General features: G+C 30.2%; 4 protein-coding genes and 1 non-coding gene across 5 annotated transcripts; 3 read left to right on the top strand and 2 right to left on the bottom strand.

Moving 5' to 3' along the window:
- Positions 1-5,784: 5,784 nt before the first annotated feature.
- LOC130665953 (uncharacterized) lies at positions 5,785-8,583 on the bottom strand. Its single transcript, XM_057466584.1, has 5 exons — positions 8,437-8,583; positions 7,180-7,337; positions 6,931-7,089; positions 6,685-6,807; positions 5,785-6,604 (listed from the first exon to the last, which is right to left on the bottom strand). The coding sequence occupies exons 1-5, from the start codon at positions 8,581-8,583 to the stop codon at positions 5,815-5,817; spliced, it is 1,377 nt and encodes a 458-aa protein (XP_057322567.1). The 3' UTR covers positions 5,785-5,814.
- Positions 8,584-20,850: 12,267 nt separating this feature from the next.
- LOC130666196 (small nucleolar RNA snR190) lies at positions 20,851-21,019 on the top strand. The gene has a single exon (XR_008989635.1). It is a non-coding gene; the product is annotated as a small nucleolar RNA snR190 (small nucleolar RNA).
- Positions 21,020-34,769: 13,750 nt separating this feature from the next.
- LOC130665382 (CCR4-NOT transcription complex subunit 6-like-B) lies at positions 34,770-36,669 on the top strand. The gene is made up of 5 exons (XM_057465726.1): positions 34,770-34,886; positions 34,974-35,210; positions 35,299-35,479; positions 35,553-35,692; positions 35,777-36,669. Exons 1-5 carry the CDS (start codon positions 34,808-34,810, stop codon positions 35,815-35,817), a joined length of 678 nt encoding a protein of 225 aa, XP_057321709.1. The 5' UTR covers positions 34,770-34,807; the 3' UTR covers positions 35,818-36,669.
- Positions 36,670-51,285: 14,616 nt separating this feature from the next.
- Positions 51,286-54,394, top strand: LOC130665362 (succinate dehydrogenase cytochrome b560 subunit, mitochondrial-like). Its single transcript, XM_057465697.1, has 6 exons — positions 51,286-51,428; positions 51,548-51,588; positions 51,672-51,728; positions 51,813-52,012; positions 53,930-54,072; positions 54,169-54,394. Exons 2-6 carry the CDS (start codon positions 51,569-51,571, stop codon positions 54,274-54,276), a joined length of 528 nt encoding a protein of 175 aa, XP_057321680.1. The 5' UTR covers positions 51,286-51,428; positions 51,548-51,568; the 3' UTR covers positions 54,277-54,394.
- A 40-nt stretch (positions 54,395-54,434) lies between these two features.
- On the bottom strand, positions 54,435-58,838 carry LOC130665361 (replication factor C subunit 3). Its single transcript, XM_057465696.1, has 5 exons — positions 58,636-58,838; positions 57,055-57,192; positions 56,807-56,972; positions 56,422-56,740; positions 54,435-54,818 (listed from the first exon to the last, which is right to left on the bottom strand). Exons 1-5 carry the CDS (start codon positions 58,720-58,722, stop codon positions 54,461-54,463), a joined length of 1,068 nt encoding a protein of 355 aa, XP_057321679.1. The 5' UTR covers positions 58,723-58,838; the 3' UTR covers positions 54,435-54,460.
- Positions 58,839-66,522: the final 7,684 nt, after the last annotated feature.

Genomic DNA, 66,522 nt, shown 5'->3' with positions numbered 1-66,522 from the left:
TTAAAATCTATATAGTGCTCCTTATAAGATGTTGGAAATCCCCAAGCTTAATATATACCTTCAAATTAAAATAATGATTATAATAATAATAATAATTTTTTGGATAAGATTTACATTGAAAACGGAACTCAGTGGAGCTGTTTTCACCGTATCTTTAGTTCATTCCGTCTTTTACTGCTTAAACAGACGTCTTTTAAGGCTGCGATTCAAACTGCAAAGGATTCGAACACTTTTACAGCTAAAACGGGTCTGATATTTCGACTCGGGATAATTCAACGTACTTTCGGCTGAGGAACAAGAAGAATAGTATACGACCCCCGGTCAGAAAGCTGAATGCCCTGACGTATGTGATATCAAAGCCTCGGCTTCGCCTCGGCTTTCATATCACATCCGCCAGGGAATTCAACTTTCTGGCCTAGTGTCGTAATATACTATTTTCGACTTTTCTCAAATTTTTGCGTTGGTGACTCAGCAAATGCAAGGAAATGACAAAAAAAATAAAAAATTTCCAAAAAATGTCAAAAAAAAATTTAGAACACAAAAAAAAAGTTTCAATTTTTTTTTTCTTCGATTTTTTTTTGACATTTTTTTGAAATTTTTTATTTTTTTTTATCATTTCCTTGCATTTGCTGAGTCACCAACTCAAAAATTTGAGAAAAGTAAAAAAAAAAAATTTTTTTCATTTTGATTATGATTACACAATTAAAGGAACAAAACTTGCTCCTTTAATTGTTTAGCTAAGCTATGATCGATGATTCCCAAAAAACGGTTCGATAGATTAATTAAAAAATTTATAGGGGTCTACTTACTTCTAATGGATGTTAAAAATAAAAAAAATTTTTTATTTCCAAAAAATGATGAGAGTGTCTTGTAGGGAATTTATTCAAGTTTTCACCGCCACCCATCAACTTTCTGTGCGATCATTGGTACCTGAAATATCGATGATCAAAGCCAAAAGGATCATTTTCTGTTTGAAGGCTGATATCTCTGCGACAAATCGTCCTACGAGGTTAAAAAAAAAAACCAAATTGAAGCTGAATAAATTTGCTAAACGAACTATGCATTCGTTTAGTTAAAAGAATTTTTTCGTGGTCCGTGGGCTCTTCGGAAAAAAAAAAAAAATTTAGAAATTTTTTGTCTCGCGGTATTTCTCATGTTTGCGCAATAACCGGAGCATTTAAAAAATTTAAAAAAAATGCACCAAAACTAGAGATTTCAAGCTGTAAAATGTTCTTTTTTAAATCTCGATACGATCATTTGTCACCAAATTACAGCATTCCAAAAATCACTAAAAAATTTATAATATTTTTCTGCTCCTTTAATTTTTTGCATTAGTGTAGTTTTACTATTTTTACATTTTAAATAGTAAAAGTTCGTGATTGCTAAGGCATTGATCATACTTGACATGGAAATTTTAAAAATTACAGTGTGAGATGGAATAGTTCGATTTTCTACATTAAGGTTCGTAATTGAATGTCCAAACTGTAAATCTTCTCGAACCACTCAACAAATTTTCTTGTTTGATACTTTAATTTTTACACAACGGCTAAACTGTAATTTTTACAGTTTTTAAGAGGAATATATGATTTTTAAAGAAACAAACTTTCTGTGAGCAAAAGGTAATAATTATTTTACATTTTATTGTGTACGATTTACATTTTCAAACTCTAAATATTACTGCTTAATTTGCAACTAATTTTTTACAGGATAATTAAAAAATTACAGTATACATGTTAACTTTTGTAATTTTTTATATGACGGGCTTGTTTTTACATTTTATTCTGTAACTATTCCAGTTTTCTTTTTTCCGTGTACATTAAAAGTTAAAAAAAAAAAACTTTTTTGAAAAAATTTAATTTTTACAATATCTCCGAACGCATCCTACCGATCAAGCTCAATTTCTCACAGCTTTTAAATTGTAACCGTGCAGCAAGCGTAAGACGTGAGAGTGTGGCTCTCTCGCTTCAATTATTTTCTCTCCCTCTCTCTCTTCTTGCTCTGAGAGTCAAGTGCAGCAGTCTAGTCTCTGCGTTAGAATTTGGAGGATGATTTCGCGCAGCATGGGACCGCAAAATTAGTCCCTGCGCATAATTAGGTGGGGCCAACGCAGGTTGGTGGCCCAGAGAACTGACCCGAGACAGACACTTGAGTTCGGTTAGCGAAAACGCACCGACGCATAATTCTTTCTGCTCAAGTAATTATTAGAACTTGTCTTTTGATATATTAAACTAAATTTATTTAACTTATTAGAAGTGATACGGAAACCTTTCGCTTGGTTCTTTCATAATTTATTTGAATTAAAATTTAACTTGTTAATTGAGATACGTGGTGTTGTTTTGATACACCAAATTGAATATTACACCTAAAGTTCGTTTATCTAATCAATTAAATAAAAGTGAGTGGTGTGGTTTTCCTTCATGTGCGACAACCTGCCGACGCTGATCTCAGGAGCCCGAGGAACCTATTGGACACCAACATCACCAGGACCAAGCCGAGAAGAATCGTCGACCAGCATCGTCAGTAAGCAGATCAAGATTCTGATAAGTTCTCAACAAATTACAAGTATATCGATATAGATTATAATTTTCTCTCTCTTCAACGTAGACCCAATCTTAAATTATTCGACAAAATTTTGTCGCATTTCACGCCCTATACAATTGCGCGTTCTTATTAAACAAATTCTCTTTAGTCGATTATATGTATATAAATTTAGAATAACTAACGAGGGGATTTTTGTATATAAATGGGATCTTGGTTAAATAAAGTATAAATTTTATTGTTATCTCTTGCTTAAATTTAATTATCACCAGCGTCACATAGCATAAAGATTTTCTTTCAGCTGCGTGTCCGGTCAGAACAAGTAGACCTACTCTCGAGATTATCTAAATTTTCTCGATTTCAGAACCAGCCAGCAGAACGTACGTCTAAATTAAGATTTACGATAATAAATTAATAAAATTAAATTTATTCGGGGAAATTAATTAACTGTGGTTCGTGGCTACTGGACACGAAGTAGCCAGGGCCCACCGTTATAAGATATTAACAAGCCGCGTTAAATGACACCTTGACGATCAAAATTGGTTCCGTACGTACGTACACAGAAAAAACAGTTAACTTGAATCAAGGAAAATATTCTTGATTCAAGAAATTTTTCTTGATCTATTCGGAAAATAAGAATTTACTTGCCTCAAGTAAACAATTATCTTCAAATTTTTATCTTGAATCAAAATTATTTATCTCACGTCAACATACTTTTACGCTTAAATCAAAAAATTTTCACTTGTTTCAAGAGTTTATATTTCTTAAAGTAAGAGCCCGATGAAAAAAGATTTTATCCAATTGTATAGAATTATATATCAATTATATATGGACTATATATAATTATATATAGACTATATATAATTGGATAGAAAAAATGGCCCGATCCAATTGTATACAATTTGTATGGAAATTGTATACAATTCTATACAAATTGTATACAATTCTATATAATTATATACAATTCTATATATTGCAATTATATAGAATTGTGTATAATTATATAGAATTGTATATAATTTGTATAAAATTGTATATAATTATATAGACTTGTATACAATTTGTATAGAATTGTATACAATTTCTATACAGTTGTATACAATTGGATCGGGCCATTTTTTGTATATAGTTTTATACAATTGTATAAAATCTTTTTTCATCGGGAGATATTTTTTTTGGAGCAAAATACATTATTTTTTTGTAGCAATATTGCATTTTTTTGGTTAAAGAAAATAAAATTTCTCGGAACAAGTACTATTCATTTTACGCAAGTATTTTTGTATTCTCCGACCAAGAAAACAAAAGTTGCTTAAGCCAAGAGAAAAAATTTCTTGGGAGAAAAGATCGATATGGAGAAGGGGAAAATCACAGTGCTAGACAGCAGCAGCGGGAGTAGTTCGGTGCTCGCCACGAGATCGCGCCTACGACATGTAGTATCCCTGGTAAGACATTTATTTTAGAAGTGTTATATTCCAAAATTCATTACGATTTTGTTTGAGTACTTTTCTGTCATTTGACAGAACTACAAGTAGCCTTTTGAATTGTACTATAGTATATCCTATAATACATCATGACTTTAATATTTAATATTAAAGTTTACTTGAAATTCAAGTCTTAAATAATTTTGCTCGGAAAAAAAAAAGCAAAAAATTAAGTTTCAGATTAAAAAAAAAAAAAAGAATTAACATGTCAACCTGTCGGAGAGAAAATACATTTTTGACTAAGAAAAATTTAAGTCTTCATTGAAGAACCAAACTTTTGGAGCAAGAAATTTTTTTTCCTTGGCCCAAGCAACTTTTATTTTCACTTAAGCAATTTATTTTTCGGAGCAAGAGAATATTTTTCTTGGGCCAAGAGATTTTTTCTTGGCCAAGGGTTTTTTTTTTTTAATCAAGACGTTTATTTTTTGGAGCAAGAAAATTTGTTCCTTGGGCCAAGAAATTTTTTCTTAGCCTAAGTTAAACTTTTTTTCGTTCAAAACGTTGATTTTTTGGAGTAAGAAATTTTTTTTTCTTGGGGCTAGAAAAAGTTTTTTGGCCGAAGTTAAACTTTTTTTCGTTCAAAACGTTGATTTTTTGGCAAGAGATGACTTATTTTTTTTAGCTAAGAATTTTTTTTCTTAAACCAAGAAATTTTCAATTTCGCTTCGAAAATGAATTTTTTTGGAGCTAGAGAATTTACTGTCTTGAACCAAAAAAAAGTTTTTGAATCAAGTGTTTTACTTCTATTGAATCAAGAAAGAAAATTCGGAAGACAATATTTTTCTTGAACCAAGTTAACTGTTTTTTCTGTGTACATACACTCGGACATCATCTTGAAATTAGTCAGAATAGCTTCTTAGAACCTCAAAACGTCAAGATCTGATAGAAATTCGATTTTCGACAATCGGACTAAAGCTCATAACTTCCCGAATTTTTGAAAATTTTCAATTTTCTTAGCGGGAAGTTAAAAAATCAAAATTAGTGTTTAAAAAACTATACTAATTATTAATTAGGATATTTGATAATAAATCCGGATTTAAAACCATATACCGGATCAGGGGGATTTGATCTGGTTTTCTATGATAAGGCTTCAATGATTCAGAATTAGATGCAGGTTCTTGGAAATAAAGTTCGAATGCTATAAATAAAGTTCAATTTTTTTATTGCTTTATTTTGGTCATCTATTTTAAGACAGACTTACAATATTTTTAATTCAACTCATGCGCGCTATTCACATTTTATCATGCCTAAAATCCGAACCCTAAAAGGCCGATTACCGGCTGGTGAAAAATTATTTGTCAAAACGCAATAAAGATGTCTACTATCACGGCCATTGAAATGTAATAAATATAAACGTAACTATCTTTCGGGCTCTAACTACTTCGGGAATATTGGGTATTTACAACTCCCTGTTGTTACCCATTGAGCAGTCAAGATTGTGATGCCGATTGTTTTTAATGTGGAGTTGAAACTTTGACTTATTGAATTTGATTTCCGTTGAACTAAATCTATATCCCTATAATTTTGTCATATTCTTAATATTATAAGTTTTTTTTCACCATGTCAGTAAACAACTATTTAGACTTCGCTTTTTAGGCGATGAATAAAACGTAAATAGCGCACATGAGTTGAATAAAATTATGGGCGCAACATGTAGGTTAAGTCATAATTCGTCATCCGCGATGTGTTTAGCACTCGTCTCCGGTGCGCAGTATGCACTCGTTTCGCTTGTGCCTGCGCACCTACGACTCGTACTAAACGCATCGTGCTGACACATTACGAATAACTTACCCTCCTAGTAATGCCAATAACTATAATGTGCAGAATTCGTATTTCGAGTTCTAACATGTATCTGACCATTAGCTTGCCATGCACAAACTTCTTTATTAGGTTTTATTTCACTAGGAATAATATATATTCCCTTTGTATCAGGTCCAGTGTACGCCAGATCAGAAGGTGGAGGTGGGCTATTTACATTATTATTATTTGGAGCATTAAGCTGTGATACATATAATCTATTGTCCCTGAAACTTATCGATACCAATTTGTTTAATTGGAAATACGATCTTCCAAAACAAAATGCATATTGATATCCCCACGGCCAATGATCAAATCCTCCGGGATTGTTATTAACTGGTGGTTGAGTTACATCATTTGTGTCACTTCCGGGTTTTCTACCTTGATAAACGTAAATGTATCCATTATCGTGGTAAATATATATCAATTTTGATGGATTTATTTCTGATGGATCCAGTGTGATCATCCTATTATCAGCTACACGTATTTGAAGGTCTTGTCTGTAGCCAGTTGATGTTGACGAATAGTCGGTGTCTCGTTGGGTTATCACCAGCTTATAACGGTCGTAGTAGATCTTTATTTTGCGGTTCTCTGAAAAATCTTTCAAACCAACAGTTAATTGGTCTCTATCGTCGGTGATTTCGACGTGGAACACTGTTGGTGCTTGATTATCGTTACGATTCGGATCATGAGGTATCGGAGTGTTGATTGTTGGTGGATTTATATTACCATTACCAGCACCATTATCAAAAGCAGGTTGATTGTACATGCATGAAAAATCTCGATTTCTGTAATTCAAGATAATGAATAGCTATGGATTATCTGTAATTTTTCTCATAGATTATGGACATGATAATTATTTTGCTACCTAAGGTTGTTATTAAAATCATTTATTGAACATTGTGACCATATTTCATTGGACGGAGACGCAACAGGCGCCATTATTGAACGAGGAGAACAAGGCCCACTTTCGTCGTGATTTGCACCAAAGCTACAGACATGATTTGTAAAAAAAAATGATATTTTGAGTATTAATGATGAAACAAGTTTTCATATCAGTAATGGTTGAAATAAAATTTTTGAAGTAATAATGATAAAAAAAAAAAAAACTTACACGTGACCTAACTCATGAACAGCAGTAAGGATACCATGTAAATTACCGGTTTCGTAAATAGCTCCTCCTTGTGCGTCAAATCCATTCACATTAGAACATGCACTGGATACATATGCCATTCCAAGCACTCCAGATTGGACCTCAACGCCATCACGATAACTTATTAGTTCAATAATATATAATTAAATCATCAATTTGTATATTTAGGATATAAAGTTTTGAATTCATATATTTATAAAAAATACTTACGGTGTCATAACAATATGAGTGTCGTAGCTATTAATGGGGATTGAATTTCCAGCATTTCGTAACCAAGGACCCATTTGAGATATTACTGAATTGAATCTAATTAAACTCTGTCCCCTCCACGAGGATGATGGAGATAATACACTCCAGACATTTTGATCCTATATTTTTAAAAATGACATGGTTATTAAAATTCTTAAACTTTATCAATACTTTAGCTCCATTTTTCCAATGTTGACATAGGAATTGTGACATTGTTAACGTAGGAATAACTCCTATATCACCATTAAAAAACCCTTATGGAAAAATAGGAAAAATAACCATTTTCTTCTCCGCGTAGTAGTCTAATATTTGAATTTTATTAAAAGTTTTTGGCGTTTTCTTTTATATTATTGATTTTAATTGCTAGTTGCTTAAATTTTTAGTAGATTTTATAGGAATCTATCTATTGCATTTGTCCTCATGGAGGAATTTTCAAAGAATTTCCCCGTAGTCTACTATCTTAATTCGTCGAGTAGGTTCCAAAAATACCATCGATTCAAGAGTTTATATACGTATATATATATATATATATATATATATATATATATATATATATATGTGACGCATCGTATTGCGACGATTGCACCTACATTCCCAAACATATCTTAATGAAACTCGGCAAACTTATTCTTTGAATGGTAAGCTCGGTTAAGATCAAGGATCAAGAAAATCGGTCAACTAATTTAGATATGGTCGTGAATTGAAATTTTCGAATTACCAAAAGATGTTACTTTCACCACTTTTTTCTTAGATAACTTTTGACCGAAAACATGTAGCCTCATTCGATAAAAAAAACGTCATACCTGATAAGATAAAGTATATTCGATTGTTTTTTATTTTTAATTGTATGATAATTTTTCGAATTTTAATTAAGGTTCAAAGTTACATGATTGATTTTTTTGCTATGGTAAAAATGTCATTATTATATCTTTAAGAGTTTTTAACGGAAAATTATAAAATTTTATATACTTATTGTTTTGACAATTATTTTGATCAAGTTTTTTGAGTTCGAAATTCATAAAAATGTAAAAAAATTAGTATTTAATTCAATTTTAACTTGAAACATTAAAATAAAGAAATAATGTGTAATATACTTCCATTTCGGATGCCGAACGGCCTTTTTCAGTTATTTTCACGACCGTTTTCTTATGTTCAACGTCAACTACACTCACAATTAATAACTTATAATTGAAAAATAGTATAATTCTGTTCAGGTACCTGAGCTATTGCTACTCCTGCGACACACAATTTGTACCGTGGATTTTGTAATTGACGATAATACAAATCAACTCCATTCCAAAATTGTATCAAATATGGAATTATTTCATGGTCATTAAATTTTCTGTAAAGGGCATTATCGACCATTATCAATATCTCAGGATAGATTGTCTCGGGAATGCTTGTAGTTGATTTAGCTGGGTTTCGACGATTTACACCAACTCCAATAACTGAACAATAAAAAAATTATAATCAGTATCATCATTAAGTAATTTATTTGAATATTTTTTTTTTTTTAACAAAAATACTGACAGTCCGCTACCGCATGAGATATTATATTAGCGATGGAAGTAGCCACATAATGATCTTGATTGTAAGTAATATCTGACTCTCTGTCTATCGATGCATTGGGGTTTAATTGGTCAATTATTAGATTTTCTGAGCCGATAAATCCGTACTAGATGGTATATAATATGATTAATAATTATTTTAAGCTGTCAATTATAAATGTCGATAAATTATAATTTTACTTTAATTTTTGTTGATCCGTCTGTGGGATCAGTCGTTAGAGTCAATGCCGCTTGTTTTTCTTCGTCGACATAAAGCTTTGATAGTAAGTTTGAACTGAACATCTAAATACAAATTTTTGTTTGAGTATTATTTTTTTCATGCGTTATTATCAGAAAAAAAATTCATACGTACATTATATTTTGTTTCAATTAACGTTTGTGACGGCCCGGTTCTTAGAAAGTAAACTGGAGTTTTGGAGCTGAAGAGAATGCCGTTCGTTTGTTGTAGATTTAAATTTATATCTCGACCAAACGCTTTAAGTGGAAAACTAATTGAAGAATCAGCAGATCGTTTCTGTCTCCGTGGAATTTTTATTTCGATAATTTCACGTTTTCCTACGGTAACATAAATTTTTATAAGTTACATAAATACATAAAAATATCAAAATAGTTTTAATTTTTATTTTCCATGCCTGAATTTGGTTATTATTTTTTTTTTTTTTTCAGATAAATGATATCATTTTATACCCTTTTAAAGATTTTAATCGTTGTTATTAACGTATGAGTAAAGTTATTCATCGAGAAATCAAATTTACCAAAAAAATTATTACTTTTTTTACACTGTAAAAATTTGGGAGCAAACTGGAAGTGATTACGGATTTAATTTAAATCCAAGTTCACTCCGTCACTTGGAGTTCCGGAGTTAAAAAAAAAACCACTTCGCATGTGGAGTAAATGAGGAGTTTGTTTTTTCAGCGGAGTGATTTCGGACTGATCTGGATTTAATTGCAATCTGCATTCACTCCAATTCAGAGCTTTAATATTAAAATAAACACTTTTTACGAGTCAATTTCACTACGAACCGAGTTTTCAATATTAAATTAAACTCCTTTTCGGAGTGAATTTCACTTCGAGGGGATTAAATAAATAAGCACTCATGCCAATCATCCACTCCTTATTCACTAAGGATTTACTCCGTGTTCACTCTGCTAATTTTTTACAGTGTATAAATAAAATTAATCATGTACTTTTTTTATTTTTTATTTAATTACTACGTGTAATGTAATAATAATCACCTTGAGAGTCAGCATGCCAATCTGTATTTTCAAATTGATCTTCAGTCTCCAACTATTAATTAATTCGATTCATTAATTATAAAAGTCTGTTAATTTAGTCATTCATTTATTTATATTACTCACCGAACTTGAGATAACGAAAAGCATGGTACTCAATAATACCCATGACATTAATACTTTGGTATTCAAGTTATCTAATTAAAAAAAAATTTATTAATTTTTTCTGCTCATTTCAAATAAGAGACTGAAAAATTTGGAGTAAATCTAGATTGAATGGAGATTTTATTTCAATCCGAATTGAATCCTTGTTTACTCAGTAAATTTTTTACAGCGGAATATAATATAAGAAAATTCATGTAAGTAAGTAAATTACAGTAGGACCTCGTTATAAGATTACGCGTTTTAAGACTCTTTTCCTCAAATTGTTCAAACTCCCCACCACCTCACTTTCTTTCCCACCAACAACTCAAAAAACGTTTTGCGCCGAAACCTCACTATAAGACTAACGACCAGCACGACTAAAATCGAGATAAAATAAACATACAGGAAGATTTTAGATTAAATAATTTATTTTCCTAAAGAATACTTAAAATTTCATGGTATCACACAATTAATTAACAGAAAATAACGACAAGATTCTGTTTATTTATGATTATATATAAAATAGATTCACTGTATAATAGAGTAGAGTTGAACCGAATACATAAATAAAACGCAAAACGGCGATAGTCTTATAGCGAGGTTTGGGCGCAAACGCTGTTAAGCACAATAGTGGGGGTATCTCAATTCCAAGAATTTTTTCCCCTACAGCCCCGGGCTAGTCTTGTAACACGGTCCTACTGTATATCTTGTCAATTTAGTGCATAAAAAAATATATTTACCCATAGTTGATTGAATGAATACTTTAAAATCCACGTCGATATGTTCGCCAATCGTTCAATTCAACGTTTATGATCGAAAAAAATCATCAGTGCTTTATATATCTATTGTACTAATGATCTATAAAGTATCAGTAACAATTCAAGACAAAGAAAATAATACTAATAATAATAAAAAAAAAAAAATAATAAAACTAATTATAATCAATTGCCACGAACAAAAAAATAGTAATCAATAAAAATCGAGATTGTCAAGAACAATAAAGTGGGTTTTTTTTAATTGATTTTAATTACTTACTAATGTCAAATTGCAAAATAAATTCAACGCATAATAATAAAAAAAAAACCTTTGCATATGAATTTATTTCTTAACGTATCGAAGGAATTAATTTTTAAAAAATTTTTTAAGCACCGAGAATGTGACTGAGCTTTCCTTTGATCTGAAAATATTCGTTGATTCTAACTTTCTATAATGCTGCAAAAAAAAAAAAAAAAAAAAATTCAACAATGAAAACTCAAACAAGGAAGTTCTAGTTAACAAAAAAATTTTTCTTACTTTTTATATTTATTACTAATAATAAATAGAATTTCTACGCCTAAGAAATTTTGATTAGATAGTGGAAAAAATATCAGATGATGCAGAGCAGACGTGGAATATTTTATCTCGCTATGTAATTCGTAGTAACATTTATTCTGGGAAAAACCATTTTTTTGTAGATTCGGGAATGGTTTTACCAAATTGACCAATTCATTATCTATTTTTTTAATAGCCCAAAGAAGAAATATCTTCAATTTATTTTAATGACATAATAACGATAGAATAATAATCATAACAATAATATTTAATCTATGAACAGACAAAAGATTTTATAATATATTAAAATTATCAAAAAATAAAATGAGTTTTTTATTTTATAATTATTTAATTATTAGCTTATAACTAATAATCAACTTTTACGGAATCTGAGATTGTAATCAAAAACATATTTTTTAGCTCTAAATTATTATGTTGCAAAATTTTAATTTTCAAGTTTTAGTAAAGGATTTCATTTTAGACTTAACCGTATAGCGAAACAATTTTTTTATGTTAAATCTTCAAAATCATCTGTTCTACCTCAAATTTTACCTTTAAATGATTCTTGCAGTAATTAAAAGGCATACCGAAGTTCAGATCATAAAACATTTTAACTGAATTACTCGGACTGATACTTTTCAAGACATTTAACAAAAAAATTACCCGATAAAAAATGTTTAGATCCAAACATATATGATTGGATCCAAACAGTCAGATATGCTTGGATCCAAATTTTGGCGTGATCCAAGCGGATCCAAACAGATCTCAAAATATCCAAAGAGATCTCACTATATCTAAGTATATCCAAACAGATTTTAAAATATCAAAAGAGATCCAAACAAATCTCAAAATGTCCAAAGAGATCCAAATAGATCTCAAAATGTCCAAAGAGATCCAAATAGATCTCACTATATCCACGAATATATAAGTGTATCCAAGCAGATCTGCGTAAAAGTCGATCTTTAAAGAAATCTACATAGATTTAAGCACATATTGAGACAAATCGTTTTTTCTTTTTGCAATTTTTACCAGCAGCCACCAGAATTCGCGGGTTGAACCCTGGCTTAGGCTGGCCTCTACGAAATTTTTATTATGCTGGGACAGAGCAATGGGCTAGGATTCTTGCAAAGCAAGAACCCGCACTTATTCAAACCCGGCAACGTATGATGAAACCTATCAACTCACCTCACGGCTTATAAAATTATAGATTATTCTTATCATCAGTCGAATTACTATTTATAACTTAATGAATATTTATTTTATTAAACTATTCAATAATCTTACCAGTATTTTAAGATATAAATAGGATGAAAAACGAGGTATAATGTAAAAGATTTAATTAGAAAATTATGTAAGTTTATTGCCAATTGTAACAAAGTTCAAGTACTTACAATAACGTTTCCGAAGAATACAATGAAACTGGTTCTGGTTTGACTGTTGGATATCCACGTGAAACAATGCCGTTTATACACTAAGTTTATTACTTAATTTTAATATTATTATTATTATCGCGAGTATATCGCCGGTAACGTACAGTATTTTCAATAGATTTAACTTTATTTATAATAATCAGTAAACTTGGACAGTAAAGTATGATCGCAAGAGAATTGCTAATAATACAACTATAACGCAAGTTAATTTCCCGATTTACAAAGTAATTGTCCATATTAACAAAATCGCAAGTGAATTGCTAGTATATGACAGTTGTATAAAATTATACGTCTTATTGCTAATTGATCCAGGATCGAAGTGATTGACCGATAATTTTGGACGTAGGGCTAGCCTCCTGACCCTGTCCCCACTGCACCCTTACGGACATGCGTTGACGTGATAATTAGTCATGTGACCATGGAACTATGACTTGTGTAGTTTCAGACGGCAACGAGACGCCCTGGTCAAAAATAAAACTTGGTTTAGACTTGGTCGTCTTAAATCGTGACTAAGTAAGACCAGTTACTCGAAACCAAGGCGAGTTGCGTGAGTTCGCCTTGGTTTTGACTTAACTGGTCTTACTTAGTCACGATTTAAGACGAGCAAGTCTAAACCAAGTTTTATTTTTGACCCGGGCGGGGAAAATTGGGAATCGCAAGGCTGAGGACGAAGATGACAATCCACATTGTCTCAATATATCTAAAGAAGTTTCACTACATTCTAATGAATGCATGTATAAATATATTATACTTTAGACCATTCTAAAAACAATATCTACTCACATCTTGGATCTTATTGCTATTACCTCTTAATGCTTTTGATGAACCTATGTATAACATACATAAAAAGTCAATTGATATTTAAGTAAAAAAATAGATTAATACTTTAGAAACATTGATCAAACTGATTCATTTTATTTATTCATTTTTGATTTTCGTATATTACTCAGATATTCGTGTATTATTAGACGAAAAAATCCGTATTTAATGTCTTATTCGCAGTAGAACCCCGACAGTTCGACGATTTAGGAGCCTTACCTGTATTTAAATATTATTGGATCTGACCAAATATGATTACATATAGATACACATTTTTGGATATAGTCATAAATTCTTGGATATACGTTTATCTGCTTGGATATGAATTATTTTTGCATCTATATACCCGCATACATACAGTTGGGTCTGAGCAGATATAACTATATGTACTTATATATGCTTGGACATAAGTATATCTGCTTGGATATAAATCTTTATATCTGCTTATATATAGTTGGATCTGAGCAGATATACTTCTATATGCTTGGATATAAGTATATCTACTTGGATATCAATCTTAATACATCTCTATATCTGCTTATATATGATTAGATCTGAGCAGATATAATTATATATGTTTATATCTAGCAAGATCAAAGGAGCCTATTTAAACCACCTAAGATTTGCAGACGACTTGGCCCTCTTATCAAAGACAGGATCAGAAATTCAGCACATGATAGAGACACTTAATGACGCCAGTAAACTAGTAGGCCTAGAAATGAACCTATCCAAACCAATGTTGATGACTAACAGCACAGAGAGAACACTGTATGTTGGTAACGATCCTCTCAAGTATACAGACAGCTACATATACCTGGGTAAGCAAATTAGCTTTGACCAAAACAGTGACGAATAAGAAGTTAAGTGCAGGGCACAGTTAACGTGGAACAAATACTGGGCACTAAAGGACATTTTTAAAAGCAGCATGCCAACAAAATTAAAAACAAAAGTATAAAACTCGTGCCTCGTACCGTGCTTAACATATTCCTGCCAAACGTGGAACTTCAACAAAAAAACAAAGGACAAAATAATTTCATGCCAACGAGGACTAGAGCGCAGTATCCCTTGGAAAAGAAAAAATATTGACAACGGGGCCGGTCTTGGCACAATACTGGGCTACCGAGGCTCGGCCTTCCAAGGTTGGTCCGAGATCCGATCAAGGTTCAAGTGACGAGCCTCAGTTCACCAGTCTTGGGCCAAGGTTTAGCCACTACTCAAGTAACAAGCCTTGGTTTGCCAGTCTAAATAACAAATGGTACCTAAAAACCTCTGGTATCTGTGAATAGCGCCGTAACAGCCTAGTGGATAAGACGCTTGCCTAGCAGCCATGAAGGACCAGGTTCGATACCCAGCAAATGCAAAAAAAAATTAGTTTCTTCGATCCACCTGATTTTTCTGTGTACAAATTTATTTCCATATGTTACCATCACGCACATGACTACTAATATTTTTTTTTTTTTTAATTTATTTTTAATAAGCATAGGTGCTTATTTAGCAACAGTCTTGGCACAATACTGGCTCTCGATATTGGGCCAATACTTAGATGCAGTCTTGGCACAATACTGGCACTGGTTATTGGGCGAATACTAAGATGCAGTTTTGTCACAACACTGTCACTCAAGCTTGGCTCGGTGTTATCATTTCGATGCTTATACAGACTTGGGCCAAGCTTGGATTTCAAGCGTTTCCCAGAGTTAATAAGTCTAGCGCCAAGCCTCGGCCAAGCTTGGGCCTATTGTTTCTTTCTATCAGGGATGTTGAATATTAAAAAAATGCACAAAATTAGACACATCACCAAGGCAACCCGGGTAAAAAAAAAATCTTAAATTTGACTTGATTTAACTTAATTTTCTTTGAAGTCGTCGATATGCCGACAACTGTATTCCACATTTTAACTTTTTTTGACTTAATATTGACTTAATCTTGACTTTTTTTAACTTTTTTGACTTAGATTAGACTTTTTTTTACTTAAATTGTTTAGTTTCCTTTAATTTAACTTTTTTTGGCTTAAATTATTTCATTGACTTAAATTTGACTTATTTTGTCTTAAAAAAACAACTTGTTATCGATTCGAAATCTAATTCTATATTTGACTTAATTTTAACTTAAAAATTAAGTCAAATCGAATGTGGTTTTTATACTTATTTAGTAATTAAACTAATCTAAAATTAAAACTCAATTTTAATTATAGCAAATTTTTTAAAAATTATTTCTGATTAAATTAAAATTACTATTAAAAAAATTTTTATTGCAATGATTTTTTTTTATTCTGTTCCTGAAGAATTTGTATAAGCTCTTGTTTACAATATCATTCATTTTCATATTGATTAACCAATTCTGCAATAAACGTTTTATTACCCGTATTAATATAAAAACATACCGATAGTAAATTTTCGACAGGAATCGCAAATACATTTTCAGTTACAATGAATTCATATAAGTGTGATAGTTGGAGAAGTCTGACAGGCTCTTTGAAAGGTTTTGTTTGCAGAAGAGTTATTATTGCAAAATGATGGCCAAGGCACTTACAATTACTAATTTTTTGACAATCGCATATTTATCAATAATTTTTATAAAAGAATGAAGAAGACCAAAACGTTTTTCATTCAAGTATTTAAATGCTACATAAGAAGAATTATTTTTTAATGTTTCTTTATAATTTTTTGATATAAACAATATACCATTAAATAATAATCGAAAATATTCTAAACCATAAACACCTCGAATAATTATTACTATCATTAATTATATGTTACTAATTGTAAGTATTTTTTAAAATTGCGTTGTAACTGTCTAATTTTGTTTTATTCTGACTTTAATGTAACTTTTTTTAACTTAAATCTAAGTAAAATGTATTAAAATCGACGCAATTCTGACTTGAATGTGACTTTTTTTAACTTAAATCTAAGTAAAATGTATTTAAATCGACGCAATTCTGACTTGAATGTGACTTTTTTTGTCTTAAATCTAAAAGAAATAGAGTCAAACTGAACCAGTTTTGACTTAAACGTGACTTATTTTGTCTTAAATCGATCCTAACTAAGCCACACGGAAAGAAATGTATGGTGCTTATCGCCATACTATTATTATAGTATTGCAGCCAGTACCATAAGTATGGCGTTATCTACTATACTGTATAGTACAAAAATCTTTGCATAGTTTACATGTCTGTATAGCGGGATAGACAATATCAGTATGGGCTTGAGTCCCATACTACATTGAAGGAACGGCAATGCCACTAGGCTGCGTCACAATAGATCTTTGTGGAGTAGTCAATACACTATCGGATTACCATCAATACTGCGTAAATGTAGTTGCTAATTTTTTTATATAATCTTTATTAATGTCAATAATTCTGTACATTAATCAAATGAAAAAAGAAATCATAATCAAATTAATTTGAAAAAGAAATTAATACTTATTTTCTTATTCATCTTTTAAATTTTACAAAAAATAATGCCTCATAATTTAAAAATTAATTTTTTTAAAAGATATATTTTTATTATTTAAAGCAATCAATATATTTCAGAACATTTTTATCATATTTTAATTTCCACTGAATCCCATCGAGAATTTTTAATTGGTATAAATTGATTTCAATCGAGAATAAAAAAAAACATATAATTTATACTGAAAATAATTAATATTAATAATGACATAGATTTATCATTAATATTATGTTCTTATGATTTCTCTACTTATAAATATTGGGTTTACTCTTTTAATATTTAGGGATAATATATTTAAAACTATAACCAAACATAACCTATGTTTTGACTTCAATAAACTTTGGTACTACTACAATATAAGCATACGTAATTTTACAATATTGAATAGGGTTATCTGCCAGAAGCATTGTGGATACCACCAAGCAGTATGGGCCTGACGCCCATACTGGCATGGACTCATACGCCATGATTATTGTGAATGTTACCATTCCCGTATGGTCAAATCATCTATACATACAATTTTTAAACGAATGAAAAAATCCTTGCTACCATACAGTATGGTGGAATCGACCATACAGCATAGTGGTATCCGCGAAAAATTTCTTTCCGTGCAGAAAAAGTCAAATCTAAGTCAAGTGTTATGGAAATTTTACACTGACTAAAAAAATAAACGTAGGTGAAATTTGAAGGATTTTGACTTAAATTTTAAGTCATAATTAAGATTTTTTTTCGACCCGGGAAGGGATGAACTGGTATAGGCTCAACCACTAAAATGGAAGTGGGCCGGACATGTGGCGCGTTTACGAAATCAGAGATGGACCAAAACGATGACCACATAGGCAGGCCCACCAGGCAAAAGAAGGATAGATAGACCTGTAACCAGCTGGAAAGATGATCTTAAAAAAACAGCCGGCCTTAACTGGATTCAAGTAGCCCAATCTAGAGAGGACTGGCTATCTTTAGAGGAGGTCTTCACCTACAAAGGGGTTCTTGCAGATAATAATTAAATATCAAACATTATTTACATCTAAAATAGGAATAATTAAATATTTAAAAAAAAAAAAAACGTTTAAAACTAACCACTACACTTAAATTAGAAACTACTAACAAAATATTATGTATTTTTCCTTTTGTAATCTGCAGCAAAATAAAAGGCTTTTTATTTTATTTTATTTTATTTTATGTTATTTTATCATGTAAAAAAAGCACATGATTTTCTCAAAAATTTGATGTTTAAATTTTATTTAAATTTTAAGAAAATAGCCTAGCATATAAGGTTTTTTAAGTTTAAAAACAATGAGCAAGTGTGAAGATTCAGCCATAAATCTTATTAAATTTACATTACAGATTAAATCTCTTAGAAATATGAAATACTACTGCTAAAATCTTCTTTGTTTATTATATTTCCAAAAAAAATCCTTTCAGTTTCACGGAGATTCATAGAAGCATATAAAATAATCTACTGTGTAATTTAAAAAAAAAATCACAGATGTTATGTCAATTTAAAATTCAAATACATAATCGTGGTTGATCGAGTCTCATAAAATTTGTTATTAAAATATAAAACAATTAAAGTGTACTGTATGAATATGAAAGAGAGATTATATTTTTCCAAAAAAAAAAAAAAATAAAACTCTTTCAACTTCATAGAAATCTACCAAAGCCAAAAATATAGACTTCTGTGAAATTTTTCTAGAAAAATGCATAAAAAAATGATGGAAAAATTAATTTAAGTCCACAAATTATCATCGCTAAAAAATAGTATCGTCAGCGTATGAAATAATTAATTGATACGTTGTTTTGGCATAAATAATTATAAATTATTACGTATAATACTGATAGAATTTCCTCACTGAAAAAAATATTCGGTAGCGGTTACCGAAAAATAATCGGTAGCCTTCACTGATTATTTTTTCAGTGTTTAAAATAAATGTCCTCAAACATTCATTGATCCCACAAAGTTTCATATTGGCAGGGTGTGGAGTATAGGGTGGGGACAATTGAATCGATTGTAGCGCCTGCAGTGGACGAAATACGCGTTAAATCGCACTTGTCTTGTGAATAGTTAAATGAAAGCAATGTTAAAAAATAAGGACAAGTAGTTGTTGTGTTGTTAATTGCAAAAATACTGACAGAAATAGTAATTGCAAGTTTTATACATTTCCATCCATGATATTCATCTTTGGCTAAAAATAATTACGGGGAATTTTTTAAATTACAAATTTTTAACCCAAAGTATTTTTAATTGTTGAGTTTTAAAATTTAAAATTACGAATAATTTAAATCACTTCAATTTCTTTACTTAATGCAAATTAATAATTTTAAGTTTGAAAAAATTATAATTGTAATTATTTTAACTCATTTGTTATTATGACTATTATTGTTGTTATTATTATTATTACAAGCTAACCTTATGTCGTTCAAAATAATATTTATTTTGTATTTATTAAAATTTTTTATACTTATTTTTTTTCAGTACAATCTACTCTATATTTTTCCACCTTTCAAATGTGGTATCACACATATATTTCGCAATTTTTAAAAATTTTAATTATTTGTTTATAAAAACTTTCCGTATTCTCTCTGTGCTTTTTGAGGATGATTTAATGCGGTCGACAGATGTCGTTTTCGTCGCGCACCTTGCCAATAGGTAAGGGAGGGTGGGCAGAGAGGCCCCCCTGAAATTTTGTTGAAAAAATCTGGGCATCGGTTGGCCCTGCAGGCCAGCCCCCAAACTTCCCGCTGTTTTCGAGCTCTACACGGAAAGAAAAACATGGGAATTTTTCCAATTTTACTTAGGAGAAATTCCCTTGTTGACATGGCAAATTTTACTTTATCAACATGGGAAATTTTACTAGGGAAAAATGGGAATATAACCATATTTTATGGGAATTTTACCCATATATTATAGGAATATCTTCCATGTTGCCATTGGAAAAATTTCCATGTAGAAATGGTAAAATTGCTTTGTTACCATTGCTGAAATTCCTTTATTGACATGGGTATTTTTACCATGTCAGTATAGGAATTTTTCCCATGTTACTGGAGTAATTTCTTCTATGTTGACATGGGAATTTTTCCCATGTTGACAAGGAAAAAATTCCTCTGTTAACATGGTAAATATTCCTATGTTCACATAGTAAAAATATCCATGATGGCATGGGAAAAATTCCCATGTCAACATAGGAAAAATTGCAATGTTGCATGGGAAAAGTCCGCAAGAAGCTGAGATCACTAAAATACCAAATATTTTGGTCATTTTTATTATTTAGGCCTTAAAGCGATAAAATAGGGATGTATGAAGGTTTTAAGATTTACGAAAATAGAATTTCAAAGTTTCCGAAAAAATTTTGTGTAATTTAATTAAAATTTTTTTGTAGCACCTACCAAACAACAAATGTTTTTATAAATTCGATTAATATAAATGAGTAGGGGAAGAGGGGGCAAAATGGGCCCCTAAAATTTTGGATGCCTCAAAATATTTGGGGCCAAAATCCCCCCCCCCTCCCAAATTATTAACATGAATAGTGTTTGGGCGGGGGAGGGGCAAAATTGCCTCCCTCTCTTCCCCTATATAATCATCAATTTAATTAATTAATTTTGATTAACTTAATAACTTACGTAAAAAAAACATCAATTTACAAATATTTTACTTTTATATACATGGAAATTTCTACTTTGTTAATATGGGAATTTTTCCCATGTTGACATGGGCATTTTTCCCATGTCAACATGGGAAATTTTCCCATGTTGACATAGGAACAATTCCCATGTTAGCATGGGAATTTTTCCCATGTTGACATGGGAATTGTTCCCATGTCAACATGGGAATTTTTCCTATGTTAACATTGGAATTGTTCCTATATTACATAGTTATTTTTCCAATGTTGATATGGGAAAATTTACATTTTCAATATAGGAATAATTCCTATGTAACAAAGCAAAATTTACCATGTGACATAGTTACAATTTACATGTTGACATAGTAAAATTTACAATGTCAACAAAGGAATTTTCCCCATGTAAAATTGGAAAAATTCCCATTTTTTTCTTTCCGTGTAAGAGCTCAAAAACATTAGTATAAAGATTATATGTTTTGAATACATTTTATAATTTGATAAACTTAAATAAATTTTTTCATAATTTTTCCATAGATTTAATTTAACATGCAAAATTATTCAAATTCACAAGTTAATAATATTGTCATAACATTATCCCATTACTCGACCAACGAACTTCGGTTTGCCAGCCTTGGTCCAAGAATCAATTTTCCAATCAATTTTTTCGGGTTCACTAAAAAAAATTTCAGCTAGCTATAAACAATTTGTTAATTAAAGAGGATTTTACGTATAGTGTAACAATCTAGTGGATGACAATTGCCCAGCAGCCATGAAGGACAAGATTCAAGACCCAGCACATGCAAAAGAAAAAAGTTACATCGATCTATCCGATTTCTCTATTCCCATATGTTACCATCACGCTCATCTATACTGATATATATTTTTTTGAGAATTTATTTTTAATAAGTATAGGTACTTCACTATTTAGCTACCAGTCTTGGCGCAATACTTGCTCTCCATATTGGGCCAATACTTAGATACAGTCTTGGCTTAGTATTAGAGATTTCAATGCTTTCTCATTTCGATGTTTAGACAGGCTTGGGCCAAGCTTGGACTTAGAGCTTTCCCCATAGTTAATAAGTTTCGCGCCAAGCCTTGGCCAAGCTTGAGCCTATTGTTCTTTTCTATAAGGGTACTATCGACTATCGGATGGACTTTCTAGATTTCGGCTATACTTTGAAATTTTTAACTCCCGCTAAGAAAATCCACGATTTTCGAAAAATTGAGAAGTTCTTGTTTTCACCCCGATTTTCGAAAGTCGAGTTTTCATCAGATATCGACGTTTTGAGGTCCTAGGAAACTATTCTGACTATTTTCAGAATGATGTCCGAGTGTATGTATGTGTGTGTGTGTGTGTGTGTGTGTGTGTAAGTGTGTGTGTAAACTCTTTGTAACTTTTTAACTAATGAATCGATTTGGATGATTGAGGTGGCAATCGAAAGAGCTTGTTGGCCCCCAACTTTCCTGAAAATTTCAGATCATTTGATCAAGCAAACTCGAAAATATTGGCAAATTACGAAAAAAAAAAAATTTATTTTTTTAGTTTTTTAGTGATTTCTCAGAAACGACTCGAACGATCGACTTCAAAATCTAATCAGCTCTAGAACTTCATAAGCCGCGTCGAATGCCACCTCAACAATCTCAATCGATTAATTTTTTCGAGAAATATCGTTGGCGAAAGAAATGACAAAAAACGGTTTTTTTCGATTATCTTTGAAGTGGCTCATCCGATCAATTTCAAAATTTAGTCAGCTCTAGAACTTAATAAAACGCGCCGAATGCCACCTCGAACTTCACAATCGGTTCATTAGTTCAAAAGATATCGGCTCTGAAAAGTTAAAAAAAAAAAAAAATTTTTATTTTTTCCGGATAAATCAAAAAATAATGTACTAAATGTTGTTGAAATCATAATAACTCTTTCTGTTTATAGTCTCTTTTGATTATCATTTAATGTCATCTAACTTGTTCTTTAGTTTAAAACATATCATCAGCAAAAAATTGAGGAAATCCAGTTTTTAATGTTTTTCTCGGATATTTCATATATTATTGCTCTGACCTAAGTCAAAACTCACTCAAATCTTGATTTTGATCACTGACATTGATTTCTGCCTCGATACATTTATTTCATTGAACATAATCGAGAATACAAATTTAAAAACCGCTTCTTCATTAACAATTTTCGATTCTTGTCAAACTTTAGCAAAAAACGTAACTTGTTAGAGCTTGAAAATCTCATAAAAAAATGATTCCATGTGATAGCATTTTTGAGCTCGAAAAGCTCGAAAATATATTCACAGTGATGTTTTCGAGCTCCTTGAGCTCGAAAACAGCGGGAAGTTTTGGGGCTGGCCCACAGGGTCAACCGACGCCCAGATTTTTCTATTCAGTATTATCATTATTTTATAAGATTATATGTAAAAAATTTCGGAGAGTGGTTATTTATTTTAAAGTTACTCCCCCAATCAGCATTTATAACCCATGATTATTCCTAAAATTTATTGTCATACAATTTAATTTTAATAATAATAATAATAATGATAAAGTTTATTTACAAAAACTATCAATTAAAAAATTTGAAATCTGGGTAAAAGGAATCTGTGTTAACGGATGCCTGGGTAAAAGAAATTCTGTGGAATCGGATTTCTGGGTTAAAGATATCCTGGGTTATAGAATTTATGGGTGATAGAAATTCTGTGTACAAGAGTTCTGTGTAAACGGATTCTGAGTAAAAGAATTCTGGGCAAACATAGATCTGAGTAATCGGATTATGGGTCACTGATGTCTACCCTGTAATTTTGTTAAGTACGAATTTTCTATTATTATCTTAAACCTTGATAAACAGACTAATTTTAATTTCAAAATAATACATAATTTATAAAAAAAAAAAAAAAAGATTTTTATTTGTAATTTAATTTATGACATATAATTTAGTTTATGACAAAACGAAAATTGTTTTTTTATTTGAAAAAAAATTTGTAATTTATTATTCGTTATCACCCATACAGGAGCTGCCAGAGTTGAACAACGGGCCTCTACTTGGCCCAGCACTGGGGAACCTAGCTTTGGCACACCTATATTGGCCCAGGCTTGGGCCAGGACTGGGTATCCTAGCCTTGGCCGTCCAATGGCAAGCCAGACTTGGGCCAAGACTGGGTAACCTAGCCTTGGCCGTTACAATGATTACCCGGGCTTGGGCCAAGACTGGGTAACCTAGCCTTGGCTCTCCAATAGCAAGCCAGGCTTGGGCCAGGACTGGGTAACCTAGCCTTGGCTATCCAATGGCAAGCCAGGCTTGGGCCAGGACTGGGTAACCTAGCCTTGGCCGTTACAATGATTACCCGGGCTTGGGCCAAGACTGGGTAACCTAGCCTTGGCCGTCCAATGGCAACCCAGACTTGGGCCAAGGTAGGATTACCCAAGTTTGGATATACCTATGGTTTATATAAGTAGATCATATAAATGTACCAGTTCAACGTTAGTAGGTTCGTCCAGTAGCTACCGTTCGGACCCAGTAAACAGAAGGACGGCAGTTCGCGCCCAGAGTCCAGCAGAATTTTCACCGAGTTTTTTTCACATCATTTACCTCCCTTAGATAATTAAAACGTTAATGATCATGAATTCTACGAGGTTAATAATAATAAATTTTTTTTAATTAAATTTATTCACTTCCTGGAAGCCTGGGCGAGGTCTGGCAACCAAGCATGGGCCAGGTCTGGTAACCAAGCATGGGCCAGGTCTGGCAACCAGGCTTGGCCCGAGATTATCATTCCAGGCTTCTACCAAGGCTGGGCCAAGACTGGTTTACAAGCCTGGCCCAAGGTTCTACAAAGTTGGGCCAAGTCTGGGCCAAGCCTGGGCCCGTGGTACTTTCCTCTCTGGGCAATTGCTATTAAATTTGTTAATTGTTAAACATCGTATATTTATAATATTTAGAAATGATATATAATTTAATTTATGACAAAACAAAAATGGTTTTTTGCTTATAAAAAAATTTGTAATTTATTATTCGTTATCGATTACTATTAAATTTATTAATTGTTAAAAATTGTATTTTTATTAAGAATAAATTTGATCGATAGAATTGAATTTTTGATTTCTCTCGATTTCGGCAATCATCAATAAACAAATTAAGTAATTTATTAATATTTGACTTAACTACAATGTCCTTGTTAAATGCGAGACATTCGAATAATGAAAAAAAAAAAAAAAAATAATAATTAAGAATTAAAAAAACTTCTTTCTCTCGATTTTGGATATCGCTGGTGGAAAAATCATATTAATTCTTGTTATTAGACCCAAAAGGAAGGTCTCTGAGAAATTAGAGCAAAATCGGCGGGGGGATCTAATCGAAGAATAGCCTTCCGCTGAACAATTTGAATTTCAAAACGTATGTTCTAAAAATAACAATAAAAATTTTTATGAGAAAATAATTTTTTCCGTGTCCCACTTTGCCCACATTCACAGAATCATAATGAAAAGCATGTAAAAATTTAGAAAATTCATGGATTTTTCTTATTTCTTGCGCATCACAAATTTGCATTACGGCGTAAATTAATACTCTAAACCTAAAACTAATTATAACAGAAATTGTAGCTTGTTAAAAGAATTGAACATAGATCTTTATTTCTAATATATATACCAATAATTATACCAAGAAGTTCTAAAGGTAGTATCGTCATAAAACTTTTGAGTTTAATTGCATTTTAAATACTTACATTTAAATCATCAACTGTAAGAACATTACTTCAGGTATCAGCTTACTGAAGGGACAATAGAGACTACTGTCCATTGGGCTCAAAAATCCATTTACCCTCCGGATTGGATTTACAAATTTAGGTAAAACGACAAAAATAAATAACACTTAAGTACGATATACTATTGAACTTCTATCCGAATACTCATTTAAATCTATAAGGTAATTATAAGGAAAATTTATAATTTGCGAGCACCAGAGTCTTTCAATACAATGTGTTGTCTATAATAAAATTTTGTCATTATAATTAAATGCATTCGGTTATTTACTATACAATAATTTTGCCTACTCTATAATGAGTTTCTCATTAAAAAGTGGGGATAGAAAACCCTACAATATTTTCAACAGCATCAGATATTTTATTTGCTTTTGTGACATCAGTGAGTAAAAGTGTGGTGCAAAAATAGTGCGAAAAAATGAATCCTTCTATGGAAATATACGATCAGCTCATCGCAGAAAACATCAAAAAAACTTACTGCAATAAACAACTAGAAAATACAGGTATGCGTTTAGAAATTTTTATATTAAATTAATGATTCTATTAAACGATATAATCACCTTTTAGTTTAAATTCATTTCCACCCAGCACCTATTATTTATTTAAAAATATACACTAGGGTGGCGCAAAAAAACCGACTATTTTTTTTTTTTCCATCTCGCATGAAAATTTGTTGGTTTACGATGTTTTAAGAAGCCTCTCCACAAATCAGCTCGATAAAAAATTTTTAAGAGGTCGCTCACGAATTTTGAAAATATCAAAAATGATCGAAATTCGGATTTTTATTTAAAAATTTTTTTTTTTCTCGTGGCAGCAATAGTTTATATTTGTAAAATCATGACTATGCTGAAAATTTCAGCCCAAAATATAAATATTTAAACGGCGCTCAAGAATTTTGAATGTTTCCGAGCGCAGTCTCCTGGACGTTTTTGAGCGACCCTTAAATATTAATAATAAAGCTTCTCGATTTTTTCACCATCAATTTGCATGACAATGAATGAAAATATAACCCGAGAAATAGTTATAATAAGTTATTTACATACTTTTTTATTTTTTAATCCAATTTGTAGGTTTTTTCGCTTATTCAAAACTGACCGAATTTCATTGTTTAAGACTGTTCTGTATATTTTTTGGTATGCAAAAGTTATATTTCAGTGAAATGACAACAATTGAGTTATAAAAACTAATTTAAACTATTAGTTACATATTATCAGTTAATATTCGAAATTCTTGAGCGCCGTTTAAATATTTATATTTTGGGCTGAAATTTTCAGCATAGTCATGATTTTACAAATATAAACTATTGCTGCCACGAGAAAAAAAAAAATTTTTAAATAAAAATCTGAATTTCGATCATTTTTGATATTTTCAAATTTCGTGAGCGACCTCTTAAAAATATTTTATCGAGCTGATTTGTGGAGAGGCTTCTTAAAACATCGTAAACCAACAAATTTTCATGCGAGATTGAAAAAAAAAAAATAGTCGGTTTTTTTGCGCCACCCTAATATACACCTCTAGTGAAATTATATCATGTTTTTTCACATTTTTAGCACAATTACAAATTTTCTGAATCGAAAAAATATCTTATCGTGTAAAAAATATTTTTCAAAAAGTGAACGCCATTGTTTATACAAAATCAGTTAATAAATTTAAAACATCGTTCCTACAATTTAAGTATCAAACAATTGAAAATTTCATGATTCAAAAAAGAACTTATCGTGCAGATAACTTTTTTAGATAAGTTAACGTCATTGTTTATATAAAATTAGTTAACAAATTTTTAAAAAACCATCTTTAAGCTGTAGGAATCAAACTATTGCTAATTTCATGATTTAAAAAAGGAATTTATCGTATGGAGGACTTTTTTTTAAAAGTCAATGTCATTATTTATAAAAAATTAGTTAACAAATTTTTAAAAAACCGTCTTAAAGATGTAAGAATCAAACGATTGCAAATTTTATGATTCAAAATAATTACTTATCATATCGTGAACTTTTTGCATAAAATTAACATTATTGTTTATAAAAAATTAGTTAACAAATTTTTGTAAAATCCATGACATTAACTTTTCGAAAAAATCTCATCACACGAAAAGTTATTTTTCCGACTTACTTTGGGAATATTTTTACTTACTCGATCACTACAGTTAAACAGTGTGCGTGTGTATGTATGTGTGTGAGTGTGCTTCATGTGCATGCGTGTGTATGTCGCGTGTACGCTCGCGTGTTTAAGTGTGTGTGTGTGTGTGTGTGTGTGTGAAGATATTTTTTGCGTTTTATAAGCTTTCCAAAGTTAATACTCTGAGCGGTCGCAGTTTACCCCGCTTTGACACCGGTATTTTAACACCACTGAATTACGCCACCAGCGAAATTTGAATTTCTAGTGTAATAGAAAGGAAAAAAAAAATTGTCCTTGAAACTTTTATTGTACATTTTTCTTTTTGCAAATGAGCATTAAGAGTCGTGCATTTTTGGATTTACTAAACTTTTTTTAATTTAGCGGTGAAAATGAGACAAAAAACGGATATAGTGGTGCGTGCACGCCCGTCGATCGAATTAATAGCATGATAAAAAAAAATCATTTTAACCGATTAAATTTAAATATCAACGAATGAAAAAAAATTGGACTTTTCTAAGCATAAATAAATAATTATCCACCGAAAAAAAATTTTTACCCCAATTTTTTAATGAACTATGATTTTGTTAATTAGTTAATTTTTACTTGTTGAAAATTTACATAAAAACCCTGATTAATTCTAAACTGAAAACACAGGATTTTTTCACTTCTTTGAGCTATTCTTAAAAGGGTTTAGAAAAGATCGTCGTTGGAAAAATTAAAAAATTTTGATTTTTCACTTTTTTATTAACAATCTAAGGCATTGAAAAATGAAAAACGTAAATAAAGCAATCGAGAATTTTTTTTTTTTATTTTGTTGATTATTTTTTTTTTTTATTGCTAAAACTACATAACAATAATTTTAAGAAAATTTTTACTTGCATTGTTTAAATAATTGTTATGAACAAATGCATTGTTAATAAGATTTAAAAAATTTTTTTTTGGGAATAAGATGCTTAATAAAAATAATGATTTTTAAGAAAAAAATCGTTTCTTAAAAAAATTTCTTTATTGCTAAAAAGCGCATGTGCTAATTAACAATTTTATTTTGTTGCTTAATATTAAGGAACTATTTTTTTATTTAAATCATAATTTATCATGTTATATTCTATTACACTGTAAAAAATCCGGAGTGAATTCGGATTGAAATTAAATCCGAATTCACTCCGCATTCACTCCGCCACTCGGAGTTCCAGAGTTTCAAAAAAAATCAATCCGCATGCGGAGTGAATTGGGAGTTTTTTTTTAACGGAGTGATCTCGGAGTGACGCGGATTTTATTTCACTCCCAATTTACTCCGGTCCGGAGTTTTAATACTTAAATAAATTTATATTAATTTATATTAAACTACTAAACAATGTGTGTGTGCGAGTATGTGTTTGGGTGTGTGCAGGTGTGCAAATGTGTGCATGTGTGCGAATTTGTGCATGTTTGCAAATGTGTGCATGTGTGCGAATTTGTGCGTGTGTGCAAATTTGTGCGTGTGTGCAAATGTGTGCATGTACCCTGATTAAACAAAATGATTAAAAATGATTTCACACGTTAAATGTCCATAAGAAACAGGATTAGAAATGATTTGAAGGATTAAAAAGTATTTAAAATGATTAAAAAACAAATCATTTTAAATCATTTTTAATCATTTTGTTTAATCAGGGTATGCAAATTTGTGCGTGTGTGCAAATGTGTGCATGTGTGCAAATTTGTGTGTGTGTACAAATGTGTACGTGTGTGCAAATGTGTGCATGTGTGCAAATTTGTGTGTGTGTACAAATGTGTACGTGTGTGCAAATGTGGGCGTGTGTGTACAAATGTGTGCGTGTGTGTGTTCGAATGTGTGCTTGTGTGCAAATGTGTGCGTGCGTGTGTGTGTGAGTACGCGTGTGTGCCTATATATGTATGTGCGTATGTGTGTGCATATCAGCTGATCAATAATGTAATACACGAATTTTTACTTCGATTTTATTGAGTGGAGTTATATTTTATTAATAATATTTTCAAAACTCCCCTGCGGAGTGAATTTCACTTCGAGGGGAGTGAATAATTAAAAATTCATTCACTCCGCATTCACTCCGGATTTAATCCGCATTCACTCCGCGAATTTTTTAACAGTGTATGAAAAAAATTATAATTTTTCATTTGTTTATTAAACAAATAATTTGTGATAGAAAAATAAATTCTTACGCGACATTTTTTTTAAATACTAAAGAAAATACTAAAAACAACCATGTGTTTTTTTTATCAGGAAACATTTTTTTCTATTGTTTATATAATTTTAACAATTATTGTACACTTGGATTGTCGTTACCTTTCTGTTTTTCTTCATGGTTATTAAAATAATTTATAAACTACTGAAGATACGGCTAGAACACTGCTTCAAGTCTTTCTTATTCTCAGTTAACCCTTTAAAGCTTCTCTATAATTTATAACATTGAAAATAATTAAAAAAATAAAATCATTGAAAACATGAGAATAACAAATGAAAGGGCACTAAAGGAACCCACTACATAAGTGAATTTTGGTAATGACCGAGCCTAAGTCTCGTCAACTGAGGTAGTGGGGACTGTGAGCGCACGCTGTAGGCTATTCCCACTTTGGCGCCGCGGGTAAGATTTTGTCCGACAACAAATTGAGCTTTTAACCGAAACTCTAACTCAATTGTTTATCAATTTTTTTACTGTTATTTATATAAATCCTTCGACATAAATCTTACTTGGACTTTTCAGTTCAAATATCTTATAAACTATTGGGAATACGATTAAAACACTTCAAGTCATTTTTCTTCTCCATTAATCAATAAACATATTGAACTTTTGAACAAATCACTAACTCAATTATTCAAGGAATTATGAAAAAAGCACTTATATGAATGAATTACTTTTTGAAATATTTGCAAAAAATCAAACCACTTTTTTTTTTTTTACTAAATTGTTTATAACTTTTACAATTTTTGCCGGTCCCAAATTTTCACTGTAACGTTTTTTATAGACGCCATTTTGAATCGAATGAGCCCTTAATCATAATTTTCGGTGGTCTTGAATACTCTCTATACATGAATAAGTGAAATAAGTGAATTTTCGCTAATTTTGAGTGCCAACCGAACCACTTTTTGAAATTAGTGGTTCAAAAAAAACTTTTCTTTTTTTTTCTTCTTGTTTATGAATTTTACAAAATTTCGAAACTAAAAATTTTTTTTTAACTGTCATTACCCATAATTGTTTCGGTAAATGTTCAAACAAAATTATCTATATCGTAATTTAATTATTTTCCCATTTTTCTAATTATTTCTTCGTCAAAAAGTGATTTTTTAACTTTCCGCTAAGAAAATTGATAATTTTATAAAATTCAGGAAGTTATTGGTTTCGGTCCGATTTTAGAAAATCGAACACAGAAAAAAAAATTAACTTGGTTCCAGTAAATTATTTTCTTAAAAATATTATTCTTGTTTCGAAACATCTAAAACTTCTCAATTCAAAAAAATTTCAGTCTTTAATAAATAAATTATTACTCTTCAATGGGGAGTAAAAATTTTTCTTTCAAAAATTTTAGTCTTAAAAGAAGCATTTTTTGCTTTCAAACAAGATGCATATTTATTCCTCCCAAGAATTTTTTTCTCTTGGTTTGAGGCCGATAACATTGACTCAGGATGATACTGACTTAGTTTGAGTATGGCGCATTTTTTGGATCAGGATGTTATTTTATTCGATTCAGAAATATACAAATATATTTTTAAAAATTATTAATCAGTTTATTACTACAATGGTTACTTATACTAATTTTTGATTTGGAAGTTTAATGCATATTTTTATTTAAAAAAAAATTTATTTGTACTAAAAATTTAAATAATATTTTTGTTTAATGGCCACATTTTCAATAATAGAGAATTTGAGGTTACCCAGTAAATAAGCATTGACAATTAAATACATTTACTGTGAAAATCTTTAAAGTTTGAACACAGTAATTATTTACTACTTTAAGTATTATGATACCGAAATTTGTTCATATGCATATACATTAAGCAAAAATAATTATCAACGGCGAGATTAATGATTTGATGTTCAAATTGTGAACATACACTTCAAAACTAACTATATCCCAAGCGGCACAAAAAAAATTTTGAGTTTTTGTTGAATTTAAGTCAACAATTGGTTAACTTAAATTCATGATAACAAATTGTCGTTTTAAATTTAACCTAAAGTCAACAATTTTTTTTTGTGCCGCTTGGGATACATCTGACCGAGAAAAACAAGCAAGTACGCTGTTCCCATCGAGGCGCCACCTGGCGTCAAAATGTTCACTTCACTCAAGTAAATCTGTTACTTGGTTTGAGAGTTAGATTTATTGTGTGAAAAAAAATATACTTTTGAACCAAGCATATACAAATCTTGATTTAAAAATCCTGAAACTTCTTGAGCCAAGAAATAAATTCTTGAAGCAAAAAAAATGGAATTTTTCAAACTAGTACCTTGGTTCAAAAATATTTCACTTCAATCAAGTTAATTTTTTTTTCTGTGAATTTCTAACAGATCTTGACGTTTTGAGGTTCTAGGAAGCTATTATGACTAATTTCAAGAATTTAAATTGAAATTTAAAAAAATTTTTTCGAAAAGTAAAATTTTTTTCTGGTATAAATGGATGATTTACTTACAGAAAGAAAAAAAAATTTAATCATCGATTTGTTGTTAGATTACAGCCGTTGTTTATTCGCACGCGTGCAAAATGACGCGCTTTTTCGTTTTTTGCGCTTCAATAATTTTTATCTCAGCAACTCTATTCATCGTAGAGATATCCGCCAAGACTCATTTTGTTTTTTATTAAATTCTAAACGCGAAGATACTTATTTATCTTGATAGTTTCTTAATAGTTTTCGAGATATTTCATTTTACATCTAATTTTATTATATAAAAACAGTTAAAGCGGCCGCTGAATTTAGGTCAAATTTTTGTTTGGGATATCTTGAGAATTCAAAACAAATTTTGATTGGTTCATACCTACCGAAATTATGATTTTGCACCATTATTCATATTTTTTTTACTAACTTTCAGAATATACTTCTCCACCTGCTAAGAGGCCATGGATGTTCTATTCAACGCCAGTCGTGGAAGAATCGGGGCCATCGTGTAAGTAAAAATGAACAAAATATTATTTTTTTATAATAGCAAAATGATACACGGAAAATAATATGTAGTATCATTTACTACAAGATTGCAGCAAATATTTTTGTAGTTAAAAATATCCCATAAATGATAACACTTACTAAATATGCGTCAAATTTTACTAACCCGATGAGAAAAGATTTTATACAATTATATATAGACTATACATAATTATATATAGACTATATATAATTATATATAGACGATATATAATTGGATAGAAAAAATGGCCCGATCCAATTGTATACAATTTGTATAGAAATTGTATACAATTCTATACAAATTGTATACAATTCTATATATTGCAATTATATAGAATTGTATATAATTATATAGAATTGTATAAAATTGTATATAATTATATAGACTTGTATACATTTTGTATAGAATTGTATACAATTTTTATGCAGTTGTATACAATTGGATCGGGCCATTTTTTGTATATAATTTTATACAATTGTATAAAATCTTTTTTCATCGGGAAGTTAATAAGTTAAATTTACTCCTATTTTGCGGTTAATTCTACTGCACATTGCAGTAACAAATACTCCAGGCGGGCGTTGAGAGTACTACAGAAGGACGGGTTCCCGCTATTTCGCCATTTTGGGGTTAATCGTTTATTACAGCGTCTCATAAATAATCATCTGACAATTTATTGAAAATTAAATAATTGATTATCAATATCTCAGTGAAACGGAAGATTTTTTTATTCTGCATGTTCTTACGGCGCATGTATGATAAAAAAAAATCTCGTGAGAACAAAAAATAAAGATTTTGACAGTTTTTTTGCCTTTAAGGCTCGGCCGTACCTAACGAAATCTTGAATTTAAGAATTCTAATTATTTTTGGAATATTTATGGGACTCGGATGATGAAAATCCTTCGAGGAAGTTCGTCTTCTGCTTTTAATCGGAAGCTAAGAAAATTGCTGTTATCATAATTATTTAATAAATAATTAGAATTCTTAAATTCGAGATTTCGTTAGGTGCGGCCCAGCCTTAAAAGTTGGAAAAAAATTGGCTTTTATGTTTTTGGATAAAATTTCTATTTCATCTTTTTTGATAATTTTGATATATATTTTTTTTGAAAACATGGAGAGAAAAAAATAGTTCTAATTCCTATGCTAGAATGGTAACCATGACAATGTTACATTGTTACGAAGATTTTGGTAAAAATCCCGTGTGAATTTGCGGTAAAAAATCTTCAGAATTGTGGCAAAAATATAAGTGATAGCTCATTCGATGTGGAATCAAATTTTGAGCAAGATGTGTTATTTATTTTTTTTATTTATTATCAAAATTTCAATTTTTTATTAACAAAAAATATAAACATAATAAAGAATTTTAGATTGTTGTTAATAACTCAATAAATATAAGCGATAACTCAACTTGGAGTTATCGCATATCATACTACAGCCTGTGGTAAATGGAACTCCAGTTGTTGTTGCCACTATTACAATTTATTTTCCGTGTAACTATTATATCAAATAAATGATGAATTTTTCTATCTTTTTCAGGTACATTTTCGGTGATGAGTTACAACGTTCTTAGTAGCTCATACGCGGCACCAAAAATGTATCCGTATTGCCCTAAAGAATACCTCGACTGGGAAACCCGTGGGCAGAGCATCATAAATGAAATTAATGACTATGAATGCGATGTGATCTGCCTTCAGGAAGTCGAGCTGGAGGCATTTCTTGGATTCTTTTTGCCGCAGCTGGAAACTAAAGGGTATAACGGCATTTTTGCCCCAAAATCTCGGGCAAGAACAATGTCAGATACCAAACGGCGGCTTGTAGACGGTTGTGCGATTTTTTGGAAGACCAGAAAGTATGTTTTTAATTTATAATTTTAATTTAAACAATTAATAATGTTGTGTTGGCTTATAGTTATATTTATTAATCATTTCTGTATTTTTTTTTTCAGGTTTACACTGGTATCCCAACAGTTGATCGAGTTCAACCAATTGGCTATCAAGAACAACGCAGGTTGTAAAGACATGCTCAATCGGGTGATGACTCGTGATAACATTGGGCTGTTCGCCGTGCTGAAAACCACAGCCGCAGCATGGCAAGCCGGTAAGTTTTTGTGATTTTGAAAATTCGTAGCATTTTCAATTAATTCACTATTATTATAACTTAATAAGACACTAATTTACTCTTTAGGTCTTCCAGAAAACTCATCAGATGTGGAGCAGCTAATATTAGTGGCAAATACACATTTGCACTGGAATCCGGAGTTTTGCGACGTCAAAGTTTTGCAGGCAATGATGCTCGCCAGAGAAATAGAAAGAATGTTGGAAACAGTGAGTTCCGTATCCGAACAGGCAGATAATAAGACATTCGCTTCTTCTGACATCAAACTATTGCTCTGTGGAGATTTCAACTCCAAAACAGATTCTGGTGAGTTCAATTTCAAAAATATTAAGAATTTAATATTAATTACCAGGGTGTCCTGAATTATTAATATTTACTCTTTTGCTTTTTCCAGGTGTGTATGAGTTTTTAACACAAGGTCAGCTCACTATAGATCATCCGGAGTTTCGAAATTTGGATTACAAAAAAGCCGTAAATACAATTTTTGGAAATCCGGAATCTGCCGAAGTAGCCCAACATTCGCTGCATCTTTCATCGGCCTGTCCTGAAGAATATATGCCGTATACAAATTATACGTGAGTAAATCAATAAAATTATCCCTATGTTAATTTTTTTAAATAAATAAAATAATTGTTTGTTTTTCTTCAGGTATGACTTCAGGGCGATGATCGATTTTGTTTTTTATGGAACATCAAATCTGAGACCAATAGGATTCTATGGTCCTATACCTGATCAGTGGTTCCAAGATAACATAATAGTGGGCTGCCCTAATCGGCACATCCCATCGGGTAAGTTGAATAATTTTTTTTGTTTAAAATAATATCATTTTCCTATATTGATCATTTTCTGATAATTTATAATTTTTATTCCAGATCACTTTCCACTGGTGGTACATTTCAAGATGGTAACTTGAAGAGTCAGTCATCGATTACGTGGTTGTAAAAGGTACTACATCTTACTCTTTTTCGTCGGCTGCACACCGGTCCTAATAAACTGAGTGACAAATTTATTCGCCTGGAATAAAGACGCGGACTAAAATTTTTTCCAAAGTACCACTACGGGCGTGTTCAGAAACACACTCTGGCAGATAAATATTCAACTCCTGCACGGAGAGAAGAGAATGGTAATAATTACTATTCTACATGGTAACTAGTCCTATTTTTTTAAGCATAGGAATCGATACTATGTAGTACAGGAATGATTACCATTCTTCTGTTAATATTTACTATGCTACATAATAATCATGCGACTGGTAAATATTACTTTGTAGCATAGTAATCAAAGCCATGCTAGAATAATACTGAGTCCCATGCTGTATAGCGTGAACAGTTTAAATATTAAGCGCTACTATAAAGTATATACGTCCAATATAATCTGTACATATATTAATCTTAATTACTACTTATATCAATGAATATTATTTTAATGAACATTATCAATCATACGAAACTCAAGTATTATTTGAAAAGTATCATTGTCTATTGTATTCTGATTTAAAATGTTATTCTACCACACGTATCGTCACTGCTGCAGACGGAAAAATGTATATTCCAAAGCGCTGGATTTAATATTTTCAATTTAGATTATTGTTAACTTTCTCTGCATTAATAATTCATAATTCATAATTTTACTTACAATAAAATATAAATTAAGTGTATTTTCAATAAATAATTTAATTATTATATTTTTCTAATAAAACTGACCCATGTTAAAATAAGTTAACATTAACATTTATTGTTTTATTTAAAAATTTTTTAAATCAATAAAAAATATTTATTATTAATTAAATAACCTAATTTTTTAATTATAAAACCTTATTTTAATATTAACCTTACTACCTTCAATTGGAAGCAGCTTCATGGAAATTGTAATAATTCCAATGTAGCATAGGAATGATTCCAATCCCGATGAAAAATGATTTTATCCGATTATATATGATTATATATGAGATCATATATAATCATATATGGAATTATATATGATTATCCATGGTTATACATAAAATTATATATGAGTCTCTATATAATTAGATCTGATCAGACATGACTGATATAAACTTACATGTAGTTATACATAAGTCTATGTATGATAAGATCTGATCAGACTTCATTGATATGAAACCTATAAATATTTAATTGTGTATATAGGTTCAATATATACATTGTTAGACCAACGCTCGGCACGCATTTGATGCATTGAGCGCGCCTTGCTCAACTAGCCCCAAATAAGCCAAGAAAGTAAAAGTTAAATTATTAAAAAATGATAACAGTTAATAATAAATAACCATACAGAATCGAAAGAGGAATAATTAAATTATTTTTAAATACTTACGTGATCACAAAATAGTATTTGTATAGGAGTATAGAAGAAAAATTCTGAAGACCTGTTTTTTTATTACGCAAAAAAATCAAAGCTTTCTGTTAATTAGTCTGAGCACCGGATGGCAATTGATAATCATGCAATATGTTCTTCTCCTGTAATCCTTGTTTTTCACAACTTGCCCCTATGATCAACTAGCCCCGCTCTGCCCTACTTGAAATTTATGTGCCATTAAAAAAAATATCCACGTCACTAAAATCACATAAAGTCTATGATTTAAGATTCTAACCTAGTCAACACTTATGACTTCAAATGTAAAGATAATTTTTAATATTTTGATATTATTTACTGCGTAAAAATTAATTTACTGCTAATAAAGAAAATTACGCAACCGTCTATAAGCTGCCGTTTGGCATCTGACATTGTTTTTGCCCGAGATTTCGGGGCAAAAACGCCGTCAAAACCTTTAGCTTTCAGTATCGGCGAAAAGAATTGGAGAAACACGTCAAGCTTGACCTCCTGAAGGCAGATTACATTGCATTCAAAGTCATTGATTTCATCTATGATGCTTTGCCCACGGGTTTCCTAGTCAAGGTATGCTTTAGGGCAATACAGACGCATTTCGGGTGCCACGTATGAGCTACTAAGAATCATGTAACTCATCACCGAAAATAAACGTGAAACAGATTTGTGTTCCATAAAAAACAAAATCGATCATCGCCCTGAAGTCATACCTGAAGAAAAACAAACAATTATTTTATTTATTTAAAAAAATTAACATAGAGATAATTTTATTGATTTACTCACGTATAATTTGTATACGGCATATATTCTTCAGGACAGGCCGATGAAAGATGCAGCGAATGTTGGGCTACTTCGGCAGATTCCGGATTTCCAAAAATTGTATTTACGGCTTTTTTGTAATCCAAATTTCGAAAATCCGGATGATCTATAGTGAGCTGACCTTGTGTTAAAAACTCATACACACCTGGAAAAAGCAAAAGCGTAAATATTAATAATTCAGGACACCCTGGTAATTAATATTAAATTCTTAATATTTTTGAAATTGAACTTACCAGAATCTGTTTTGGAGTTGAAATCTCCACAGAGCAATAGTTTTTTGTCAGAAGAAGCGAATGTCTTATTATCTGCCTGTTCGGATACGGAACTCACTGTTTCCAACATTCTTTCTATTTCTCTGGCGAGCATCATTGCCTGCAAAACTTTGACGTCGCAAAACTCCGGATTCCAGTGCAAATGTGTATTTGCCACTAATATCAGCTGCTCCACATCTGATGAGTTTTCTGGAAGACCTAAAGAGTAAATTAGTGTCTTATTAAGTTATAATAATAGTGAATTCATTGAAAATGCTACGAATTTTCAAAATCACAAAAACTTACCGGCTTGCCATGCTGCGGCTGTGGTTTTCAGCACGGCGAACAGCCCAATGTTATCACGAGTCATCATCCGATTGAGCATGTCTTTACAACCTGCGTTGTTCTTGATAGCCAATTGGTTGAACTCGATTAACTGTTGGGATACCAGTGTAAACCTGAAAAAAAAAATACAGAAATGATTAATAAATATAACTATAAGCCAACACAACATTATTAATTGTTTAAATTAAAATTATAAATTTAAAACATACTTTCTGGTCTTCCAAAAAATCGCTCAACCGTGTACAAGCCGCCGTTTGGCATCTGACATTGTTTTTGCCCGAGATTTCGAGGCAAATACGCCGTCATACCCTTTAGCTTTCAGTGTCGGCGAATAGAATTGGAGAACCACCTCGAGCTCGACCTCCTGAAGGCAGATCACATTGTATTCATAGTAATTGATTTCATCTATGATGCTCTGCCCACGGGTTCCCCAGTCAAGGTATTCTTTAGAGCAATACGGATACATTTCCGGTGCCACAAATGAGCTACTAAGAACCATGTAACTCATCACCGAAAATATACCTGAAACAGATAGGAAAATTCGTTATTTATTTGATATAATAGTAATCATTTTTTCATTATAACGAAATAATATTTTGTTCATTTTTACTTACATGATGGCCCCGACTCTTTAGGCACTTCATAGGACATCCATGGCCTATCAGCAGATGTAGAAGTATATTCTGAAAGTTAGTAAAACAAATCCGAAAAATAGTGCAAGATTATATTTTCGGTAGGTATGAACCGATTTAAAATATTTTTTTTTTCAAATTCTCAAAATATACAAAACAAAAAATTGACCCAAATTCAGTGGTCGCTTTTTTATAATATATTAGATGTAAAATGAAACATCTTGGAAACTATTAAGAAATTATCAAGACAAATAAGTATCTTCGTGTTTAAGATTTAATAACAAACAAAATTAACTCTGGTGGATGTCTCTACGGTCAATAGAGTTGCTAGGATAAAAATTATTGAAGCATAAAAAATGAAAAAGAGCGTCATTTTCCACGCGTGCGAACGGACAAAACGTTGGAACTCAGCAGCAAATCGATGTTTAAAATTTTTTTTCTTTTTGTAAGTCCTTCATCTATACCAGAAAAAAAAATCTCAATTTTCCATAAAAATTTTTTCTAATTTTAAATTTGAATAAAAAATTACTTTTTATGAAATTTAATACGATACTTAGTGTAATTTTCACACCACAATTTTTACAAAGACATTCACTCTACACTGAGTCCAATAATATTGTACAGTGTAGAGAAACTAAAATTTGAAAGACGCATTGAGGTTTTCATAACGTACAAATGAAGAACCTTATTAGCTTGATTCAAGAACAGTTTTTTTAACGATTCGGAACATCAAAATTTTCTAGCACCAAGTAAATAATTATCTTACAATTTTTATCTTGAATCAACATTTTTTTTCTCAAGTCACCATATTTTTATGCTTAAATCAAAAATTTTTGTATGACAGTGTAGTTTAAGTATTCCAATTTATCTTAAATAATCGATATAAATTTTTATTTATATTTTCAAAATATTTTTAACAACTGAAGTTTTTTAAATAACTTAAGAAAAAAAATTTTTTGGAAAAAATAATTCTTGGAAAAATAAATTTCGGAGACTGAAAAATTTCAGTTGCTTTAATTAATTTTTTTTTAGTGTAAGCAACTACTGAATAGTTAGCCATACTAAAGCATTAGTACCAATAACTAATTTTTAATAGTTGAAGTCTTTTTAGTTGAAATGACTATTGACTTTTCTCTCAGTGCAATAGTTGAAAAATAAACTCAAATTGAAATGTGTGACGATCAATAGTATTACATGTATTTGCTTTTAGTTCTACGGATTGCCAGTTCTTCTTGCTTCTGACTATGGCCTTCGAGCTAAATAATTACTTCTAACAGTATTGAATTATACAGAAACTAATACTGCGTTTTATAACTCGTAAATTATCATGAATATTTTTTTTTTTAAAGCTTACAAATCTATTGAAGTCAATTCATCGTCAAAATAATTATCGTCGACACAATAATGACTATCTTCTTCTTCATACCCTAAGAGTAATTCGAGGCTAAATTTACTTCTGTTCACTTCGCAGTAACGAACTTCACAACCATCAATTGAACATCAAATTACTGATGTAATCTCTGTCGAATAAATTTGATGCAATAATTAGCCTTGAGATAACAATGAATAGAAACCACTTGAAAATGATATTTTAAGATATAATTCTTATAAAATAACTTTCTGTTCAAATAGTACACGAAGAGAAAAATATCGCCAGATTAAGTATACGTATCGCTATTCTGGCTATACGCTGTATAGTCATCTTACTTAACGATACGCCGTATAGCCAATTCAGCTATACAGAGTATCCTCACAGTGGATCGTCAAAATGACGATCCGTATCCTTATTTTAGGCATTTTATGAATCGCTGACATGACTATTGCGCAAACTCTGTATTTAGGCATCCGGCAACCGAGAACGATGATACGTATAGCCAATTTAGCTATACGGATCCTCACGCTGGCGATACAGATACTTATATCAACGAAACTACATATCGTTACAAAGGCTATTCGTCGTGTTTTTAAATTAAATAAACGAATACTTAACCTAACCCAAATAAGTATCTTTATTTTAACGATACTATAGATTATTAAATTAATATGTGAGTATTCCTAAATTAGGTATACGAATCGTTATTCTGACGATACGTCATTTGAGGATACATTGGATAGTCATTCTGGCGATATTTTTCTCTCCGTGTAGCGTATGCCTTAGCATAAAAAAATTTGAAAAGAATTTATGTCCGGTTTTTTTTTTTTTTGTTCAAAGCTTTTAAAAATATTGAGCGACCGCTTAATCTTGCAATTTTGATCCCAAAATTTCGGTGATTATATGTTTTTACCATATACTTACTTTTCGAAAGCTGACAAAGAAAAAAAAAATATTTTCGATCAATTCTTATAATTATAATTACAAAAAATAATGTAATCAATAGTGTAACATGTTTGAGCTTTTAGTTTAACGCATCTCCATTTCTTCATTCACGTGACTGAGACCTAGACCCTCCATTATAACTTTCAAAGTAATCGATCAGCAAAAAAAGCCAACCTCACATATTAACAATAACTGAAAAAAATTAATAACAATAATATTTATGACAGAGGATTAAAGAAATAATAAAAAAATGTACTTTCACATTATTTTTGGTTTTTATTAATTAATCACAATTTTTCTAATTTTTAATTGATTTTACAAAAATTATGTAAACGCTTACTTTGATAAATATTATTATCGAAAAAATAGCCGATAGTCAAATGGTTGATTTCACACTCACAAATTGTCTAAGCTGAAAGTTGATAAAATATTTAATTGAAGTAAATTATAGTTAAATCTTGTGTCCGAAAGACGACCCAAGTGATCAAATTTGTGAAGCCGAGCACACGCAACTGCACTTAATAATAACACACATTTTTTCAAGTCGGCGGATATTTTTTTTTCATTGTTTGGGCAGCGATGACGTCCGATAATATACTCAACACCAAAAACAATAACCGCCAAAAACTGGAAAAAGGCCATAAATACATATAAATACGTTAAATCTACAGCATCAATTGTTTGATAATCAACGATTTTATCAAGTCTTTCCTTAGCTTTCAACTTCTTCAGTGATTTCTTCATCACGAGTCTTTTGTGTGATCTATCAAAGATTCCAAACTCTGGTAGGTTTAACGATATATCGTTAAGATTGGCCAGTTTTTTAACTATAATTATGCAGTATATTTACTGTACTTAAGCTGTAGTGTTACCAGATTACTACAGTAATATTACTATAAAAACGCCGAAGTTTTACCGAAAAAATACTATATAAAAACAGTAATAATACGATAATTTTACGATAATAAAATCGTATTTCTTTGGTAATAATACCACCCGACTAGAAATTTTTAGGTGCGACCACTTGGGCCCCCGTTAGGATTCCCAATTGGGGCCGTACATAGGGATGTCACGCAAAGACCTATTGGGCCCCAATGGGGAAATCCCACTTGTGCCCCAATGGGGAAATCCTACTTGTGCCCCAATGGGGAAATCCCACTTGTACCCCAATGGGGAAATCCCACTTGTGCCCCAATAGGGAAATCCCACTTGTGCCCCAATAGGGAAATCTCCAAGAGATCCCACTAGGGCATCCCTGTTAGAAAAAATATTAAAATGAAAAAAAAGAAAGATAATTGTAATTAAATCCGAATTGTAATTTAATGTACTAGGAGCATTATTTAGAAGAAGTGTACATGATTTAAATTAATGAAAAAATCCCGGCGACTGTTGGGCTCGAACCTGCATCCTTCCGATTTGAAGTCTTTGATGTTATCCACTGCGCTGACCCACGTATGTAATCGCGTGAGTGTAAATAGTATATTTATTATGATACCAAAGAATAACAGACGATAAAACCAAAAAATGGTATTCGGAGTGCATAGAAGAGTTTTCAGCTGCCGTTAAAAAAAAAATTTTATTTTAAACGGCTAAAATGGAATACCCCCTAAAAAAAGTGAAAAATTTTTTTTTATTTTAACGTCGGGATTTCCCAATCAGGCCCCACACAGGGCCCAATGGGGAAAAATGACAATATTTTTTTTAATTTGACCTTGGGATTTCCCACTTGGGTCCCACACAGAACCCAATTGGGAAAAATTACAATATTTTTTTAAAGTTTACGTTGGGATTTCCCACTTAGGCCCCACACAGAACCCAATAGGGAAATAGTGCATTAATTTTTTTTATTTCCACGTTGGGATTTCCCACTTGGGCCCCACACAGAACCCAATTGGGAAAAATTACAATATTTTTTTAAAGTTTACGTTGGGATTTCCCAATTAGGCCCCACACAGAACCCAATTGGGAAAAATTACGATAATTTGTTTATTTTCACGTTGGGTTGTCCCACTTAGGTCCCGCTCAGGCCCCAATTGGGAAATATCGACCATAATCTATTTTATTTTTGTTTGGGATTTCCCGATTGGGTTCTGATTGGGCCCTCATGGGGATTTCCCTCTTGGGAATTTCCCATTGGGACCCAATTGGGGCCAGATACATGCAGTGGGCATTCCCATAGTAATTTCTAGTCGGGGCATAGTTATCCTGCAATTTTTGCCAAATATATCAGCATAAATATAATAGGAAATTGCAAAAAATTTAGTTTAATTTTTTGTTCGCTTCTGCATTTAAAATCATCGAAAATGTGCAAAGTGTAAATTTTTTAAATTTATTCTATTATTTCACACGTTTCAAATTCAAACAAAAATATGTAGGTGAAAATAATTATCCGGAAAAATTGATGTCTTTAATTTTCTTAAGTTTATTTGTATGCAGATTAATATAATTAACATCATTCGTCAAGTAAGTGATTTGCACTGTGGTTTCCAAATCAGACTTGTAATAATTAGGACTCGAGATCGATATCAGGCGACAGCCAGTTTTTTTATTCTTTTTTTTTCATGACAGTTAGTGTATATATCACTTTATAAAGTTATATATAATTTATAAAATTATATATAACTAAATAAAATTTTATATAATTATATATAAATTTTTTTTTCCAGGTAGAACGGTTTGATGCTGCAAAAATGCCGAAAACATATTATAAATATGCTGTATTATTGAACAGTCGACAATGTAGAATTTCCGCCCCTACGAACGAAAAAGAAAAGGTTTGTGACTGATGCAGTCAGAGAGAAAATAGAGAAAGAGAAGAATTGAAGGAAGATTGTTGAGGACACGTGACGTCATTTCATCATTCTAGGATTTCACGTCATGGCTCTTGACCAGATTTTCAAATGAGTAAGAGGTGGAATTGTTATACATTGAAACAGGCATGAATATAAACACTCGTGAGAAGCGTAAATGGCAGTGTCATCTCGTACGGAAAAGCCGAATCCCAATATACATTTATATATATACCCAGCATACAAACATATTATAGTGTAGGTAACTCATACACTGGTCACTCATATGTACACTAGCGTGTTTTTGAGAAACTTCAAAAAAATCAAAAAAAAATTTTTTTTTTTAATTCTTTCGTCAACGGTTTCTCTTGAACGAATGAACCGATTTTGATGGTTGAGGTGGCATTCGACGCGGCTTATAAAGTTTCAGAGCTGATTAGATTTTGAAATCAATCCATCAAGCAAATTAAAAGTTATCCAAATAAAACATTTTTGAAAAAATTTTATTTTCGAAATATCTTCGAACGCACCCTACCGATTGAGCTCAATTCCTCACAGCTTTTAGATATTAACAAGCCGCGTCGAATGACACCTCAAAGGTCAAAATCGGTTCATCCGTTCAAGAGTTATAAATATTTACATACATACATACGTATACGTACGTACGTACACACATACATACACTCGGACATCATCGTGAAATTAGTCAAGATAGCTTCCTAGAACCTCAAAACGTCAAAATCTGATAGAAATTCGGTTTCTGCTTGCCAGACTTGTCCCATGCATCGACAAAACAAATAAATTTAATATAAAAAAAATTTTATTATTATTATCCTAATAGAGTTTGTGATCATTAACGTTTAAACTATTTAAGACGCGTTTTCATTTGTTTCTCTATTCGCACTCAAGTGGATACACGGTACTATCTTTGTTGCACTTGTACAGTAAAAATGGAAACTTCGTCCAAGCTTTTCTCGTAAACAAATGGAAGTTGTCAAAAAATTGAAGTGCACTTCGCTAGTTCATAGAGTAAAGCATCGGGTCTGTGTCTTTATTTAGCGTTTAGGGTTTTTATCTCAGAGAAAAGCTTGGACAAAATTATCTGAAAACGGTTCTTAAGTGAGGTAAATGACGTGAAAAAACTCGGTGAAAATTCTGTTGGGCTCTGGGCGCGAACTGCCGTCCTTCTGATCGCTAGGTTTGAACGGTAGCTACTGGACGAACCTACTAATGTTGAACTGAAACTTTTATATGTTGTACTTATTCATTTTACTACAACCACTTGGTTTTATGAAATATAAAGAGCAAGTAAATAAATATTTTCGATTAAGAAAAAAAATAATAATTTCGTATTATTTTTATTATAATTACATAATTTTTAAAAATAAAATGTATTAAATTTAATTGATTATTTATCAAGAACCCAGTTGAATTGTCTTGCTCTACCACCAATATAAAAAATAACATTTATTATAAAAATTCATGAGTTATTTCTTACTTAAATTAATTTTTATGACTAAAATTATAAAATTACGGTTGTTGATTGCAAATAACAACGAACTAAAAAATATTTCAATTATTAGTAGTAAATAATTTTAATCGCAATATTATAATATTTATTAATTAAAACTTATTTTAATTCAAAAATAAAAAAGTATTAATTTAAAAAACCATAACAATGAGTTAATTGAATAATTAATAAAAAACGTGGGTTAACCAATTCTGGCCCAAGGATGGGGAACTATAGGTATAGCCGAACTTGGATAATCCTACCTTGGTCCAAATCTGGCTTGCCATTGAATGATCAAGGCAGGGGAACCTAGTCTTGGCTTAAATTCGGGTAATCGTTGGTTCGGCCAAGGCTAGGTTACCCAGTCCTGGCCCAAGTGTGGGTTGCCATTGAATGATCAATGCAGGTTAACCTAGTCTTGACCTAAGCTCGGGTAATCATTGAGTCGGCCAAAGCTAGGTTCCCCAGTGCTGAGCCAAGGAGGGCCCTTCGTTCAACTCTGCCAGCTCCTGCATGGGTAATGGAAGACTCTCAAAACTTTAATTAAGTGAAAAAAGTGATTTTTCTGGCCTTGCGACAATTTTTACTTCACATTTGATATTTTTTTCTGAAACCTGAGAATTTTTTACATAAAATATATCATTTTGGTGATGGGGCTATTTTTTGTTTGAACATAAATAAATTATAAAATAGTCATAATTAATTTTATGATTTTATTTAAACGATAAAATATTTACATAGAAATTTTCCTAGTTTCGGCATTTGAATTTATACATTTTTATTGCCCGCGATTCGGGCGGGATCTGCTAGTACTATATAAATAGTACAGTTTCGTTGTTTTCTTCGATTTCTCTCAAGCCAAATGCGACAGTGAAATTCTCAAAATCGTTGTAGGGTAGATGGTCGATGATTTCCAGTATACAGTAAAATGGTATAAAATGAAGAGTCTCTCTTATATCATACAATACATTTTTACATTCGTTGAGTATCTTCATTCGTCTCATAGTTTCATAACGTCGCAGCGCGATTCTTCGAAAAAAATATTTATCCATGGTATTTTTCGAGGATTTTAGAGCTGTATGAAAGCGTTCATCACTCACTAGTTGTGCAAATTTTCTCTTACTTGAAGTTAAAATATCATAAATGGATATACTTTGGTCACCGAACGTTACCGATGAGAGCTTAAGCATTTTAAATATCTCATCGAACATTGGTTCTAGCTTGTCTAAGTTCTCTTTCAATAAAGGTAGTTCTTTAATTAGATCTTTCATAACCAATACCTCTTCTTTGAGAACAGGTAAACCAAGTCCTTGCCTAATTCGTATGTCACGTATAATCAATCGGATTGTGATTTCTTTGCAGGTACGCAATGCCCGTCTGCAACAGCAGTGCATATCTGGGGGATATTCTGGATTATTGTCATTTCTCGAAACATAAAACAAAGGTTTAGAATTCACAAAGCAAGTCGGTAAAGATAATAATTCCTTTACCATGAGACACAATCTTTGTTGAGCGGCCATATTGATCAATAATGTTGCTGGATCTCTGTTTATCATATAATTTATATCAGTTCCATGCCTGCAAAGAATTAACATAATTCTCAATTTCTTTTCATCTAAACTTATTGAAGTCTCGGCACATCTACACTTGTATATACCCATTTTCACCAAGTAATAGATAGCAGTAAAGCCATCATTATCGCGAGCATTTATATCATCTTTACTCATAATTTTAGCCAAGGATTTTACAATTTGTTCCTGGTGTTTATGAACAGCACACATCAGTAGTGTTCTATTCGAACAACTTCTTATTTTAAAATCAGCATTATGTCGGATTAAAATATCTACTAATTCAATGTTATCGTAGAGAATTGCATATGCCACTAGAGACATTTTGGACCGAAAATCACAACACCACTCATCTTCTGGAGATGGAAAACAACTTTCATACTTTATTTGAAGATCATCGTTTATTACCTCATTGGCATCAGCACCAGCATCCAGGAGTAAGTTCACAATTCCATTGTGTCCAAATAAAACAGCCAACGTAATTGGTCGAGCTCCATCTAAAGCCATTTTATTAGGGTTAGCTCTGAATTCAAATAATAGCGATCTAACAAGATGGTGGCAACCTTCCATACAAGCAATATGTAATACAGTGTAACCACCAAGTGGCCCAGAATATTGCACAGGAGTATCTGCATACTTTTCTTGTTTTAATAAAAGTTTAACAAGATCGGAGTTTCCCAATTTTATGGCTGCGTGCACACGTGTCATGATCTTAGAGTAAACCACGTTTTTACTACTATTTTTGTCTCCATCACCTGCTCTTACTAAGCACCCTAGTTCACTAGCTGAATTTGAATGAAATTCAGAATCTTGATCCATTTCAAAAATTCAATTTGAGTAGTTGCTTGTTTACTTATTTAAACACCACTAGTATATTGTATGATTTGTTAACTATCAACGTTATACAACGCGCAGAGTAGGAAAATCAAGTGAATCAGCATGTAAACTACGTAAAGAGATCGTCAGGTTACTAGAATAGGGAAAAGGAAGTTGAGCCATATTTTTTTTCCAACTCTAACCGCCATCTAGTGAAATTTCAAAGAGATTGAGCGGGAATTTTCGAATTTTATATTTTTTTCATAAAAATTATAAATCGTTTGAATGTGTTTTGACCCCACATTTAATCTATATTATTAAGAGAATAAGGAAAATTTTGTTCCCGCCATATCTATATGATAGAATTAGTTAATGTTATTGAAATTGATATCATTAGATAGGTCTCGACTTGAATTTGTGCCTTTTCATAATTTAAACTCTTTTTAATTGCCAAGTATCGAGATAAATAGATTTATCTATATCATTCGAATTAAATTTAAATTACGCGAAAAAAATGACGACCGTATTTATTTTCTTTAAATAAATAAATTAATTAATACTTTAATTATTCTGTCACTAAATATGACTGAATGTCACTGAATATATACACTAATGCAAAAAATTAAAGGAGCAGAAAAATTTTATAAATTTTTTAGTGATTTTTGGAAGGCTGTAACTTGGTGAAAAATGATCGTATCGAGATTTAAAAAAAAGCATTTTACAGCTTAAAATCTCTAGTTTTAGTGCATTTTTTTCAAAATTTTTTAAAACCTTCGGTTATAGCGCGAACATGAGAAATACCGCGAGACAAAAAATTTCTAAATTTTTTTTTTTTTTCCGAAGAGCCCACGGACCGCGAAAAAATTCTTTCAACTAAACGAATGCATAGTTTGTTTAGCAAATTTATTCAGCTTCAATTTGGTTTTTTTTTTAACCTCGTAGGACGATTCGTCGCAGAGATATCAGCCTTCAAACAGAAAATGATCCTTTTGGCTTTGATCATCGATATTTCAGGTACCAATAATCGCACAGAAAGTTTAAGGGCGGCGGTGAAAACTTGAATAAATTCCCTACAAGACCCTGTCATCATTTTTTGAAAAAAAAAATTTTTTTTATTTTTAACATCCATTAGAAGTAAGCACAAAAAAATGACTTTTTTTGGTTTTTTAGTAAATCAACCGCTAAAAAAACGGTTCTATGGATCAATTTAAAAATTTACAGGGGTCTTGGGGGTACATTAAGCTAAAAAAGTCCCTGGCAACATTATTTTTTTTATCGATATTTGCAGAGTAGCGGTTGATTTACTAAAAAACCAAAAAAAGTCATTTTTTTGTACTTACTTCTAATGGATGTTAAAAATAAAAAAAATTTTTTTTTCCAAAAAATGATGACAGGGTCTTATAGGGAATTTATTCAAGTTTTCAACGGCGCCCTTTAACTTTCTGTGCGATTATTGGTATCTGAAATATCGATGATCAAAGCCAAAAGGATCATTTTCTGTTTGAAGGCTGATATCTCTGCGAAAAATCGTCTTACGAGGTTAAAAAAAAAAACAAATTGAAGCTGAATAAATTTGCTAAACGAGCTATACATTCGTTTAGTTGAAAGAATTTTTCCGCGGTCCGTGGGCTCTTCGGAAAAAAAAAAAAAATTAGAAATTTTTTGTCTCGCAGTATTTCTCATGTTTGCGCAATAACCAGAGCTTTTAAAAAATTTTGAAAAAAATGCACCAAAACTAGAGATTTTAAGCTATAAAGTGCTTTAGTTAAAATCTCGATACGATTATTTTTCACTACGTTACAGCCTTCCAAAAATCACTAAAAAATTTATAAAATTTTTCTGCTCCTTTAATTTTTTGCATTAGCGTATAAAAATAATTTAAAAAAAAAAACTAAGCACAAAAATTTATTTTTTATGATTTAAATTAGAGTTTATCTGTATTTAATGCATTGTTTATAACAATCATTCATACTGCATTAAATATTAGGACTCCAATGATAATTAATTTTGCACTTGATTTAGCCAGTCAATAAAACTCACCGTTAATAATGTCTCTCGATAACAGTAATAACATTAATATGACTGGCTGTTCCGGTACAGGGTACGTGTTCATTTTGGTGTACCAATAGACGAACAGTAAAATTAATATAATAATACAATTTTTTTCATATTGTTAAAATGTTTTCTTGAATTTTATGTCATTCAAAATGCATATACAAAAAAAAAAGTAATTCTATACATTTTCTATAAGCTTAAGACCATTGACTGATCTCTTAGCAAAACCATTAAGAGACATGAAAAAGTCATGGATCCGAGACTATTGCTATAATTAACATTTTTTTTTTTCATGTTTCGGATATATTCTAAAATCTATTTTATATCCTATTTTGTAACTAAAAGATTAAGGTTTTAAATAAAGAAAGTTTTATTTAATTTCATCGCGTACGAGTTAAAATATAATATAATGATTATCAAATCGTTCCGGTATTGGGTCTTGTTCCGGTATTGGGACATTTACCTCTATAAATTCGTTAATTTTGAAGAGAGGAAAAAAATAGAAACCCTTTTCGTGTAAAATTTCAAACTCTTAAATTTTCAAAAAGAAAATTTTTTCTACTAATCTTTACTGTTTTGAAGTTATTAAAAAAATACGTTTTGCGATCTTTTTCAACCATTTGCAGGAATGGCGGGTTGATTTCAGACCTTATTTAGCTGGATTAGCTTTGATTTATCATTGATTAATTTAAAAAAAAATTAATTATTGAGAACAACTTAATTATTGTGACATATGATGATATTTTTCACCATGAAATTTAATTATGAAGAAAAACATATTATTCGTCGATAAACTTTTAAAATAAAATAACTTATAATTTTTAAATTCACAATCGGATTCTTTCGGTAGTAATCGGCTCTGCTCCGAGCAGTCAAGAGCAAGCAATTGAACACCCCATAATACAATAACTACTACTTGGAAAAATTTTTAGCCAATAACATTTCACTGCTCTGTCTTGTAACTTTACATTATTTACTGCTACATGTAAATTCGGCCTAATTGTAATTGGAACTTTTTTTTTCGCCAATTTCAAATTACTATATAATAATATACGTTTTAAAGACTGAACTCCTTTCTGGTAAGACAATTGTAATAAGTAAACAATAAAGAAAATAGAATGATCATAGAGTAAATAATTTACTCTTTATTTAAAAAGGTGTTTATAATAAATGTTAACAATTTAATTTAATTTTCAAGGTACCAGATATAATTTAAAAAATGGCGTTAAACTATACTAGGTAAGATTTGTTTTTTTAAAAAAAGTTCTTAGGAGATAATTATCGAAATTAAATTTTAATAAAATATGAATATTTACTTTCAGATTATTATGTAAAAAAAATTTAGACGTTTGTCAATTCCGAGGACTGTTTAAAACTACGTAAGATTTTATTATTACATAACCTTGTTTACTTAATAAATAATTTATTACTTTTCTTTTTTAATAAATATTTTTGTTTTGCAGTTCTTTGAATATTTCCTCAACTATTTCCAAATCAGCAGCAGTGACTTCATGTGAAACTCATTCAGAAAGAAACCATCGTTTGAAACGACCACTGTCACCTCATTTAAGTATTTACAAACCCCAGTTGACTTCTATGCTGTCAATTACTCATCGAGGCACTGGGATAGCTCTAGCTTATTATGCAACAGCAGCTGGATTAAGTAAGATAAGAAATTAAACAGAAATTTCTAAAGCTAGTTTCCTTTCAATCCAAAAATGCTTACAACTTTCGTAGTATTAGGATAGAAAAAAATGGTTTTTTAATCTGAGTCACAGCGAATTCTAGTGTGTTGAGGTACTTACTCTCGAGTCCTGAGAATGTTGAGTCTCATAAAATTCAGCTTTTGGTTCAGAAGCAAGAGTTTGATCACTTTTAGTATATCCACAATTAAAACTTACATCGCTGGTATATCTCTTTCATTTTTCATACCAGTTAAACATCATAATTTTTAACTGAATGCTATAAAATTTGACTTAGAAATGACATCAATTTTTCCAAGCTTTTGATTTTTAATTTATACTAAAATTTATTTCAAATAAAATTATTTTTCCTGACTAAAATTACTTGCTGAGTATAAGTTAGTAGTTTATAGAAAAGAATTTTTTTTTCTTCATGAAATTTCAACGTCACAGATTAAAAATTTCTCAAAAATGTGCCTACTCAACATTAATCATATATCGCATACAAAATAATATTTCTACAAAAATAGCTGAAATCATAAAAACTCCAAGTAACTAGAGTTTCTCATTAAAAAAAAAAAAAAAAGAAAAACGTAAGAAAATATGCAAATAAAAAAAATTAGTTGAATATAATTAGTGTACGCTATTAAATAAATATATCAAAATTTTTCTATGTTTTTTTTGTAGTAAGCGTTTTTCTAAAGAGCTATTTAAAAACTTTCTAATTACGTACATCCAATTCTAAATCCGTTCAAAATCACAAGAGCTACATTCAAAATTTATAGCATGATTTTCATGTCAATTTTTATGGTATTAACCTTCGAAGAACCATTAGGGTGGGATTAAACTAAAGAATTAGTTGTATTTGACATTATAATCATAAAAAGTTCTCAGAAAACCATAAGAAAATTCTCCTATGAGCTTATGGAAAATATGTACGTTTAAAACAAAATCTCCACTTATAAGTATAGCGTTTTTTCTCTGAATTAAAAATTTCTAGTTCAATTAGAAATTCAATTATTCGCATACCTAATAATCCCAGCATCGCCAAAATGGTTAAACAAAAAATAAAAAAAAATAAATCAATCTGCTTTTTATTTTTTAATTAAATAAAATCTGGTCATATTCAATGTTTGTAAAATCACAATACTATATTGTAAAATTACTTTAAAGAACGCGTTTATATGTTTTGTAAAATTCAAGAGAGATACTGTAATTGTCCGAAACCGACTGATCATAAATTGCTTGTAAAATTACAATCCGACATTGTAAAATTACTTTAAAGAAAACATTTGTATGTTTGATAAAGTTCACGAGAGATATTGTAATTTTACAAACCTGACTGTTTAAAAATTGTTTGAAAAAACACAAAGCTGTTTCATAACATCATTAATCTAACAGAGCTTCATGTTTTGTAAAATTAATAGACTAACGTTCGAAAAATTTTTTGTAATATTACTATAATTACTTTGTAAAATTCCAAAGCAAATACAGTGGAAAACGTTTTGTATATTTATAACACCCAATTTGAATTATGGCTTAATCTTTTGCCTATTAGCTTCCAATATATTTTCTGTAAAATAGAAATTTTTAACAGAGATGTTATGGATGCGATATGATGTTTTCAAAATCTTCGCAGTATTTGTACATTTTACTATGAAATGAACGTATTTCTCATAAAGATTCTGCAGAAATTTTTTTTTAACACGGGTAGATCGAAACCATATTTTTCTGAGCCACCAGTTGAAAAAATTGTATTTCTATTTAAAATTACAAAGTGTTTAGACTTAGATAAAAAAATAAGTTTATTTTAATTTTAATTTTTATCTATACATTGCTGGCTTAGTGATATCTGAGGCAAGCATGCAGATTTTATTTATAATTTATAATTTTTTTAGCGGAACTTTTTCATCCTGGTGGAATGAGTTGCCTTATTGAGTCAATAAATTCTATAGGTTTACCAATGCCATTACTTTTTCTTGGAAAATTAATGCTCGCATGGCCAGCCACGTACCATTACTTTAATGGGATCCGACATTTAGTAAGTTATAATAAATATTTTTTAAACATTTTTATTTATAAAAGTGAAAAACTTTAATGAGTATAAAATATTAATAAATACTTAATTTCTTTACAGTCCTGGGATTTAGGATTATTTTTGACAATCAAACACGTCTATAGCACTGGATATACAGTTCTTGGTACTTCTGTCATTACAGCATTCATATTAGCTGCGATGTTTTAATTTTATTGATAATTAAATAATTAAAGTTCGTAAAAATTATTATTGTTGAGTGATTGATTATTAATTTTAAATTATTATGTATATAATAATTTCAAAATAAAAGTTACCAAACTATTTATTTGAAATTAAATTAATATAAAAAATAATTACAGTAAATATTATAGTAAACTGAAAAACGATAATTTTATTCAAAATCATCCATGGCCACATCCATAAACTTTTTATAAATTGTCATAAATTTAGCAACAAATGCTTCAAGATGAAAAATAGCTTTTGATCCTCGATGCATCCTGTGTTCAAATTCAGCGGCTACTAAAACGATTTCAGCTTTTAATTGTAAGTCACAATTTTTAATACATTCTTGTAAGAGACCTTTGAATATTAAATCACAAGGAATAGCATGAGTAAGTAGTTCATAAAGTCTACCACGGATATCTAACAATTTTCTTGGAGTTTGTTCTGTGACCATCATTGCTGCAGTTTTTCTAATAAAACTCTGCCAATCTGGTTCAGTTATCTGTTGGTCCGGAGTGAATGGATATCTAATAAAAAGTAAATTAAATTAGTTCAAATTTTAAGTATTGATAGTGATAAAAAACGGTTATATTTAATTCATAAAAACGAGATAGAGCAAAGAGCAAAATGGGTACCCCCGAGATTTTATAAAAAAAATTTGTTTTTTAAAAAGTTTTTTAACATTTAAAAATCACTTTTGTAAATATCAATGAGCATTATTTTGAATTTTCTTTTTTTTTTTTTTTGACTCATTTCGAAAAATTGTGTTTTTGTAAAAAAGCAGTATGAAATCAATTTGATCTTTTTTCTTATTAATTTACACTAAAAGAACTCCCAGTGTTAAATTACTTCAGGTGTATTTTAATAATCAACTTGAAGATATTAAAAATTTTTAAATTTCATTAACTTTTAATAGTTTTTTAATCTATATTTTAAACAATATATAGTTGCTTTTTTAAAAACATCTTCTTTGGAATTAAAACTAACTTAAATCTTTTATTTTGAAGTTAATAATAAATAGTGATTAACAAATAAAAAATCAACAATTTAAAGTAGGTAGTTAAACTTTCTCAAAAATCGAAGGTGTCAGTCGAAAAATGTTAATGACTTTTCTGCCGTGCTTAGGAAAAGGATAAGGAGTAAGTTCACTTACTGCCTTTCTATGTTTCCAATGTTAATTTAACATTAGTTGAATAGAAAAGCAGTGAGTGAAGTTACTGTCCTTTTCTTGAGCACGGTAATTTTGTTTTATAATAAAAACTATTAAAAAAATTTTTTTTCTTCCTTTGCATTCAATAATTATGTGAAATGTAATTTTTCATAAAAAAATAATATGCCGCATCACAATTATTATAATGTATGAAAATAATTGTTATTAAAGCTTATCGATAAGTTTCTCGCGTGTAGTAAGTAATGTGATACAGCATAATAATTTTTCGTATGAGCATAATAATTTTTTGGATGCTTCCCTTCCTGTTTCAAGTTTGGTCGACAGCATCATAAAAATTGGTAGGTTTCGAGCCAACATTTTTCTCCGTGCAAGTGAGCGAGTGGTATTACTATTATTATTATTCATAAATTCACCACTAAATAAAATTATTATTATTATTATTATTATTATTTTTCTGTATTATTATCTTTATTGCACTAATACAGTAATCACGAACTTCGGCCGAGTTCTTCTCGTAAACAAACAAATATTATCAAAAAATTGAAGCGCACTTCGCTAGATTAGACAGTAGTGTATCAATGTGCAATCTGTAGTTTGTGTTTAGAGATTTTGTTTTTGAGAAAAACTCAGCCGAAAATATCTGATAATCTCTGTTAATCAAATTTATTTAATTTCCAGGAATTTTTTTTTTCACTTTTTTTTGGGGTACCCCATTTTGCCCGCAAAAAATGAAATTTTTTTTTTTAACGGCAGCTAAAAATTTTTGCTATTCACTTTAAATATCATTAAAATTTTTCGATCGTAAAGCACACTCTGATGCTTCGCATCGTGAGTCGTGCAAAAAAAAAAGATTTAACGTATTTGAATCCCCGAAAACTCAGTAATTCTTTAAGTACCCTGTTTTGCCCCCACCCCCTCCCCTACAAATATATATATGTATGTATGTAATTTTAACTTACTGTTCAACTTTACATGCTTCAAGCATTAAAATAGCTCTTCGAAGATTTCTTCCACTTGACAGTGCTAATCTAGAAGCTAATTCATCTGGTAAAATAATACTTTCTTTTTTTGAAATAATATGCAGCACTGATTTTATTTCATCAATTGTTGGTGCTGGCACTCGTATTCCAAGACAACGTGATCTTATTGCCGGTAAAACTCGTGATGTAGAATTAGCACAAAGAATTAATCTACAAGTTGTTATATATTTTTCCATTGTTCGTCGAAGAGCGTGTTGAGCATCTTTAGTTAACTGGTCGACGTTTGTTAAAAGAACGACTTTAAACAAATCAAACGTTTAAAAAAAAAATAATTATTCAATTAAATGAAAAAAAAAATGATTACCTTTAAAATCTCGTTGGCCATTGATATCAATTTGATGAGTTTGAGCTGTTGTTTTTACTAAATCCATTATAACTATTCTATCATAGATTCCAACATCACTAGGATTAACCTCGATATGATAATTGCTACTGATAGTCATTAATTCAATTTTTTTTTTCGATGGTGTCTAACCAATAAAATATTGAATTTATAAAAAATTATGAAAATAGAATACAATACTAATTTAAAAAATAGAATTAAAAACAAACTTCAAATTGCATGGGTTCCATTCTAAGTCGTTCGACTCCAGGTCCATATAGTTCACGGATTATTGCCATTATTCGTGTTTTTTTACCGGCACCTGGAGGACCATGAACCAATAAATGGGGAAAATCACTTTTTTGTACCTGTAAAAAAGTAATTAAATTATTTCTTAAGTACATTCTCAGACATTACCTCCTTCCTACACTTTTTAAAAAAATGCAATGACTGTCAATTGTCATTACCGGATTAAAATTTAATTAATTAATTTAAAATAAAATTGAAACTTTAATTGAAAAAAAGACGACGTAGGAGTAATTTTGCCGAGATGTAGAATTTGAAAAAAAATACTTACAGTTAATATCAATTGGGAGTTCAAAAAAATTCGCTAAATAAATTTCAGTAAAATCTTTATGCCAATTTTTCAATTCTAATTTTCCAATTTCTTTGGCTAAAATTTATTTAACAAATTTCGTTTAACTCCTAATTGATATCACAAAAACTCCTAATTGAATCACAAAAAACATTTTTTTGGAAAAACTTGACATTAAAATAATAAATAAATAATTGAATACAATATTGTGAGCGTCTCTGAAAAAGATTCCTTCAAGAAAAATTTAATTTTTTAACTGAAACTACTTAAAAAAATTATTTAAAGTTGATTGACTTATGGGGTTTCTCAACCAAACGGAAACAAAAGTTATAAAATCATTGTTTTTTTAAATGTTTCCACTCGAATCATTTATTGCACTGATAAAATGAAGTATTAAATATGTATATGAACTCTGAAACTCAGAAATTACAAAAAATTATAATTAATTTAAACATTTTAATTAGTCAGATAACAGTCAACAATAAAACAACATTTGAAATTAATTTTCCAAAAAAGCGCGAATTTTAAATAAAAAAAAAAAAAATTATTTCTGTAAAACTAAAACTGTATAATGTTTATTTGAGTCATTGACTTATGGGGTTTCTCAATTAAATGAAATTGCTGTCACCCCGTTAATTTTTTTTTAAACGTTGATTTGTTGCAAATTTTGATTGATTTCTATGGAGGGACATCCAAAGAACCCAAAAATGCACAAAACCCAATTTCGTAAAAAACATGACATGGAGTTTCTCAAATAAACGATTCACTTCTACGTTGTCCTTTTTTTAATTAATTATTTAAATTTTGATACGCTTATGACAATCGAACATCATTGAAAATTTTTAAAAAGTGGAGGGACTGAGAATGCCCTTAAATAGAAAAACTTATGAAGATAATTCTATTTTATTTATTTATTTATAATTTTTATGTCATTTTCAAAAAATGATGAGAAAAAACATAAAATTTTGAATAGTCGATGGCTCGATGAGCATACCAGTGAATTCTATTTTTCATAATAGTCCATTTTTAAATTTCAGAGTAAAAAAAAATTTTCATACAATAATTATATTACTAATTGGTTAATTAATAACTATTGGTATGCAATTATGAGCAAAAAAGATAATTTTAAAAACTCGACATTTAAATAAATAAATTTGTCTATTATTAATTTTAATTTCTATTTAAGTATTAACCTAAAATATATGTTTGTAATTACCATATTTTTCAAATGTTCCGCTTGTTCTGTATGATAATCCAATTTATTAAGACTAGTAGGACGATACTTATCAACCCATAAACTCATTTTTTTTAGTTTAATTAATTTTATTTATAAAGAAAAAAGTACTCAAAAAAACATAAACTATTATTTTAGTGAAAAGTAACTGAAATCTCGTATGAGTATGTGTATATATTGTATGTTTGGTTTGTATATATAGATACATAACACATGGGATGAAATCGCGCCAAAAATCTGTTGATGTGGTTAAAGAATTTCATTCACAGATGTCAACACTTGTATATTATCCCAAGTGGCCAGGCTCGCTTTTTGTTAGCTTTTAGTTTCCCGCTTTAAGTCAACTTTCTGCTATTCAAAAATGTTAACAAAATAATGACAAATGGAATTTTTAAAAAGTCAACTTTTAGAAGTTATCAATAAAACGTTAACAGAACGTACTACAAAGAATGTTAGCAAATAGTTATCATAAAATGACGCAATCAATGATGACTATTTGGGGATAAATAAAAATTACCATTTTAATGCTGACAAGTTGTTATCCGAAAATGTTAACTAAATGTTGACCTTTTTTACGTTATTTAAAAGATAACGTTGAGTTTTTAATGTTTTGTTAATTATTTTAGCTGAACATTTTGTTATATTTTAATGCATAAGCTTTATTTTGACAACTGGCAACTGAAAAATGCTGCCATAGTTTTTATCATTCTATGTTACCTTTTTGATGACTTTATTTTATTTACGCTGTCATTTTTTTAATATTCTCATTCGCGTGACCAACACGTCGATCGTTGCACATCAAACTGCGCTCAGGAAAATAGTAAACGCCTTGAAATAACTTTTGACTATATTTAAATTATATAATAAATTATTAAAAATAAATTTAAATATTAAAATCATATAATGTATATATTTATATAAACCGATAGTGAAAAATTAAGAGCTAGTAGACAAATAAAACACTGGTGCATTCCATATCTTATTGTAAAATAAGAAGTCGTTTCCCAGACGAAATTCAAGTCGGAATGACTGCTTTACGATGTCTTTTTGAAGGTGTTCTCAAGAAGTTTTATAATAATTTCTTAAAGGTGTCATTTTTAAGAACTCTTAATTAAGAGTTCTTGAAGACTCCATAAGTAAGACGTTAGTTTTGTGACGTCTAAATGTATTCTTTTTTTAACTTCTTTATGAAGTCAAAGTTAGGAGCTCTTCAAGATGTCATGGTAAATTCATACTGAAGTCTTATTTGCGAAATCAGAAAAAAAGAACTATTTTTAAAGACTTCCTTGAGATTTTGATGAGACTCCCAAATCATAAATGGGAACTCATTCAGAACTCATCAAGACGTCATTTTGCTATCTGGTTTGTTCTTATTTAATTTATAAAATAAACTAAACCAAAAAAGTAATTTTTTCAGTTCACGAGAAAATTTGCTAACTACTTTGTTTTTGTTTATTTACGTACTTTTAATTATGCTACTACTATTTATCCTATCCAGAAGCCCTCAAAAATGTGACAATTTGTTAGCATTAAGTCAACATAAGAATATTTAGTTTGTTAACATAAAGATAACATTCTGAATCTTACATGTCAATATAAAAAAATTGTCAATTTGTTGACAAATTTTACCACAAAGTTATCTTTTTCAAATATAAAAGTTAACTCTTGGCTGGACATTAGTGGTGATATTTGTTGGAAAAAATCTGCCTTCTGACATCGCAAAATAAATGGTAGTATTTGTTTGGTTAACTTTTTCAATAAAAAAAGTTAACATTAGGCCACTTGCCTCAAAAATTGACTTTGAATTTGAATTTGACTAAGTTGGCGGCCCAAGTAGCACAGAGACAACTTTAAGATGTCATAAAGATGGCATTTAAAAGTACACGACAATTTTTTTTTGTCTCAATGCCAAGTTGACTAGATTTATATAGTCGTTTTTGAGAAATTTCAAAAAAACTAAAAAATTTTTTTTTTTTAATTCTGTGGACAACGGTTTTTCTTGAACGAATGAACCGATTTTGATGGTTGAGGTGGCATTCGACGCGACTTATAAAGTTTGAGAGCTGATTAGATTTTGGAATCAATCCATCGAGCACATTACAAGTTACCCGATAAAAAACGTTTGGATCCAACCAGATATATCTGGATCTCGTTATATCTGTTTATATCCAAATACATCCAAATATTTGATCTTGCCAGATATAAACATATATAATTATATCTGCTCAGATCTAATTATATATAAACAGATATAGAGATGTATTAAGATTGATATCCAAGTAGATATACTTATATCCAAGCATATAGAAGTATATCTGTTCAGATCCAACTATTATGTAAGCAGATATAAAAAAAATTGATATCCATGCAGATATGCTTATATATTATATATAATTTTATGTATAACCATGTATGATCATATATATTTCCATGTATGATTATATATGATCTCATATATAATCATATATACTCATTTATAATCAGATAAAATCATTTTTCATCGGGATTGGAATCATTCCTATGCTAAATTGGAATTATTATAATTTCGATGAAGCTGCTTCCAATTGAAGGTAGTAAGGTTAACATTTTAAATAAGGTTTTATAATTGAAAAAAAGGCCATTCGGCAGCCGAAATGGAAGGTAGATTTTCCAATTAATCTATCTAAAAAGTTACATACATACATATGATGTGATACATGTTAGTGTATAGTCATGATACGAAATTAGGCTCGTTTTCTTAGAGTGAGGGTAAAAAAAAGACAACGACTATTTTCGATAGAGAACTTCAGATAGCTAATTGTCACAAAACATTATATAGGTAATGTATTAAAGTAACCTTCACGTGAACAAAGTATAGAAAATTTAATTAATATGAGATCATAATTGTAATCGCTATTACGATGGCAAGACCAGTGATAATCATAGGGATTAGAGGTACATTTGATACATCATAAATAATAACCCTGATTAAACAAAATGATTAAAAATGATTTAAAATGATTTGTTTTTTAATCATTTTAAATACTTTTTAATCCTTCAAATCATTTCTAATCCTGTCTCTTATGGACATTTAACGTGTGAAATCATTTTTAATCATTTTGTTTAATCAGGGAAAAGAAATACTTTTAATATATAAAATATCTGTGAAATTTACAGGTTATTTTGTTCACAATAAAATTCAACTGACAAAATTGTATTATAATGGGAAATACATAAGTTATGTAAAATGAACACCGTATTTGCAACATTTGTTGATTCCATTAGAATTTTCAAGGCCATCAAATTATCGAAAGAAATGGCCTAAACATAAAGTTTAAGGTCAAATATTAAAGCTTACTAAACAAGCTTTATGATCATTTTTACTGAAATTGTCTATCATTTTTAGTTTTAATGTTATATGAACTTCAACAGTGAATAAAAACTGATTTTTTCGAAAAATCGTGAAATTTCAAACAACCATTACTTCAAAACTCATTGATTGATTTAGCTCATCTTCGAATTTGATCAAGATAATCTGCTACAGAATAAGTATAAAAAATTTCATTAAGATCCGATAAGAACTGTGGGTGCTATCATAATGACAAGACCAGTGATAATCATAGAGATTAGAGGTACATTTGATACATCATAAATAATAAAAGAACTACTTTAAAAATACAAAATAGCAGTGAAATTTAAAGATTATTTTGTGCGAAATAAAATACAGCTGACGAAACTGGATTATAATGGGACAAGTATAACTTATGTGGAATGAAAACCATATTTTCAACATTTTTTAATTTCATTAATATTTTCAAGGCTATTAAATTATTGGAAGAAATGGTCAAAATGTAAAGTTTAAGGTCATAAATTAAAGCTTATTAGTCAAGCTTTAGAATACTTTTCACAGAAATTCTCTATGAATTTTAGTTTTAAAGTTAGATGGACTTTAAAAGTGATTAAAAACTGATTTTTTCGAAAAATCGTAAAAATTTGAAACAGCCATAATTTCTAAACTAATCGACCGATTCAGCCCATCTTCGAACTTAAACGTGGTAATTACACATAAAATAAGTGTAGAAAATTTCATTGAGATCGGATAAGAATTGTAGGAATCCAATTTGTAAATTTGATATTTCGTATACTAACAGGCTATCAAAGTCTAGAGTAAACAGAATCATACAAATTTAAGGCTTGATTTAGATTTTCCAAATACTTTTCTTTTATTGTGATCGATAACAAAATATTATTTGTTACAACGTGGATATTGTTGGTGATTTCATTGCACTACATGTAGAACAAATTTTCTCGTAGTATCGATATTTTTAATAATGAGGCTTTAAATTTGTATGATTCTGTTTACTTTAGACTTTGATGGCCTGTTAGTATACGAAATATCAAGTTTACAAATTCGACTCCCAAGACTTTTTTTAAAGAAACTTAATGCCCTGCAAGAATATTCTAGAGCCGAATTTTTATCTCACATGGTTCAAAAGTTATAATATTTTTAATCAAAAAAAATTTTTTTGCATGTTATTTAAATGGGAAATTTGAAATGGCTACCGACACCTTTTAAAATTGAGCTAAAAATTTTGCCCAATGGGAGAATTTTTTTCTCGATATATAGATCCTTTTTAAGACGTAAATTCGATAGGTTGGTTTTTTTGGCTCACCCTAATATAAATATATATATATACATATATAAATTTTTTAACGAATGGTATTTTTGAACTCTACTCAACGAATTATGATAGTTTACGACGAAATCCCTTGAAAAATCGACCATGAGGACAAATACAATAGTTCGATTTTTAAAAAAATCTACCTGAAAATTAGGTTATTTAATTAATAATAAATAAATTTTTAATTGATTAAAAAAATTTTTAAATAAAACAATAAATATTAATGTTAACTTATTTTAACATGGGTCAGTTTTATTAGAAAAATATAATAATTAAATTATTTATTGAAAATATTAAATCCAGCGCTTTGGAATATACGTTTTTCCGTCTGCAGCAGTGACGATACGTGTGGTAGAATAACATTTTAAATCAGAATACAATAGACAACGATACTTTTCAAATAATACTTGAGTTTCGTATGATTGATAATGTTCATTAAAATAATATTCATTGATATAAGTAGTAATTAAGATTAATATAAGGGGCATTCCATACCAAATCGGCCACTTTTTGAGGTCACCCCCTCCGATATTTTTGAAAAATTTATATGTTTTGGAGGCTGATAAAAAACGCTCTCATGAATTTTTTCAAATTTTTTCGACTACTCGTTTCCGAGATACCGATTTTTTTCAAAATACGAGGTTTTTTCTTGAAACGGTTATAACTTCGCGAAAAGTACACTAATCGGATCGTTTTTTTTTTTTTCAAAATCTTCGTTTTTGAATGTTCTTTCAAGAAAAAAACACGTTTTTATTCTTAATCAATTCCTTCATTGTTTATTTTAAGTTTGAAGCAAAAAAAATGTTTTTTGGAAATTTATGCCCCCTCCGATTTTTTTGAAAAAATTCTCAAAAATACTTGGATGAATTTAGAAAATTTTGAGACCAATCCGATCGTGGACAAACAATTCGTTCTATTTTTTTTCTTAATTCGAAAAAAGTTTTTTTCCCTAAATATTGTTTTTCGACTTAATTTGACCAATGAACATTCTCAGATCGGTCTATTTAAATGCTATGATTTTTTTTTAAATACTGTGCCGTTCGGAGTATACTATTTTTGGAAGTTTTTCTACTCATTCAATAAATAAATTTTAAAAATCAACTAAGAACTACTTATGAGTTATCTTTATGACCAAGGAGAAGTGGTACGTGGCCTTATTGGGACGATAGCCAATAAGGAACAAAAAATACCCAGGAAAGGATAGTAAATGAAATTGATCTGAATTTAAACCCCAAAGTAATAAACGAAGTTTATTTTTTTTGACGCTTAAACAATTTGTGAATTTCAAATTCAGTTGAATTTGAGTATTGTTTTACAAGTAAACTTCCTTTGTCAATTTGTATCACACAATGAAGTTTTTGAGTTCCTTTTGTATACAATTATAATTGCTGTTCTATTAAACTTCATTTCGTGATACCAAATGAAGATGGAAGTTTACTTGTAAAATAATAGTCAAATTCAATTGAATTTGAAACTCACAAATTGTTTCAGCGTCAAAAAAATAAACTTCGTTTATTACTTTGGGGTTTAAATTCGGATCAATTTCATTTACTATCTTTTCCTGGGTATTTTTTGTTCCTTATTGGCTATCGTCCCAATAAGGCCACGTACCACTTCTCCTAGGTCATAAAGATAACTCATAAGTAGTTCTTAGTTGATTTTTAAAATTTATTTATTGAATGAGTACACAGAAAAAAAAAATCTTGACTCAAGAAAATTTTTCTTCAACCAAGAAATTTTTCAGCGAGTGGAATGAAAACCGGAAATTTCTTGAACGAAGTGAAATAATTTCTTGAATTTTAAATCTTGAATTAAGAAAAAAAATTCTTAACCCGAGTAAAAACAGAATTCCGCCGCACCACCGCCGCAACACCGCTGCACGGCTTTTTAAGCGCCGCACCATCGCTGCACTACAGCCGTGACAATTCCGAATATTTTATAAATTCCGCACCACCGCCGTGACAACTAAAGAATTTATCTATTCGCTGCACCACCGCCGTGACGACTAAAGATTTATCTATTCGCTGCACCACCGCCGTGACAACCCGAGTAAAAATGAAATTATTATTTTTACGAAAAAATTATAAATTTTTATTGACCGCCGCACCACCGCTGCACCACCGCCGCACCATACCTGTATTATTTTGTTGTAAATTATTTTTGATTAGTGATTTAAAAGTGGTATATTCTTTTCAATCTCATATAGCACAAGTAAACTTAGTAGTCACTGTCGGTAGCGTAGCCTAGTCGTTAAAGCGTCGGTCTTTCGTGCGTAAGGTCCCGGGTTCGAATCCTACTAAATCGTGTGCGCTTGGTTGATATTTATAGCGTTTTTTCCCTATATTAAAAATTTCTACTCGGTTAGAAATTAATTTCATCACAAATCTGATTGATTTCCGCATCATCAAAGAAAAAAAAAAAACTACTAAAATTGAGTAAGTCTTTTTTTTTAATTTAGGTGAAATTTCCATACATGGCTATGTATATATTGAAAATTTTAATATATGGCCATATATAATTTACTTTTACCGGACAATTTAATTTCTCTCACCATAAACCGGGTAAATTAATTAATTAATTATAAGATATTTTATGATCCTGAAGTTAGCAGACAGTTAGATATTTTTGAATTTTTTTTTTTTAACGACTTAATTTAAAAAAAAAATAAAAATAAAAATATGCACATGTAGAAAATTTAATAAACTATAGGTGCAATTTTTTCAAATATTTTTTTTTTCATAATCTATTGTTTGAAAAAAAATCCAAAAATTATTGGACGTCGGCTAACTTCAGTATCATGATATTTTGGCATATAAATCCCATTTTTTTGTGAAATCGGGGTTATGCTTAAGCATTGGTGTGGCGGTGGTGCGGCGGTGCTGGCAGAATATATTTTTAGCGTGCGGCGGAATATTCCGCCAAACGGCGGTGGTGCGGCGGTATGGTGCGGTAGTGGTGCAGCGGTGGTGGGGCAGTCGATAAAAATTTATAATTTTTTCGTAAAAATAATAATTTCATATTTACTCGGGAAGCCAATACATATTTCATACTCGTTCCAATAATAGAATTACTTATTTTAAAAACTTGCATTTCTTATTATAATAAACATTTTTCTTAACCTAAGTATGTTACTTACTTATACCAAGAAATAAAAATATTTAGTTCAAGAAAGTTATACACTTAATTAAAGAACTATGATGTTTTGAAA

This window comes from Microplitis mediator, chromosome 3, assembly GCF_029852145.1.
Source record: "Microplitis mediator isolate UGA2020A chromosome 3, iyMicMedi2.1, whole genome shotgun sequence".
Taxonomy (NCBI): Eukaryota; Metazoa; Arthropoda; class Insecta; order Hymenoptera; family Braconidae; genus Microplitis; species Microplitis mediator.
Note: the sequence above shows the minus strand (reverse complement) of the source record. Positions and strands in the feature narration are given on the sequence as shown.

Excerpts from the sequence above, each read along its gene's own strand:
- LOC130665361 (XM_057465696.1), bottom strand. The coding sequence starts at position 58,722 with ATGAGTTTATGGGTTGATAAGTATCGTCCTACTAGTCTTAATAAATTG. Across the intron at positions 56,973-57,054 it reads TGGAACCCATGCAATTTGAA|ACACCATCGAAAAAAAAAAT; the intron begins GTTTGTTTTTAA and ends TTTATTGGTTAG. Across the intron at positions 56,741-56,806 it reads TGGCCAACGAGATTTTAAAG|TCGTTCTTTTAACAAACGTC; the intron begins GTAATCATTTTT and ends ATTTGTTTAAAG.
- LOC130665382 (XM_057465726.1), top strand. The coding sequence starts at position 34,808 with ATGCTCAATCGGGTGATGACTCGTGATAACATTGGGCTGTTCGCCGTG. Across the intron at positions 34,887-34,973 it reads AGCCGCAGCATGGCAAGCCG|GTCTTCCAGAAAACTCATCA; the intron begins GTAAGTTTTTGT and ends TTTACTCTTTAG. Across the intron at positions 35,480-35,552 it reads ATGCCGTATACAAATTATAC|GTATGACTTCAGGGCGATGA; the intron begins GTGAGTAAATCA and ends GTTTTTCTTCAG.
- LOC130665362 (XM_057465697.1), top strand. The coding sequence starts at position 51,569 with ATGGCGTTAAACTATACTAG. Across the intron at positions 51,589-51,671 it reads ATGGCGTTAAACTATACTAG|ATTATTATGTAAAAAAAATT; the intron begins GTAAGATTTGTT and ends ATTTACTTTCAG. Across the intron at positions 51,729-51,812 it reads CGAGGACTGTTTAAAACTAC|TTCTTTGAATATTTCCTCAA; the intron begins GTAAGATTTTAT and ends TTTGTTTTGCAG.
- LOC130665953 (XM_057466584.1), bottom strand. The coding sequence starts at position 8,583 with ATGGTCGATAATGCCCTTTACAGAAAATTTAATGACCATGAAATAATT. Across the intron at positions 7,338-8,436 it reads CAGGAGTAGCAATAGCTCAG|GATCAAAATGTCTGGAGTGT; the intron begins GTACCTGAACAG and ends TTAAAAATATAG. Across the intron at positions 6,808-6,930 it reads GTTCATGAGTTAGGTCACGT|CTTTGGTGCAAATCACGACG; the intron begins GTAAGTTTTTTT and ends TCATGTCTGTAG.